Source organism: Pinus tabuliformis, chromosome 8 (assembly GCF_031772625.1).
Source record: "Pinus tabuliformis cultivar Carrire ecotype Pingquan chromosome 8, CPIR1, whole genome shotgun sequence".
NCBI lineage: Eukaryota > Viridiplantae > Streptophyta > Pinopsida > Pinales > Pinaceae > Pinus > Pinus tabuliformis.
The window spans coordinates 1,981,665,991-1,981,738,079 of NC_142294.1; the positions used below are offsets into that span (position 1 = coordinate 1,981,665,991).

Genomic DNA, 72,089 nt, shown 5'->3' on the forward strand with positions numbered 1-72,089 from the left:
AAGGAAAAATTATATTGGAACCGGAAGCAGTCATAGAAACAAGAACTTGACAACTACGAAATCGATCAATTTCGGAGTATCTTATCAAGTGGAAGAACTTATCCGTTGAAGATTCCACATGGGAGGATGAGAATTTTATACAGAAGCATCCAGAACTACTCAGGCGTTGAGGACAACACTTTTTTGAAGGAGAGGGGCATGTTGGGTCCCTATAATATTAGTGATTACCCCATTACTATTGTAGTTGTATCCCTTATTAATATTGTTGTGCCCCTATTGCCCCCATATTGTTATTACTCTGCCCCATAGAATCCCTCTATTGTTATTTTTGTGGCTTTATATTATTATTGTTAGGTCGGCTGGGTTATATTGTGACTCTTTAGACTCCTATATATAGAAAGGAGGTTTTGTCATTTGAATCATCCAAGAATTGTTCATTTATGTGATGTAAAGGAGGTTGCCCTCTCGAAGAGGCTGAATTCTAAGGCATTGATCTATCTTTTCTATCTTTTTCTTGAGCTGGTTTCATAACATTCCGACCAAAGATGAATCCTAAAAACATAAAAATACCCTTTGATTCTTCTGAATATACTTTTCAACACATCTAATCATTGAAAATAGATAAATAATGAAAGAAAGCCTTAATTGTACAGGTAACCAATCTAGAAGCAACAAGTTTCCCCTTCATTGATGCCTTCTTATTAGATTGCAAGCATTTCAAGTGCTAGTTCTCTCTTCTCCATTGTAGCTCTTGGTCAATAGAACCATCATATTCATATATACATCATTCTCATTGTAATATCATCACCATGGCCACCACAACTCTAATACCAAATGTTACGAATATGTACACAAATATATATAAAAAAAAAAAAATTGACACACAAAATTTAACCATAAGAACACATATATACTTTAAACATCACACTGCATTGATTTCTCACATATAATACATATATTTCTTTTTAAAAATTACATGGTGACCATAATAGACATGCCATAATAAGATATTTCATTTAACCATCTAATAATATTCCAAAATTTCTCAAAAGATTCCATAAGATCCTCCTCTCTCACTTCTCTATGGAGACTTCATTCTTAGTTTTGTACATTCACTTTTATGCATGGTTTACATTATTAAATATCACAAGTATAAATTATTTTAACTTGCCTATGATCAATGCCTCTTTACATTTAGGCTTATTTAACGAGTAAACTTTCTTCACAATTTATAAGTTTAGATTTCTTAATTTTGTGTTATCCTATTCAATTGTGATATTGGCAATATTAAATTTACAATTAATTAAGGATCTAACAAATAATAAAAGGAGGGGGGAGATATTTGTTATATTTGTGACAAGTACTTAGAGGAAATGATATCTTACATGGCCCAAATCTTTCCATGTGAGAAAAGAATCCATCACATATTTCATTTATCATCAATTACTAAAAGATTTTCAACATTAAGTTTACAATGTGATTTTATTGATTTAAAATTGGGTTAGTCTAATCAAGAATACAATGCGTTAGTGGTCAAGGTTATCCATCAAACCATATATACTTCTATGCAATGTAGAGTTTTATTACTTTTTTGTTTCTTCTCAAAAAGGAAATAGAAAGTTGTGAAGGAACCAAGAAAATATTTGACTTATGTTGCTTTTATGTGGAAAGCATAGTATTTATGTTCTTGAAATTAAATCTATGATATCCCTTACGGCAAAGGGTGATGTTGAAAACTAATCCTAAAGGAAACATTAAATTTCATATAATTAAGGGCAAAGTGTTCACTTATTAATAGAGAGAATTAGCAAGTGTCCAGTGCAAATGCAAAACTACCAAGAACTTTGATTATTTCCCTTTTAGTTTTAGACTAGTGTTGAATGTTGTGCCTCCACCTTTGCTTTGAGATGTGGGAGGCTTTATTTTCAAGGTTCTGCATGAAGCTATATATATTTCCTTGCAACTTTGACTTTTATTACTTTTGTAAATCTTAAGAAAAAGGAAATATATTTGAAAGAAGGAAAGACATTAAGAATGATACAAACCTAACCATAAGATTTAGCATTGCTACTATTTGGAAGCTACTCCATATTGATCTTCCACCTCAGTGATTGGATCACTTATTAGTTAATATTTTACTTTTCCGTCACATTAAAGAGTTAATTTTTTGTCTATATATTAACAAGCTTATTGATTTTCTAATAAATCTTGATTTTTTGGAAAGAAATGGTGCAACAAGTTATTTGTAGACAACTAATATTATATGTCCACTCGTATCAGAAAATAGATACGAACATTTAGTGGATCCATTTATCGTTTTTATTGCAACTAATGCTATACACTATGTTGAAACAATGGGATCACACTTGAAAACCTTAAAAATAATTTTAGACACATAATCAATAATTCAACATACTAGGCAAGTAAAACAAGCCTTTTTAGAAAAAACTCACAAACTCACTCTTAAGTATATTAAAGATGATTTCAAATGCATAACAATTGCATCAACTTATGCATTTCTAAGATGTTAACAAATGCATTAACTTATCGACTTACTAAGCAAACATAATAAGAATTCTTAGAAAAATATTGCAATAATTTGTTTGTAAAACAAATATTGGATGAAGACTAGATAAATTTGACCATTATGTGGATATAGATGTTTTGGAATTAAGCATTATACTCAAATATCACCTTCTCTTGGTCTTAGAAAAACTTATTTATTTCTTTGCAATACAACTATTTGATGAAGAAGTAGACATAGTTTACCACTAGGTAGATGTAGATGTTTTGGAAATAAGGCTTGCACTATAATACCACACTTTTTCTTGGTCTTCTTACTTTCGATTAGTTTGTATGCCTTCACTTATTTTTTCTATGCAAAAAGAATTTGTAATTTCATTAAAATAAAATTATGAAATTATGTTCTATATATGCTAAAAAGAATTCATAGTATCCTTCAGAAAAAAGGAGCCATAATTCTGTGAATGAGTCTTCATCGCACATCTCATATTGACCAAGACCAAGACAAATCCATTCAAGGTTTGTATTTGATATCATCCTTATATGAAAGATGCATTGTATTTGTCCTTATCTCTAAACCATCAACCCTTGTAATTAGGGGGGAAATGTTGACAAAAATCTTATTATTACAAAAATTACGTACCCAAAGTACTAAATTCTCAACTCATATAGTGAATATGGATTCTAAAGAAGCACTTAAAAGGGGGGTGTTTGTTTCTACGCCTTCAAATATAAGTTAGTTTATCGAATAAAACCTTTTTTTCCTAAAATAGGAAAGATCACTGTCCATCTCAAATATACGGTGGGTTGTACTATGAGTTATTGAAAGAGATGAAACATATGTACTTGAAACAATTTTAAGACCCAAAAATTGGTCCTACAAATTTTTTGGGGTGAAAATGGTTTGTAAAACACACATACACACATATATGGTAAGTGGATGTTACAAACAACTAAGTTATTGCTACTAATACAATCAAACTAACTAGACTTCAACATGCTTCATATAATCAAGTCATAAAGTTCAAATCCGTGTTTGTAAGATTGTTGTTGCATTTTAAATATAATTAATTTCTTCTATATATGTAAACATAATGCAAATAATTTCGAAGCAATTTAATCTATAGATAATAATATTGACATCATGGATAGATGAAAAAATCAAATTGAATATAAACCTACAATCTATTCAATATAGTGTTGCAAAACCATGTAATTTCCTTGTTGACAATATGAAAATGCATACTAGCATGAATTTTTTTGAATAATTAAAAGTTTAAAAAAATATTAACATTACATGAATGATGGCAAGACCTAAAATATTTTCCATTCTTCACTTCATAAACTAAAATGTACAAGAACTTTGGTCATTTGATGTATAGGCATCATTCCTTATTGTATTTGTATCGATAAGCAACTTGGATATGCTTCGTCTCAATCTTCTAGAAGCAACTACATTTGCCTCCAAATCCTCTTTGATACTCTCCAACATCCTTACCACAACTCTCATAGTTGGTCTTTCTTCTGGTGAATGTTTTGAACAAAGAAAACCAACATGTAGCAAATCTAGTAGACATTTATATACTTTGTTCTCATTAATTTCATCTCCACACACCTCACTAAAAAGGCTACTTTCAATTACCTCATTCACATTGTTTGGGTATGCAAAGTTCACCTAATTTTGCAAGTTTAGGTCTCTCACAAACATGTGACTGGTTGGTTGTTTTCTGGTGAGCACTGTTATAGCACAAATTGACCTCCTAATCAACTCAAAGGAGAAAGACAAGATGACTGAAAGAATGACCACAGTTGCAGGCCCAAAATCCACACTAACGCTCTCTGTACACTGACAACCTACTTTATAAAGCTTGTTTACAAGCATAAAGGAGCGTTAGTCAACCTGCTAACTCTTGTTGTTAGACCAGGGGGAGCGTTAGTGAACTTTAGTGATGCTCAAGTGGTTATGCCAACGAATCTGCCATTAAATATCTAGATATTATTTCCCTAAATTTGTGCAAGAAAAGCAGGGAAACTCCAAAAATCAAGATATTTGGAGAAATTATATTTTGGAAACAGAGGCAAATGGGAAAAAGCTGGTAAACGAGGCAGGTTCATGGTTTTTACCCAAATGAACTACAGGTGGAGTTGGGCAGCCCTAAATCGATTGCTATATAAGCAACGAGAGGGCCATTGCACAAGGGTCAGAGCATTTAGAAGGATAGTACATGGTGTTGTTGTGATATTGTCATATTCTTGAAGGAGCTAGCTGAAAGAAGGAGAGAGAGAGAGGAAGAAGGGATAAGGAAGGCTGATACAATAGGGTTGTTGTAATCACTCTTCTGAATATAGGACTGCGGTTTTGTTCCACTACTCGAAGTGTCGGTGATATTGTGCATTTATTTGTTCATTTTGATGCTTGTTGTGTTGAGTAGATAAGTTACACATTTATACATGTTTGTTGTGGATTCTTACATTAATTGTCAGAAGTATATGCTGTGATTGGTTTTCTTTGTTCTTTTGTGTAAGAATCGTCTTGGAGTTGGTCAGGAGGAGTTCTTCTTACCGCACGGAGATCCCCAAGCGAATCTAGAAAGAACCAAAGGTGATCCTTTCTCCATATCCTGTCAATATATGTCAGATAGATGAACATGTGTGTAACAGGTACCTTTTGCATATAACCTTACGGTCTATCGGAAGTCCCAGGAAGAATTTCGAGGGTAGTTTTCATCCCATGCATTTTACCCCATAACAGAACTGGCAACTCCGCTGGGGACTATACATTTAGTTCCCGGTTATCCGGACTCCTCTCAGATCTCTTCTCTCTTCTATGAGCTTCCTACTTCTTCATATCCTTCTCTGATCCACCATCTAACCTGTTGCATCCTGCAAAGTTGCTTTCTCTTCAGAAACTAATCCCAAAATCCCACTTTTTGAGCTCTTTCCCTCACTAACGCAGGTTGCTGGTCTACATAGAGCTTTATAAAGCTCTTTGACTGTGCACAGGGTGCGTTAGTGGCCAAACTAAAGCTCTGTTTACACACAGACAGAGTGTTAGTCTCCCATTTCCAAGTTTTTCAAGAGATTTTGTGGACCAAAAGGGGGGGAAACTTGTCCCAAGGGCTGAATTAAGATCTGCAACAATATCATGCTAAAAAAATTTGTGTCTTAAAATTTATTTTTTAAGAAAATGCTTTAGTTTTTCTCTCATAAAAGAAATTTTTGTTGAAAGAAAAGCTTATAAACTGTATATCTCCTTCTATGAAATAGTTGTAGGCTGCTTTTTTTTGGTTCAATAGTTGTTAGGGAATATTGAGAAAAGGAACTTTCGGTTATGCAAAGTGTTGAATGACTTTAAATGCACTGATGAATACATGAATATGTGAAATAATACATGTGTGGAATAAGACTTGTTTGCATAAGAAATTGAAATTTTTTTCAAAGCATTGTTCTGCACGGTTTATTGAGTCGAGAGTCTCATCATATTCATACGTCAACAGCCCCTCCGAAGACAAATAAGAAAGTACACTAAAATCAATCAAATACTCTTTTTTAGAGCAAACCAACATTAGATAGATTAGGACCTTGGGATAAGAAAGTGAGTCAACTACCCAAAGTTGAAAATCAAACTAGTGTCGTTAAAGAGTGAAAAACCCTTCTGCACTCATATTACCAGGACCACTCCACTTACAATGGAGAGAAATATGAGACAACATCGGATTGTAATCGAAGGTAACACACCTTCTTTTACAACTCCTTTGGGCATTCTGTGTAACAGGGGTCCCTTCGGGGATTTCGGAACTAAGTCGGGGACTCAGGGATCCTGCCCACACACCGTGTTGTCTACGACTATGTTCCCCCTAGTAATGTCTGTGATTTGAAGTATCTCTAGTGGCCAATACTTCTAGGTACTTACCTAAGGTGACTGGGATGGGCTTTCCTGGTACCTCAAACGGACGGACCTACTTTGTCTTCATTTTTTGGGAGGGTGCTCGTCTTCACAAGAGTACTTGGCCCCTCAATCTGAGGTTCGGGCGAAGCTCAAAAGTAACCGTAACTGTACATTTGGCCATCCTTCTCTGTTACTTATTGAGAGACTCGATTTCATCTCTAGTAATCGGTGTTTATCAGACAAGGTAATTTCGCTTTGTTTGCTGATTTTCATTTTTTATCGTGTATTTTTTGTTTTTGCGTACTTGAGTGCTATCGTTTCTGAGACTTAAAGAATATCACCTTAAAATTTATCTGATAAAATTTACCAGTCATTGTGGCTACATCCTACCCTCACCGTCAATCTAGATGGTTGTTAGGACTTCCTCCACTCATTGTGGAGGATCTGCCGAGATCCACTGACTCAAATTCCTCATCTTCGAGGAATCAGTCTCCTAAATCGCACACGGGATCGTTCTGGACAACCGATGATTCTAGTTTGCCAGAGGATTTCTTCATGGAAGGATTTCTTCCTCATTTTAACACTCCTCTTACAAATCTGTCGGATCCTGTTATTGCTCCCATCGTACCAGTACTTCACTCTTCACTGGGAGGAACTCTCCCATCTATTCAGTCGACACCTCAAGGGTTGTGGAATTATAGAGACACTGTGAGTCCTCTACCACTTCCCCAGTCAACGGTCATCACAACACCGGCAATGTGGAACCCCGCAATCCTGTTTGTCCCAGATATTTCAACTCACATAACACTCTCTATCAGCGGAACCCAGCAGATGCCAGGTTCCACTCCTATGGTGCGCCAAAGCATACCTTCGACTAGTGCCACATATAGTGCTCCATATAACACTCAATGTGGCACTATGGGCGCGGTTCCAATTTACTAACACCAAGGTCGGCCGCCAATGTATGGTTCTAACCCCCAGATTCAGATATCTGGGGCAGTTCCCAATATGCACATAGTGACTGGGAATGTCACAGTTCCCTCGTCGTTCTCAGGCATACATGGACAGTCACTAATTGACATGAGTTTTCCCTATGTCAATCAAAGCCATATGGTTAGTTCAGTGTCGGTTGGGAATCCACAAGGGATCCCCACCCAATCCATGGGGGCACCCTACTCAAAAACTCAGATGAGTCAAGGGGGCGTCGCTTATACTGGGGCAACTTCATACCCCAATATCAAAATCCTCATGGTAATCCACTTTACAACATTGTACTGCAAAGCAACTGTTACACCAGGCAGCCCATGTACAACATGGGGAACCAAATTATGGGCGGAGCGCAGAGCTCCTCCGGTCATCCATCATCACAATGGTCCAAGTTGGGGGCACCCAACAATTTTCCTTTTTTGGCAACATTGGATATCCCCAACTGATACAAGTTGACTAATGACCCCATCTACCATAACCTACAATGGCCGCCGATCCCTCATAAAATACCGGCAGATATTCCTAAGTTTGACGGAAAACAAGGGGAGGACCCAGGCACTCACATCACCACCTACCATCTATGGTGTGTTTCTAACTCCATGATCGATGACAATGTCTGGTTGCGTCTTTTTCCCCACACCCTCACTTGCAATGTTGCAAAGTGGTATATTGAGTTACCACGTGCATCAGTGAATACCTTTGACGCTTGAGCAATGGAGTTCCTAAGCACTTTCAGTTACTTATCCGTTATGAGACAGGGACGGAGCTCCTCACTTCATTTCATCAGGATACTGCCACCCAAAATGGAGACTTAGGCGGAGGTTAGTCAAAGCTCCCATCCCTAATTTTCTTTTAACAGACTGGTTCTGTAAGTCATTGCTCCCGCAAATCGCTAGAGATGTCGCTCTAGGTGGTGCGGTCATGGAGGACCAATCCATACATCGTGCCCAGCACTTGGATTTAATTTATTCACAGTCTGGCACTCTCTACGACATTATCCCCTATGCTCCCGATAACCCCAATCCTCCCACCACTTAGCGCCCCAACCTCCACGGGCACTGTAAAATAACTCAGTGGGTCCATTACCAAGTTGGAAATGGACCCCTCTACCAAAACGACTGCTCTTCCTGCCACTGTGATTAACTTTGTGCAGTCTACACAGAAATATGGTAGCAAGAAAAAGAAGAATAAGAAAAATACCACTCCTTCTGAAGAGCAGTCACCGAAGCAGCCCAACCCAAAACAGAAAGCCGCTGTGCCTATTGCTGATGAAAAGGATACGCCTGCCAGATTTCCTTGCAAACTCTATGCTGAAGACCATGAAACCTGGAGTTGTCTGCAGCTTCAGGAATGCACAGAGTACCTTGCCAAAAGGGATACTAGTAAGACCCCTGCTATCCTTAGGAATCCTTTTCCCACTCAGCAGCAGCAAAATCTTATTGCAAACCAACAACAACCCACACCAGGGGGCAATGATGGTTCACAATATCCTTCAGCTGGAGAAGGATCTTCTACCGTTTACACATTTGGAATGGTAGATCTCACCACAAGAGCCAAATATTATGGAGCTCCTGTCGCTCCGGCAGCAGAACCATCCTCAGGTCAAAACCTTCGTTGCCTAATGATTCGCATATCGAAAGGCCGGTTGAGGACTTTGTGATTCAACCCCCCGAAGGGCCACTTCGATGCACAACACACAATGCATGTGCCACCCAACACTACAATATTGTAGAGGATTTGGCGCAAGCACTGTCAGCCATGTCGGCGCTCGAAGTATTACAAACATGCCCCAGCCAAAGGAAAGCTTTGCTTTCGGCTATCAGGGGTATTGACCCTACGGATTCCATGCTTGCTATTTTCGACACAAACAAGTGTAAACCTCCCCTTTCCCACCAGCTTGCATTTCAAGTGCATATCAATTTGAAAGGTAAAGGTATACACCGAACTGTCATCGACGAAGGTGCTTCAACCTGCGTCATGCCGGCTTCATGTTGGCTCACCTTGGGTTCCCCAACCCTATCCCCGCTATCGAACTCCCTTAAATCTTTCGACGGCCACACCTTTGTCCCAAAAGGATACTTAGCCAGTTTTCCCATCACTTTGGCTAGGAAAATAGTAATGGTGGATGTAGAAGTCGTGGACAAGAAACTCGACTATAATCTGTTGCTGGGTCACAGTTGGACATATGCCATGATGGCCGTCGTATCTACTATCTTTCACATCATCCAATTTCCATTGGATGGAAAGGTTATTATAGTAGATCAGTTGTCTTTCTGCACCCCTGATTATTCACCATTACCAAGTGGCTCTATACCCCTAGTCGGAGGTGGAACTGACTCTTACGTCAGTATTGGTACTGGTCTATTGAAGGCTTCTTCCCTCATGGGTTGTTTCCCTCTTCAGTTGCCCAAGTTTCCACAGATGGTCAATATGCTTTCATATATTCCTCATGAACAGACCGATCCATGGATCCTACCAGCTCCTTCAAACATTGACACATACGGAGAGAAAATGCCGTTGTCACCAGCTGAATCGGCCTACCAAGCCATTCAATTTGCATCTAAATCTCCGGTCACTTTGGTTTCGGCTAACGATACCACTACCCCTCCCATAACCGCTCCTTCTTTCGATCCACTCAATCAAGTCCTACCGATGGACGAAGCTATTAGAGAGATCACGAGGCTAGAAGAGCGACCTTAGGAGGATTCTCACCATCATGTTTTGATATCTGATTCGGACATGATGCCTTTTCAAATCCTGTCACCTGATGCATATGAAATCGTTTCCTCACCGTATACGACTATCCAACTTTTGGACTCGGAAGGAAATAGGGGCAATATTTCACAAACATTTCTCCCCAATATTTCTGTCATGATAGGCATCGTGGAAAACATACAGAGTGGAGCCAATCACAATCCTATGGAAATTGTGAGCTTCACCTACCCGTTTAGGAACTTCCGAGATGTTTTTCCTTGGTCTTATGAGGAAATTCATGGCATAGAACCTTCTAATGTCAAGCATGAGATTGAGAAAAATCGAGCGTTCTTTTTATGGTATTTTTCGTGCTTGTTAATCTGAAAAACCTCGAGTATTATTCTTTGGGCTCATTAAACTACTACAAAGATGAATAGAGCATTGTTACGAATATTTTATTTCTCTTTAAAAAATATAAACATCCCCGAGCTTTTGTCCTTGCGCTCGTTAAATCTATGCAACGATAAATAGAGCACTTTTGGAGACATTTTATTGCTCTTTAAAAAATATAAACACCTCCAAGTTTTTGTGGTAGAGCTCGTTAAAAATATATACCACAATCCGTAAAGCACTTTTTGGGATATTTTACCACTCTTTAAACCATATAAACATCCCCGAGTTTTTCGTCATTTGCACTCTTTAAATATATGCAAACGATGCTCTGAGCACCTCTTTTTTGATCTAGTTCCAGCTCATAAACTGAAAAAGACCAACGGAGCATCCTTTTTAGGCACTTTTTTCTCGCTCTTTAAACTGAAAAAATCTTGAGCTGTGTCTTGCTGCTCGTTAAACATGCTAAAGATGACCCGAGCATTCTTTCAGGTAATTTTTTCAAGCTCATTAAAAAATGAAAAATCCCGAGTTCTCGTTAAGGTGTCACGACAAAACACGAGTTTAGTCCACCGCCTCATACTCGTAACAAAATGAGGTCAACATCTATTGGAAAAAGGTTTCTCTTTATCCGAGTCCAGTAGATTAAATACGGAAAAGTAACTGATATGGGTATACTATTAACCTTTTGTCGCACCTGTTTAACAACTATGACAAAGGGACCACCATGGAGTCTCTCTTTACGATCTTTTCAAACTCTCTAAAGATGAAAAGATCACCGAGTTGTCTAGTTTGGACTCTTTAAATACACAGACAAAGTATAGAGTCGTTCTTTTTACGATACTTTTCAGAGTCTTAAAAGATGAAAAAATCGACGAGTTTGCTTGTTTGGACTCATTAAACTAATCAGATATGGAAAAGAGTCGTTCTTTTTGCAATCCTTTTCAGACTCTCTAAACATGAAAAGATCAATGAGTTTACCCGTCTGGACTCATTAAAAATCAGATGGGGAAAGTGGAAATACAACCGTATCCTGAAGCGTGGTTTGGCAGCAAAAGTTCCCTTGAACATGGCACTCCCTCAGATAAACCGTCATTTTGATAGCCTCTCAATATGAACCCTACCAACCTATGAGTTTTTAGCCTATATACCCTGATGCCATTGCATCTCCATATCTTAAACACTCTGTAGTGTTCATGAGTCTAGTGTTGTCTGGTTAAAACTGTTGTCGTGCCTTCTATTGTTCAAGGGTCCCTACTTGTTTCCTCGATCAACTGACCCTACATATCCTTTCATCATGCCCTCCGTTGTTTAGACCCAAAAGCTCAAAAGATTCTTCAGAAAACAAAATCATCCTTGTCCGGTTTCGTGTTGACTGATGTAGGACACGTCATTGCCTACCTTTCGACAGGTTCCTTCCTATCGACTTCAACACTCTATCTAGGAAGATAACCCAGAAACACATTCAATGCCTTGGTGCTTGCAGACATTAGTGGCAGGTTACCTTGTGCTTGATCATGGGTTTTCATCATTGGCTCCTGGTTAAGCGATTCTACGAGTGTTTGACAACAAAAAATCCTTCACACTCGCTAGTTTGCATTGTGCATCCTGGAGACCATCACCATTATCGGTGGCCTTCCTCGCATCTGTTGACAGTCTCCATTATTGGCTGGTAATCAGACAATTTCGTGCATGTTCGACGTCAACTCATTTTATCACATGTACCGATCTATGTTGTTCGGTGAAGCAGGAATCAAGACCTTGGGTAGAGGCTTGCATCATTCAGCCTTGTTTCCTCTCCCAAGCTGCGATATTGTTCTTTGAAGACAACCATTTCAGGATAATCTATTATGACACTAGATCCGCCCTGTGCCATATTGGTGGCCAGCATTGTTATATCTCTAAGGAGAAAGTTACTCTGACATAGCTACTGAGCATGGGAATGCCCGACTCAGGACATGATTTTAGCAGTTCATATATATGTACTTTTGTTGTATCAGGTTTTCCTTATCGCCTGAAACTTCTCTCTCTCTCTACAAAGATTTTGACGGGAAATTACAATATTTTCATAAAGTATTTCAGCAATTGTCTCTGCCTCTGATCTCATACTTTAGGGGGCATCTGTTATAGGACAAATTGACCTCCTAATCAACTCAGAGGAGAAAGACAAGATGACTGAAAGAATGACCACAGTTGCAGGCCCAGAATCCACACTAACGCTCTCTGTACACTGACAACCTGCTTTATAAATCTTGTTTACAAGCATAAAGGAGCGTTAGTCAACCTGCTAACTCTTGTTGTTAGACCGGGGGGAGCGTTAGTGAACTTTAGTAATGCTCAAGTGGTTATGCCAACGAATCTGCCATTAAATATCTAGATATTATTTCCCTAAATTTGTGCAAGAAAAGCAGGGAAACTCCAAAAATCAAGATATTTGGAGAAATTCTATTTTGGAAACAGAGGCAAATGGGAAAAAGCTGGTAAACGAGGCAGGTTCATGGTTTTTACCCAAATGAACTACAGGTGGAGTTGGGCAGCCCTAAATCGATTGCTATATAAGCAATGAGAGGGCCATTGCACAAGGGTCAAAGCATTTAGAAGGATAGTACATGGTGTTGTTGTGATATCCTCATATTCTTGAAGGAGCTAGCTGAAAGAAGGAGAGAGAGAGAGGAAGAAGGGATAAGGAAGGCTAATACAACAAGGTTGTTGTAATCACTCTTCTGAATATAGGACTGCGGTTGTGTTCCACTACTCGAAGTGTCGATGATATTGTGCATTTATTTTTTCATTCTGATGCTTGTTGTGTTGAGTAGATAAGTTACACATTTATACATGTTTGTTACGGATTCTTACATTCATTGTCAGAAGTATATGATGTGATTGGTTTGCTTCATTCCTTTGTGTAGGGATCATCTTGGAGCTGGTCAGGAGGAGTTCTTCTTACCGCACGGAGATCCCCGAGCGAATCTAGAAAGAACCAAAGGTGATCCTTTCTCCATATCCTATCAATATATGTCAGATAGATGAACATGTGTGTAACAAGTACCTTTTGTAGATAACCTTATGGTCTGTCGGAAGTCCCGGGAAGACTTTCGAGGGTAGTTTTCATCCCGTGCATTTTACCCCATAGCAAGCATTTCCACTAACATAATTCCATATCTATAAACATCTCCCTGGGTGGAAACTGTTCCACTCAATCCATACTCTACAGTAAAAGAAACATTCATTAAATTTTACTCAATTAATCCATATAAATATTATTAATGAGAGAAGAAAAATGAAAATGTTGTTTAAGAAAGACATACCTGGGGCAATGTAGCCAATGGATCCTCTTAAAGCAAGTGATGAAGCATGTGAATTTGTAGAGCTTTCACCAATCAATCTTGCAATACCAAAATCTGTGACATGGCCTAACATATTTTCATCCAAAAATACATTGCTAGGCTTTATATCACAATGTACTACTTGCACAAAACAATCATGATGAAGATATTCCATTGCATGGGCCACATCTATGGCAATGTCTAATAGTGTTTTCAACTCCAATTCACACACATCCTCACCATTGTTGTCATCTCTTTTAGGATACAAATGCTTCTCTAAGCTTCCATTAGACACAAACTTGAACACTAAAGCTTTGAAATGGAGGTTGGAACATGATGTTATGATTTTGACTAGATTTCGATGTTGAACCTTCTGGAAGACACTGCATTCTGCTTTAAAACTCTTCTCACTCTGGTCATTTTGCAATTGGAAAACCTTCACAGCAACAGGTGTGCCATCATTCAAAATTCCTTTATAAACTGACCCAAAGCTACCTGTTCCCAACAAGTTGGCTTTGTCAAATCCATTAGTCGCTATGTGAAGCTCTTGATATGAGATCCTTGGATGCTCTAACTTTTGTAAAATAGAGCTTGAAACATGAATGTTTTGTATATGCATATTCCCTCTCCATAGGAATCTTAAAAACAAAAAACAGAGTATAAAAGCAGTAGCTCCACTCACTATCAATAGTACTCTTTTGACAATTGTAGAATGACCTGTTGGTGTCGAACAAGGATATAACTGGAATATTTTTGGTCCACAGAGGTTGGGATTTCCATTTAAGGACATGGAAATTGATTCATTTGCAAAAATTCCCCCTGTTGGAATTTCCCCAGCAAGCTTGTTAAAATATAAAGTTAAATATTGAAGCATTTTCAGCTTGTTGAGAGTAATAGGTATTGTCCCAGGTAAAAGGTTGGAAGAGAGATCTAGGCTCATAAGGCTTTGCAAATTTTCAAGTGAATCTGGAATAGAACCTTGGAAGGAATTCCGAGATAAATTCAACGAAATTACTTCAACACAACTTCCATGTGTAGATGCAATGACTCCACTCAAGTGATTAGCAGAAATATCTATAGCTTGAGCCATTGAAATTTTACCAATCTCCATGGGAAAGGAGCCTTCTAATAAATTCCAAGACAAATTCAAATAGAAATTTAGATTTTAAAGCTTAACAATCTCACATGGCATGTTTCCAATGAGTTTATTGTGTGACAAGTCGAGCAATTCCAAATTTTTACAGTTTCCTAAGTTGGAAGGTATGCTCCCTGATAATTGGTTGTGATGGAGGAGGAGAAATCTTAATTGTTTAAGGGGTGCAAGGGAATTGGGAATATTTCCAGAGAGTATGTTTCCACTGATGTCTAAGAGACCAAGTCGTTGTAACTTTTCAAAGTCATCAGGGATATCTCCTTGTAATTTGTTATTTCCTAAAACTAATCTTTCTAAAATTTTGAGGTTTCTTAAAGATGGAATGCTACCATTTAAAGAATTTCTAGATCAATTTAGATAGGTTAGGCTGGTAAGATTTCCTATATGTGGAGGGATGTTCCCTTCTATCAAGTTGTTTGCTAATTTCAAGATAGACAAATTGGTAGAAAGTTTTCCTATGTCAAGGGGTAAGACACCAGCTAGTTTATTGTCTCTCAAGTTTAGTTGTTTTATGTGGGAACAATTGGTAAGGGCTATAAGAAAAGGCATGGTTGTAGCACTACCACTGTCAACTTGATTAGATTGCAATTGTAATGTTTCAAGGAGGGATAGCTTACCTAATATTGTTGGGACACTCCCACTCAACATGTTCTAGGCTAGGGCAAGAACACTGAGTTTTGAACAATTTCCAATGGAATTTGGTATCTTTCCACTAAATTGATTTCCCCATAAAGAGAGCTCACTCAAGTTAACTAGATTTGACAAAGAAGTGGGAATACTTCCAGTGAGTTTGTTATCGGAAATCCCCAACTCAACCAAAGTGGAGATATTTGACAAAGAAGGGAGAATGGAACCTGATAATTCATTGTCAAAGAGGTAGAGTTCTTGAAGATTAGTGAATAGGCCAAATTCTTCTGGAATGTTACCAGTGAATTTATTTACAGCCATTTCCAAGTAAACCAAAGTGGAGATATTTGACAGAAATTCGGGAATGTAACCTGACAATTCACAATAACACAAGTAAGACCATTTTTAAATTTCTAAAATAATCAATGCCCACAGATTTCCAAAGAAAGACAAAAAGTACCTATGAAGCAGTTTCCAGATAAGTAAAGTTCTTTCATATGTATGAGGGAGCCAAACTCTTTCGAAATACTTCCAGTCAGATTGTTGTAGGAGAGTGCCAAGTGAGCCAAATTTGTGCAATTGCCAAATCACTCGGAATGTTTCCCTTCAATTGATTGTGGTGCAACCAAAGCTTCTTCAAATAGAAAAGGCGTCCCAGTTGACATGGGATATAACCGTGGAGGGAATTGTTAGAAAGATCAAGGTAATGGATAAGATAATTTTAATTCAATTATAAATAATTATTAGATGGATGGTACATATTTAATTTACATGAAATATTCTAGAATATTCATAGTAGCGTATACAAATCAAGGTCAAGATATTTTTTTTGTTAGTCAGATTTTTATATTAATTTCCCAAAAATGGATTACATTTGATCAAGGATTTCTTAGCTCTCTGGCCTCACTCTGACCAATTTTTTTGGCCGAGAGAGTTGTGTCGTACTTAAAAACAAAAAGACAATTTTTACAAAAAATCAAAAGACTAACAAGCACTAATGCCCAAAAAACGTCCAGAACAAAAAGTTTGCCAACAATCATCAAATTACAATGGAGGGTTTTGCATTTGTGTATTTTCCATGGGCCACTGGCAAACCGTGCCCCTCATGGACATGGAAATCAATGTGAGTTATCCTCACTTCTATTTCATCTAAGTGTTCATCAAACCTGCGTTGGCTACAACAAACAAAAGCTTGATGGTCTAAGATTTCCCCTTCAGAAAACTACAATTTTTTTATGTAAGCAATTACCTTGTTCTTGTCTTCATATCGTTTCTCCTGGAGGATGTCCAAGTTGGCTTGGATTCCACACAGTTGTTCGACAATGAACTATAGTGTTGGGGGCTTATCGACTCTTCCCGATGATTGGGCTTGCTCTTGGGCGATCTCCCCCTCCATCATATAACTCTCCTTGTTGTGTTTTTCGCTTCTCACTACCTAGTCTTCGAGTTTCCCACGGTGGTCGGCTCCACATCAGGCCCTTCCCCTCTGCCTTTGCATGGCCTTACTTCAAGACCAAACTAGCCCCACCACCCTTCTCCACCGTCGACCCCACTTCGCCCTCAAACCAATGCATAGGAGGTTGGCCGACCTCGCCTTCCAAGCTAAGGTTACCTCCCCACACTCTATGTCCAAGGCACAATTGGTTAAGTACACAACTCTCCCACTCCACCCACACCTGGTTACTTCCCATTGTTGCAGATAACCTACACCACTAATGCCACCACACCAATTTCAGGTCGTAGGGAATCTACACTACACTACCATTAAAACCTAGCAACAAGAGGCAAAGAAACGATGTTGAGAACAACCCAGAAAATGAACCAAAAATCTAGAAACAAATACTACCCAGAAAAACATAGACACACCTTGATACCTTTCTAGAGTAGGAAGAAAGGTTTGAAAGAGAAGATGAGGGACAACGGGCACTAGACCACAAAAGTCGTTGTTGACTCCCAGGTCCCACACTGCCTTCACTCGAACCCAGAACTTAGTTATCAAAACTAGGCTCCCATCTCCATTGCAACCTAAGACCTCAAATTGTCAGACTCGAGCATGCATGCACAGGGAAATTTCTTGTGCACACCCAACTTCCTCACCCCCTCTGCACCTCACTCCCATAACCAGCATCCAAAAATAGATAACTTCCCTTCAACATCGATCTGAAGATTAAAAAACAGGCTTGCAAATGAAATTTCTCAGTATCTCCCAAAAACAACACCAAATCATAGTGTTTGTCTTCCTGATTTCAACATTGCTTGAATCACCTCAATCTGGAACCATATGAGGAGGTTATGATGTTCTGAAGTTTTTGCCCAACAACTAAAAATTCAACTTGTAGGGTTGAATGGGTTGCTCACTAGGCAGGTCATACGTTGACATCAGTAGCTGACTAGGCAATCACAATGGGAAGTATGGGCCAATCTTGTGAAGCCATGTGGTAGTACCATACTAGTTGAGGTGTCACATTTTTATTGGCTGAAGGGTTTTGCAGTGGACCAATAATGAGGCGCCACATGGCCCAATGAAAGGGTGCCACATGGCCCTTGATTTTCATCCAAAATTGGTTTGAACAGGCCAACCAACCACCACCGGGATCAAACCCATGACCTTTCTTTAACTAACTAACAAACTTACCAGCATGCCACGACTTTGGTGTTTGTTATAACATTGGTGTTGATTTGATTTATGGAAATTTTGTTTGCATGTTGGCAAAGGGGGGTGGGCCACATGGCCCTTGCCCCAGGTCATTTGGAGACCAAAGTAACCATAGTGTAAGATCTATGGGGGCGGGTAGTTATCTCGACCCCCGGGGCTCAGTACACACCACACGATTGTGTGGAGGACACTAGAAATGTTATTGGTGGAAAGGGCGGGGACTAGGCCCCTTCCCCGGTCCCATCATTAACCACATGACCACGACCTCTAAAGCAGGACCTAAGCCAATAGGGGCGGGTGGTTAGCCCAGCCCCTGGCCATATTGGTAACCATGAGACCACGACGGAGCAGAGAGGGGGCTAAGTTGATGAGGGCGGAAGGTTAGCCCACGTGCCCACGAACAGGGCTAAAAATTCGTCACTAAGGCCTTATGGCACATTTTAAAGAGGAAACAATTTGAACATTCACGACAGGAATTCCCCCGGTCCAAGGTGAAATTGTTGCTCGGCGGTCTGTCAAAGGGAAAAATTCATTGCCCAAATTGCAAGTTTTTCCATTTTGTAGGACTAAATTAATAGAGAAAACTTCTAGGAGGAATAACTTGGTGTATTTTCAGTCTTTTTGAGCCTAGGAGAGCCTAGATAGGATTTTTTGGGTGTTCCGAAATTAATGGCAGTATCAATTTTATGATTTGAGTATTGCATGTTGGACTTTTTGCAGAGCCAAGTCCTTTAGTGATGCAGACAAATATTTTTTTGAGTCCATATAGAGACTTTTTTTAGCATGGAGAGAGCCTAGACAAGGGTTTTCCAACTTTTTGAACTCATCTACAACAACTGTTACTTAAGTAGATAAATTATTTTCAGCCTTTTATCAGTGTGCTAATGGGAAATGATCTTTTCAACACTTCATTGTGAAGTAGTTTTATTTTTATGCTATTTGATCTTAGCTTGAGTATAAGGACATATTGAGAGAGAGTCCTTTTCTTTGACATCATCATGACTTGTTGTAGGGAGTCATTTTTTTGAGTGAGAGTTCTTTGTAGGAGAACATTTCTTTGAAGGATAAATAGTGCCACTCTAGAGTCAAATATGTGCATTGTGTTCTTTTTCTACTAAGATCAATAAATCGACCTAACATCAGAGCAGGGCCTGGGACATAGCCCAAGAAGGGTGAAACCCGTTATCACTTGCTTGTTTCTTCTCTGCATTTTTGTCATATTGATTTTCATATGAATTTGATGACTTTTAAGTTCATTTGAAAACTTAACCACTAATCTTTGAAGAAGTTGCAAACTAATTTTTCATTTAAAGTGCCAATTGTATCAGACTTGCAAAGTTTCAGAGGATGATCAAAGTTTCATTTTCAGATCATGTGGTATCAGAGGAGGTTCTAACTAGATTTCAAACATGGGTGAAATTTTATAGCATGCAAGACTCTTATAATTGGAAGAAATGAATTCTTCTCTCATAGCGGAGAATATGGAATTCAGGAGATTGCTTGAAGCATAAGAGGATGAAAATAAGAATTTAGGTTTGATGTTGTAGAATGTCATTGAAGAGAAAACTGGGGAATGTTCAGCTACTAAAGCTTCCCCCAAGACTCAACAAGTTTGTGGTCATGGAATGACTAGTGATTATACCCTTTGCCAGATGAAGAACTGTTAAACGCATACATGGCAGCAACAGAAGATGAATGATTGGTGATTGTACCCTTTGCCGGATGAAGAACATTTCTTATATGTTAAATCAAAAAAGTGGTTTCCTTGAGTCTGCATCCACCACTTCGTCTACAAAGGAGAAGGATGAGATGGTCAAGCTTCTAGAAGAGGACCAAGAGTGTAACACCCTCTTCCCACAGCTACCCAAATAACTAGACAACCAGGGTAAACATGTGATGAAGAGTTACTATGATATGATTCAACTCCCTATGTAGCAGTTAAGGAAGTGGAACTAATGGAACCCAGACAACCTGACCTTCTACACATGCAATATAACCCCCAGGAGCCACTGAACCCATCCAGGTGACCAACCCCTAACACAGACTGACTCTTTTCAACATTAAATCTGTTATCACTCAGTAATTTTTTGAAGTTGCAGAAGAAAATCACCAAGGTAACCACAAACCAACTTTGGAAGTTGGGATCTAGCCCTGCCATCTTCAGAGAGGGCTCTCTCTGTAAGATTTAACTTTGTTTGATCGCATATTAGGCTAGTTATGAAGTTTGGAGTTTGATTTATATTTGAATGATTGGTTGATAACTAGATTACCATTGGGCTATGAGTTTGTTACATAAAGTACAGATCGACTTTAGTATCTACAGATAGATCTCACAGGGAAAGGTAGCCAAACCGAATGGATTGTTTAAAGTATGTGAAGTGGAGAAGAAGAACATATTAAGGTTCACTTTAAAATATAGAGCATTGTTACCTGAATTCTATATTTAAAGATCAGAAGAAAACATAGAAATTATTTGTAGCCCAGTGCAAAGTGTAGATTTAAACAAATTCTGCCCTTTATTTATTTATTGAATAATTCATATTTGGAAAACAAATATGTGCTATAAACAGAGAAATATAAACACATGGGATAGATAGATGCACTTCACCAAGAACTTGACACAAGAATCCTGTGAAAGAGCTTCTGTATTATTGGTAATCTGTTGATGCTTCAGAAAAATATACAATAGTGTTCTTCATACAAAAACTTACCCTTTATACTTCTGAAGATGAAGTATTTATAATTAATTTACAAAAATATCATGTCAGAATGACTAGGATGTATCTACAAAATGATAAAACTGAATCAAGCTAACTTATTACAATGATATCAGGGAAATTCGAACTGTCTGAAGTGGTGGCAATGAAATGGTGGAATAGCTGGGTGTCTGGCGCTCATATTTTGCATGTGCTATAACGTTGAGATGTATCCCCAAAACTACCTTTTACTCCAGTAACTCACAAATTTTATCCCAGCGTTGTTCACTCAGGATATCAATCTTCATCAATTTCCTGTGCACTTCATTGACTTCGGTGTATTTGGAAAATGTCGGCTAGGTGATGAATAGATTTGGAATTGCATACTGAATGTCGTGATCATATGACAATGCTTCTAGAAAAGCTTTTCTTGTCATATTGAGTCTTCCAGCTATAAGCTTTGAACTATCTCTTGCCTTGGTCATAATATTCTCATTGTAATTTGACCACGTGTTGAGCTTGTCGTTAATCACTAACAAGTTTGGAAGTCCTTTCTTGTAGAGAAGTTCCAGTTTGGCAAAGAACTTTTGTATACCTGTGTTCATAATTCAGCCCTTCTCTTCAAGTTTTCTCATAATATTTCCTTTAGTCAACACTTTCTTGACTTCCAAAATTGTTTTAGTCATGTCTTCAATTTTTAACTCTTCCAATTCCTAACTGTTCTTGGAGTTTAGAAATTTGATAAGCTCAGTGGCTTCATTTGGTTTATCTCCCAGTTGCTTTCTGACTTGCTCGATGGCTTCATTTGACCGTTCAATCAGATTTTGTTTCTCAAAAATGATTTGGATTGAAGGCCAAATGTCCTCCATGTCTCCATTGATCCTTTTCCAAATATTTTCCTTTACATGTGCCAATGTATTGCCCATGGTACAGTCTTTTTCCATTTTCTACAATCTTTAGGACAATGTCTGGGACTTTTGTGTTTCTGTCATGTAGACATTTTCAAACCTTGTACTCTGTTCCTGTAAAATATTTACCTACAGCTTCAGCTTCTTTAGCTCTTCTCCCTGTATAGACATGTTTTAAATTGATTGAACTAACTTAACCGATTCATCAACAACTGATGTGGGAAGCACAATAGAAGATGATGTTCCCGTTGTCGTGGTTGTCGTAGGGAAACCTGTTTGTAGTAGAGATGCAATGGGAACTGCATCAAGAGGAACAACTGCAAGTTGTGAACTTTATTCCTTTTCCTTTATTAACTTGTCCAATTCTACTTCCATTTATTTTATCTATGCACCTTGTTCCACTAGAAGCTTCAACATCTCTTCCTTTTGTAGTTATGTCTCTCCAAGTTCCTTGGCTTGGGGGTCTTCTGTCGCTGGAAAATTCAATTGTTTCTTTAAGGTTGCAATGTCACCATTTTTCTTTCTGATTATCTCCTCCATGGATTTCGAATTGTCTGGATCAAAGCCTGCTTTAATCACCATTTCCTCCAAGTATTTGATTCTAGTATCCTTGGCAAGTGAGGACACTTTCTCTAATTTGATCTGAGACTGCAAATTATTTAAAGTAAGTTGTACTTTAGAGGCAGTAATATCAGTCTATGTAAAAGTAAAATATATCATCACTCCTGCCTTCCTGTGCATATCTATTTAGTCTAAATGATGGACATCCTTTGCCTCAAATTCAAAAGTGGTTTGTTTGAAATTTGTTGTTGACTTTGGTTGAGGCACTTGGGTCTGCAAGAATTCCATATGCATCCTTCCCTTCTCGGTATCATATGCTGAGATGAGCCTATGCTAGATGGAGGAAGATTGCTTCCTGAATTGAGCAGATATGTTATCATGAATGGCTTCATTCCTCTGCTTAATCTCCTTATATCTTTAAAAAATATCCAATTGCCTCTGCTCTATGGATGATTCTGGTGTTTGAGGTATAGTGGTTGGAATCTCTTTAGTAGTGGATGATGATGGGGACTATCCAACTTAAAAGTCTTCAAACCGGAGAGCACAATATTGCCTTGTGTGTCCTCGAGTGATGGGAAGTCTATTTTAGAGCCTATTTTAATCTTATTAGTATATATTTTGAACTATTTAGCTAAGACTTTTGTGACTGATGGAGAATCATATTCCCTTGGTCTCTTATCTGTCTTTTCTCTGCGTATGGGAGTCTCTGAAGCTATCCTGGAAAGTACCTTCTCCTCAACCTCTTGCAATGTATTTTCTACCCAAGTGTGCTGGTTCATATATTTCTCTATTTCTGGCCTCTGAGTATGCACATAGGGTGTGGCTTTTTGTTCCACTCTTAACTTGGAAATTACCCCAAAGGGGTCATAAGACCAAGTGAAACTGAGAGGGAAGTTCATTTGTTTCAGCAGGAGGTCTGCTTCCTCTCCTACTGCTCTACTATTGCAGATGAAGGGTCCTATCTGTGTTTTGATCCGGAACTGAGATTTCTTCTTAGCTGCCACGAAATGGATGTTATCAGAATGAATTATTTGCCTGATGTATTCCAAGGCAAATATTCTCATTGGAAAATACTTAGGCAGTTTGTATGGTGGCAGCTCTGAACCATACACTCTTATTTCTGTGAATGACTGGTAAAGGTACCAGTCCCCTATTTTGACCTATTCACTGAGCTGTAAAACCTTCCAAATGTATTCACTAATCCTTGGAACCTATTGGCCACTTAGCAAACAAGTTTTTGGATACACAAACTCGTCTATGAACTCTGAGAAGCTAAATTCCTGTGTTTGTCTTCTAAGGAAGTCCAGAAGACAACTGACTGTGGCTCTCCTTGTTGATCAAGCTTTTGCACTATGAATGGAAAGCTATTTGTTTGAAAGAACATAAACATATACATGAGAATTGAAGAATATCTAAACATTCCTTCAGTTAAAAACTAAAGGAATTGTTCATGAATTACATTTGCTAAGAAGTGACCATAGTCAAAGGTGACTGACGGTCCTTCTTCTGAAGAAAGGATGGATAGAAATCCTAGAATAGGCTCATATACCCATTCATCTGAATAGTAACCAAGAATGGATGACAAGACAGATATAATCTGTCTTGTCCTTTGAGGGAACATAGAAGAGGGATATGGGGGGTTTTTCTTAGGGAGTTGAGAGTCTTCAGGGAGGAAAATTTCAAAAATGGCAGCTCTCTGGGGGAAGGTTAATTTCTGGTAAATTTCTATGAAAGCTTCAAGGGAGAAAAGGGAGAGGGAATCATAGTGGGGAACTTGCAGCATTTGGTTTATACTGTTAGCTATGATGGTGAAGAGAATTTCACCATTTGGGGAAATAATTGACCTCTTGCTTGGAAGGTAACAGGCTTGGCATCTTAGAAAGAATTCAGGAAAATGATACGACTGGGGGACAAAAAACAGAGGAAGTATGGATTGCCAGAGGTGTATCTCATCGGATTGATCAAGGAAATTATCATGAAACCAACAGTATAATTCGAAGAGGTCGAATTCACACTATGTTTCGGAAAACTTGTAGTCTTTGTCTGCAAGTGGAATATGGTCTAATTCGATAGGGGGAGTGAGCATAGTATTGACTACATGGGCGAATTTAGGTGCCATGATAGTTGCAGAATGGAGAGTGGAAGAATGTAATAGGAGGTATGGGCAATAAGTTTCAATGATTGAGGGGAATTTAGTGGCGGACCTCTGTAGATTTATTGGTTACGGGCAATGGAAATGTTGGTGAGAGATAATGGTGCAACAGAGGTAGGAATGATGTTCATGAAGTGATGAAAGAAACGTGTAATCGCAGAGGCAAATTAAATTTTTATAATGCGCGGACCAGGCTTAATCGTTGGCTTAGCGGTCTTGATTTGGAATTAATTCCTGTAATTGGATCGAGCGAACGAAAAGAAAATTTATGGTTGGTGCAACGGTCTCGGACGTGGCAGTCGAAGATTCGTGGGCGAGTGGTGTGGGACCATTGGCGGGAGTGACAGGAGTAGGGACAGGTGGTGTGATGGGAATGGGAGCTGCGAGGGGATGTGGAGGCGACACATGGTAGGAAGGTGGATTAATGTGGGATGGCAATACTGCTTTCAGATGGGGGGGCAGGCGATATCCGGTAAATGGAGGGGGGGGTCTGAAATCCCACGACGCTAACATGTAAGGTGGCGGTAAATCGATTTTCAGACCCCCCCTGTCGTTAGACGTTATCACTTCGGGGGAGTTCAAAATCTATTGTGGGTCGTCAGATCAATGAAATGGGTGATCACGAGGTCGTGAAAAAGGCGGGGTTTAACACGGGCTGGTCCAACAATATGTTTCTGGCACATGAATTATAACCCAAGGTCAAAACTTTAGATAACAAATCACCTCATACTTATTACATCAAAAACCTTTATTTTCATATCCTAATACTATTCTAAAGCAAATTAGGGTGCATTTAAACATGCAAACCTTGTCAAATTTTTCATTCTAAAGAGATTTAAAAATATTTATTTCAAACACCAAACTAACCTACTCAACTACAATAATCCAGATTATACAGTTGGATTAACTTTATTCTCCTTTTCTTCCTATATGATCTTAGCCAAGGTTAAATTTTTTGGCTAAGTTATTCACTCTCACCTAATTAACATAAATTTAAATCAACTTGAACATGATTAAACTGTATGTTTCAAGCAGAAAGGGATTGTGGCATTTTAAGCAAGATGCACACAATTTCATGAATTTATCCTTTACAAAGACAGAAGGCTAGTAGTGGCAATTGGTCTAGCATCACTTTCATATTTATTCATTTTTGTGGGGTTCATTTATCACTTCTTCTCTTTTTCCATTTTATTCTATTTTTGTATTTATAGCCTCTTTTCATTTTTTTCTTTCATTTTTTCTCTCTTTTTTGGAAATCATTTGTAGAAAGCTATATTATTCAAAATCCAAAATACTGAAAGCAATTATTCATTGATCAATTGATCCTATAGATTATAGGACCCTAACAGTGGCTCCAGCTGGAGATGACACTTCCTGGTGAAGTGTCAAGAACACCGTAGACTAGTAGCCTTGAATCCTTATCTTCAGTATCGTATGCATATCATTTTTTCTGTTTTCTGTAGTTATGGTGGCAAAATGCCTCAAAGATTAGGGCCTTCTCCACAGGATTCAACTTTCAGACATAAGCTACCCACTCATGACAATACAAAAGTCAATAGTATCTACAATGGGTGTGAGATAAACACTTTTTTATTCTTGAAAAACATAATGCTTGAGCATCCTTCCATTGATAGGTCCTCCAGGTATTTATGTCCCATCTGTGTTCTTTAGAAAAAAGGCATTGTTACCTTGGTAAGAATCAATAATGTAAGGTCCCATCCACAAGTTGTCAAACTTACCATGCTTTCTTTTTTCTTGCCTTCTAGAATCCCATTTCTGAACATGATGGTCGATATGAAAGTCATCATCTTTTGTCCTTCAGTCAAATGTTTTCTTGGTTCTATCTTGGATCAACTGAGTTTTGTTATGAACTGCTTCTCTTGTCTGCTGCAAATGGATTGTCTGGTTTATTCTCCTTTGCAAATCTTTTGGTTTGACATCCAATTCTTGCATCATATTTAAAACAGGTATTCCCAATGAAGTTGGAAAAACAACATCTATCCCATAAACTAGCTTATATGGAGACATGCCTATTGACTTTTTGGTAGCAAGCATGTATGCCCATAATGCATTAACCAGCTTGTTGTGGCATGCTTTTTTGTTGTCCTGCAACAACTTTTTAATAATGTTAACTAAGCTTTTATTGGAATATTCTGCTAGTCCATTTCCTTGAGGGTAATAGGCTGTAGAATGTCCCAATGTTATCTGATATTTGTTGCAAAAATCTACCATCTTTTTTGACCTAAAAGTTGCAGCATTGTCAGTAATAATTTTCCTAGGGAAACCAAATCTAGCAAGGATATTGTTCTCTAGGAATTTTATGATGACTACACCAGAAGCTTCTCCGGTAGGGACGACTTCTATCCATTTTGTAAAGTTAGTAGTGGTTGTCAGAATCCACTTGTGTTGGGAAAATGAGGTAGGGTGGAATTCTCCTATAAAGTGAAGGCCCCATTGTTGGAAAGGAGTTTCAGCAGATATAGGTCTTAAGAGTAAAGGAAAAAGTTTCTTTTTACCTTCAAATATTTGGCATTTGTGGCATGAAGTAACTTTCTGTTGGATATCAGAAAATAAGGTGGGCTAGTAAAAACTTGCCCTCAGAATCTTATTTGCAGTAGTCTTCCAATACAGGTGTCCACCACAGTCTCCTTCATGGAACTCTTGCATGACTTTATCTGCTTCATTTTTCAAAAAATAGTTTACTAAAACACCACCAACATCTTTCCAATACAAATTTTCATTCAAAATACAAAACTTAACATCTTTAAGTTTGATAATTCTAGTCTTTGTTTTAGTTAAACTAGGAGGAGCTTGTAAATTATGAAGAACATAAATAATGTCTGCATACCAGGGAGAGGTAGAAAAAGATTATGCTACCTGTGGAGTCACCAACTCATCTAGTTCATTAAATATTGCTAGAAAATTTATATTTAAAGCATGTAAGTTAGATTCTTCCATTAATTTTTCTAACCCTTGACCTTTGATGAGTTTAGTGGGTCGAATTTCAATATCATATTCTAATATAACAAAAATCCACTTACCCCTTTTCCCATCTGGATCATTCTGAGTCAGTATATCTTTAACTACTGCACTTGGAACAAAAGCAATGATGTGTGAATGAAGAATATACACTCTAAAATATTTTATGGCCTTTACCAGGACAAAATCTTACTTTTCCATAATTTCATATTTCAATGTTGTATCTCTTAAAGATCTGCTAAAAAAAGCAATAAGATGTTCGTGGCCCTCATTGTTCTTTTGTAGGAGGATTGTAGCAATGGTGTGCTCTGAAGCAAATGAAAAAATTAGGAAATATTTAGCAAAATCTGGACTAATTAACACAGGTACCTGAGTTAAAGCCGACTTTACACTGTTAAATGATTGTCTAGATTCCATGTTTCATTTCACCTCAGTATCTTTCTTTAGCATATTGGTTATGTTCTTTAAAATCTCAGCTAAATTCATAATGAATCTCCTTAGAAAATTTATCTGTCCAATAAAATATTGAACTTCCTTTATATTCCTAGGGGGATTAATTTCGAGTATAGCTTCTATTCTACTGGGATCTATCTTGATTCCTTCTTTCGAAATTATGTGTCCCAACAGTTTTCCTTCTTGCAAACCAACTAATGTTTTTTTGAGGTTGAGAGAAATGCCAAATTTCTTACACTTTTCAAAAACTCTACTCAAGTGATTTGAGTGTTCCTCATCTACTTTTGAAAAAATAGTGATGTTATCCAGATATATAACTATGAAATGAATGATTTTATCAGCAAAAATAAAATCCATGGCTCTTTGAAAAGTTGCTCCATCATTCATTAGACCAAAAGGCATTTTCACATACATGAAAATGCCCCAAGGTGTAGTAAATGTTGTTTTCTCTTGAGCGTCTGGGTGTACTAAGACCTGGTTATAACCCAAAAAGTTGTCCAACAAGGAAATCCTGCTGGATCCAACCACCTTCTGTAGGATTTGGTCCATCTTCGGCAAAGGGTAATTGTCTTTTATAGAGGCTTTATTTAAATTCCAAAAATCAATGCAAAAACACATATTTCATTAAAAATGGAATTTTCTTATTACAAGGAAAACGCTAGAATTGAGTTATTTGGTTATTTTTAAATTCCACATCCACTATTTAATTCCAAATTTAATGAAATATGTGTTCAAAGCCTGATTTCACTAGTCTTTTTTTGAGTGGGAACCAAATTGGACACCCATTTGGAATATCTCAAAGGTACTATGATTTTTGCATGATACATTCCTTTTACCTCTTTTCCAACCAGAGGCATAAGCATTGGATTAATCCTCCTTAATTTTTGTTTAAACGGTTTATGATCTTCTTTCAAGGGAATTTTGTGTTGTATGATATTGGTGTCATAGGATTTTAGGCCCTTATAACTACAGGTGAAAACATCGATGAATACTTTGAACAATTTAATGTACTTCAGCTTTTTAGCTGGGGGTAAGGATTTGGACAGTTTGGTCATTTGATGACTGTTGGTGGGAAGATTCAATAATTAACAGTAATGTGACGTGGACGACAGGTCATGTGCCCTGAATGAAGCGGGAGAAGGCGGGAGCGGGTGGTGGTTTTTTTTTTCTTTTTTCTTTTTTACTACGGGGGTGGTGAAAACGGTAAGTGGTAAAGGAGGGGAGGGCCCCGTAGTCATCGTGGAACCGCCACATGATTTTCGGCAGTTTCCACATCGTCCTCCGCCGTTGATCCTGGCAAGGATGATCTCGGCCATTCAACACACAAGAACTTTATTGAAAGGCAACAATACATCACATCATCGTTTATTTCCAACTTTAATCAAAATATTTTGCTAACTAATCAAAATTTACCATAATAAAAAACTTAAGGTGGCATTTTAACTAGCGCGCCCTTTGGGGATTTTTATTTTTATTCATTTTTCACATATTTTCTTTTATTCCCTTTTTATTTTTCCTCTATTTTTCCTCTATTTTTCTTTATTTTTCCATTTTCATAATTTTTCTATTTTCTTTTTGCTCTTCTATTCTTTTCTTTTTCTATTTTTCTTTTTCTTTTCTCTCCTTTTTCTATTTTTTATTTTTAGAAGGATAAAAACAACTAAGAGTAAAAAATAAGTTACAACATCCCTAAGGATAAATAGCTGGATAATTATACCTTGATCACTATATTTATAGGACCCTAATAGGGGCTACCATAACCTTCTCAATCCTTGATTGAAATTGTTCTTCATTGATATATTTCCAAAGGGGTATTATGCACCATAAATGGAGTTTATATGTGGAATTTATAGCCCTCGGAAATTGATGTGTTAACTAGACTCCTCAATGCCCACGTTCCTTCCACCATTTCATCTCTGAGGGATAGGGTTTTGGATCTTTTGATTTTTTTCCTCTTAGGTTTTAGTACTTTACGATAAAAAGTACATTGCAATATCTTATAATGGAAAATATTTTATAAATGAGGATAGCCAACACTTCTCTTCGTAGATAAACTACCACCATTCTAGATAGTTTGTATTTATTTGCATTCTACAGTCTTTTTCTATTTAGTTTATTTATAGAATTTGGTTCTCTCCATGTTATTATGCTTTATACACTATTTTTGTGTATCTCCATTCATACCCTTATATTTAATTTCAACCTTGATCCATATTGGATCATTATATCTTTTTCATCCATATCGATGCTTTCATAGTGGAAAATGTGGAGGAATCAACTCATAGAACCATTTTTACTAGCAGGATCAAGTTTCGGAGAATAGGGTTTGAAACCTTTCGAGAGCATTCTGAGGCATCAAACAATGTTTTTTGGGGGGTAAATTTTTTTGCTTTAGCATAACACATTTCTTTCATATTTTGCACATAGAGACCTTCCCAACATCACAAGAATTACCTCAATCAAAGTTTGTATGCAAAATTTATGCCACTCAAAAGTTTACCTTCCTATTTTCACAACCATAATTTCGAGAGGATGCCACATCAACCCCTTTTATTGATGGAAAATGGGTCATCCATGTGATTATAATGAAGAATATTTTAAAAGAGTTTAAATTTTAACTCTCATTAGAAGTTGAGGGAGTCAAAAGTAACCACTAGTAGGCTATCAGGTATGTTATAATTGGACCGCTAGGAGGAAAAGGGGTTCCATTATTTTCAAGTGTATCACATTCCATAGACGAGTATAGTAGTCGAGAAGGATATGGAGAGAGAACAGAGATAGGATTTATGCATTATAGTAGCCCATGTTCCACAAGACATACTTCTTTGTACTCACAACCAATTTCTATATAGAGAAAGAGAGAAAAACGACCTCACCTTCCAGTTGGGTTTTCTCTCGAAAAGGGTTTCCTAGGATATATCTTGTGTCAAATGTATTTGTGAGTTTTTATTTAACTCTTCTCAATTTTCTACATAAATTTTAATTTGCATGCATACACAATAAACAAAAATCTTCAAATCCATAAATATAAAGAGAAATAAACCCTAATAGTGTAGATTTTGGATTTTTAAATATAGTTTTATTATAACCATTGTGACAAATTGTCTAGTGGAATATCCATGGAAATTTACAGATAAACTCTCTATACAATACATATCATCATTTTTTGTAATATATCTATCTCTTGGAGAGAATCATCAATATCTTGTTGAAGTAGTTCAATTTAATAATTAGAATTTTATAGCCTCTTTCCACCTTTATCCATTTAAAATTCTAAATGATCCTTGTTTTTTTGTCAAAGAATCAACACAACAAATATAGGGTATTGGGCATAACCAATGATGGTGCGGGTGTTGGGTACCATTGACCATGCACCCTTAGTGTTCCATCAAAAGAGAAAATTGACTCACTTGACCTTGACTTTCACTATCTTGGATTTGAATTGACTTAATAGGCTTGGCTTAAATAAACTTGGCTTTGACTCTTTTTGTCATTTATTTTTAATGATTTTTCTAGAAAGATTATTACTGACTTCAATTTTACATTGATTCAACATTCCAAACTTTTCAATTAATTTTGATGACTTAATTAGTGAATTCATCAAATTTTATGAATTCAACAATAACTAAAAAATTCAGAGAACACACTAGAAATCTCTATGAGGATAACCTGAAGACACCTTCACATTGCCTCAAATTTGTGTTGCAGCCTACAAATATTGCATGAAATTTTTTTATTGTAGCTTTCACAAACCATCAAAATTTAATCAATAAAAATCTCACTAATTAAATTAATTGAAAAAATGAAAGATAAAAATTTGAATAATCACTAGGGTTTCCTATTTCCAATTGGTATCTTGTAAAAATATGGTTTATATAGTGAGAAAAACATGTTTTTCACTTACGATGTTCGTTTTTCCACTTTGGGTGAAAATTTTCAGCAGTATTTTTTTATTCAATATTTTTTCCTTCACATTTGACATTTTAAGTCCATATTAAGAGGGATTTGGTCAAGTTTAAATATATTTCCAATGATACACTACTTGCTTAATTTTATTGTGTATAATGACCATAATCTACATTTTAATGAATGCACATTCCATGATTACATAAAATCCATTTTTTGTATGATCAATGTCCGACCAAAGATGAATCCTAAAAACATAAAAATACCCTTTGATGCTTCTGAATATACTTTTCAACATATATTAATCATTGAAAATAGATCAATAATGAAAGAAAGCCCTAATTTTACAGGTAACCAATCTAGAAGCAACAAGTTTCCCCTTCATTGATGCCTTCTTTTTGGATTGCAAGCATTTCAAGTGCTAGTTCTCTCTTCTCCATTGTAGCTCTTGGTCATTAGAACCATCAAAGTCATATACACATCATTCTCATTGTAACATCATCACCAGAGAAACCACAACTCTAATACCAAATGTTATGAATATGTACACAAATATAAAAAAACATTGACACACAAAATTTCACCATAAGAACACATATATACTTTAAACATCACATTGCATTGATTTCTTACATATCATACATATATTTCTTTTAAAAGAGTACATGGTGACCATAATAGACACGTCATAATAAGATATTTCATTTAACCATCTAATAATATTCAAAAATTTCTTAAGAGATTCCATAAGATCCTCCTCTCTCACTTATCTATGGAGTCTTCATTCTTAGTTTTGTACATTCACATTTATGCATGGTTTATACTATTAAATATCACAAGCAAAAATTATTTTAACTTGCCTATGAACAATGCCTCTTTACATTTATGCTTATTTACCCAGTAAACTTTCTTCACAATTTACAAGTTTAGATTTCTTAATTTTGTGTTATCCTATTCAATTGTGATATTAGCAATATTAAATTTAAAATTAATTAAGGACATAACAAATAATAAGAGGGGGGAGATAGTTGTTATATGTGTGACAAGTACTTAGAGGAAATGATATCTTACATGGCCCAAATATTTCCATGTGAGAAAAGAATCCATCACATATTTCATTAATTCATCCATTACTAAAAGATTTCCAACATTAAGTTTACAATGTGATTATATTGATTTAAAATTGGGTTAGTCTAATCAAGAATACAATGGGTTAGTGGTCAAGGTTCTCCATCAAACCATATATACTTCTATGAAACATAGAATTTTATTATTTTTTTTTGTTTCTTCTCAAAAAGGAAATAGAAAGTTGTGAAGGAACAAGGAAAATATTTGACTTTTGTTGCTTTTATGTGGCAAACATAGTATTTATGTTCTTGAAATTAAATCTATGATACCCCTTATGGCAAAGGGTGATGTTGAAAACTAATCCTAAAGGAAACATTAAATTGCATATAATTAAGAGAAAAATAATCACTTATTAATAGAGAGAATTAGCAAGTGTCCATTGCAAATGCAAAACTAGCAAGAAGTTTGATTATTTTCATTTTAGTTTTAGACTAGTGTTGAATATTGTGCCTCCACCTTTGCTTTGAGATGTGGGAGGCTTTATTTTCAAGGTTCTACATGAAGCTATGTATATTTCCTTGCAACTTCAACTTTTATTACTTTTGTAAATATTAAGAAAAGGGAAATATATTTCAAAGAAGGAAGGACATTAAGAATGATAGAAAACCTAACCATAAGATTTAGCATTGATACTATTTGGAAGTTACTCCATATTGATCTTCCACCTCAGTGATTGGATCACTTATTAGTTAAACTTTTACTTTCCCTTCACATTAAAGAGTTAAAATTTTGTCTATATATTAGGAAGCTTCCTAAGAATCTTTTAAAAATATGCTTCCATCAAGTTTCATCATGCATAGGTCTTAAAAGGATTTCTTCAATATACCCATAAGTGTAATCCCTAGAATCCAATGATGAAGTATCTATAAAGTCTATTTTTTTTTCCATCATTAGTATGTTGGGAGTGTACGATGGTGCTTATATAGTCTTGCTTATTCATTTTCTAATAAATCTTGATTTTTGGAAAGAAATGGTGCAACAAGTTATTTGTAGACAACTAATATTATATGTCCACTAGTATTGGAAAAGATATAAACATTTAGTGGATCCATTTGTCCTAATTATTACAACTAATGCTATACATTATGTTGAAACAATGAGATCACACTTGAAAACCTTAAAAATAATTTCAAACACATAATCAATAATTCAACAGACTAGGCAAGTAAAACAAGCATTTTTAGAAAAAAAACTCACAAACTCACTCTTAAGTATATTAAAGATGATTTTAAATGCATAACAAATGCATCAACTTATGCATTTCTAAGATGTTAGCAAATGCATTAACTTATGGAGGTCGCAATAATTTGTTTGTAAATATTGGATGAAGACTAGATAAATTTGACCATTATGTGGATATAGATGTTTTGGAATTAAGCATTCAACTCAAATATCACATTCTCTTGGTCTTAGAAAAACTTATTTGTTTCTTTGCAATACAACTATTTGATGAAGTAGACATAGTTTACCACTAGGTAGATGTAGATGTTTTGGAAATAAGGCTTGCACTACAATACCACACTTTTCCTTGGTCTTCTTACTTTCGATTAGCTATATTTGTATCCCTTCACTTCTTTTTTCTATGCAAAAAGAATTTGTAATTTCATTAAAATAAAATTATGAAATTATGTTCTATATATGCTAAAAAGAATTCATAGTATCCTTCAGAAAAAAGGAGCCATAATTTTGTGAATGAGTCTTCATCGCACATCTCATATTGACCAAGACCAAGACAAATCAATTCAAGGTTCGTATTTGATATCATCCTTATATGAAAGATGCATTATATTTGTCCTTATCTCTAAACCATCAACCCTTGTAATTAGGGGGGAAATGTTGACAACAATCTTATTATTACAAAAATTACATACCCAAAGTACTAAATCCTCAACTTATATGGTGAATATGGATTCTAAAGAAGCACTTAAAGGGGGGTTGTTTGTTTCTACACCTTCAAATATAAGTTAGTTTATCAAATAAAACCTTTTTTTCCTAAAATAGGAAAGCTCACTGTCCATCTCAAACATACGATGGGTTTTGCTATGAGTTATTGAAAGAGATGAAACATATGTACTTGAAACAATTTTAAGACCCAAAAATTGGTCTTGCAATTTTTTCTGGGGTGAAAATGGTTTGTAAAACACACATACACACATATATGGTAAGTGGATGTTACAAACAACTAAGTTATTGCTACCAATACAATCAAACTAACTAGACTTCAACATGGTTCATATAATCAAGTCATAAAGTTCAAATCCACGTTTGTAAGTTTGTTGTTGCATTTTAAATAAAAATAGTTTCTTCTATATATACAAACATAATACAAATAATTTCGAAGAAATTTAATCTATAGATAATAATATTGACATCATGGATAGATGAAAAAATCAAATTGAATATAAACCTACAATCTATTCAATATAGTGTTGCAAAACCATGTAATTTCCTTGTTGACAATATGATAATGCATACTAGCATGAGGTTGTTTGAATAATTAAAAGTTTAAAAAAATATTAACATTACATGAATGATGGAAAGACCTAAAATATTTTCCATTCTTCACTTCATAAACTAAAATGTACAAGAACTTTGGTCATTTGATGTAGAGGCATCATTCCTTATTGCATTTGTATCGATTAGCAACTTGGATATGCTTCGCCTCAATCTTCTAGAAGCAACTACATTTGCCTCCAAATCCTCTTTGATACTCTCCAACATCCTTACCACAACTCTCATAGTTGGTCTTTCCTCCGGTGAATGTTTTGAACAAAGAAAACCAACATGCAGCAAATCTAGTAGACATTTATATACTTTGTTCTCATTAATTTCATCTCCACACACCTCACTGAAAAGGTTGCTTTCAATTACCTCATTCACATTGTTTGGGTATGAAAAGTTCACCCAATTGTGCAAGTTTAGGTCTCCCACAAACATGTGACTGGTTGGTTGTTTTCTGGTGAGCATTTCCAATAACAGAATTCTATAGCTATAAACATCTCCCTGGGTGGAAACTGTTCCACTCAATCCATACTCTACAGTAAAAGAAACATTCATTAAATTTTACTCAATCAATGAAACCGTTCCACTCAATCCATACTCTACAGTAAAAGAAACATTCATTAAATTTTACTCAATCAATCCATATAAATATTGTTAATGAGAGAAGAAAAATGAAAATGTTGTTTAAGAAAGACATACCTGGGGCAATGTAGCCAATGGATCCTCTTAAATCAAGTGATGAAACATGTGAATTTGTAGAGCTTTCACCAATCAATCTTGCAATACCAAAATCTGTGACATGGCCTGACATATTTTCATCCAAAAGTACATTGCTAGGCTTTATATCACAATGTACTACTTGCACAAAACAATCATGATGAAGATATTCCATTGCATGGGCCACATCTATGGCAATTTCTAATAGTGTTTTCAACTCCAGTTCACACACATCCTCACCATTGTTGTCATCTCTTTTAGGATACAAATGCTTCTCTAAGCTTCCATTAGACACAAACTTGAACACTAAAGCTTTGAAATGGAGGTTGGAACATGAGGTTATGATTTTGACTAGATTTCGATGTTGAACCTTCTGGAAGACACTGCATTCTGCTTCAAAACTCTTCTCACTCTGGTCATTTTGCAATTGGAAAACCTTCACAGCAACAGGTGTGCCATCATTCAAAATTCCTTTATAAACTGACCCAAAGCTACCTGTTCCCAACAAATTGGCTTTGTCAAATCCATTAGTCGCTATGTGAAGCTCTTGATATGAGATCCTTGGATGCTCTAACTTTTGGAAAATAGATCTTGAAACATGAATGTTTTGAATATGCATATTCCCTCTCCATAGGAATCTTAAAAACAAACAACAGAGTATAAAAGCAGCAGCTCCACTCACTGTCAATAGTACTCTTTTGACAATTGTAGAATGACCTCTTGGTGTCGGATGTAGAAATTTTGAATAATTTAACACATATTCAACAGAGATTATCCTGATCATGTACTATTGTGGAATACATACACAATACATAAACTCCTCTACGTTGATCATCAATATAGCAGCATCAATAACAATAAAACATCAAGAGCATTCACACATTAACACAGTATGTATCCCGGGGAAAGCATCTCGCTAAAAACCCCAACTATCTGTATATTAATGATTGAGTCATGTAACATTACACAGCATAATACTTCTCACAAGTATCTCCACCTCTGTTACACACAATACAGCTCAGATCTGATCTCCAAATCTCTTCCACTGCTTGCCTGCCTCCACTGCTCAATACCTGCTCAAGAACTGATGAGAATGGCTTCCCAAACTCGTTTTTCACCTGCAAAATAGTCACTCACTCTTTGTGGACGTGAGAAAAGCCTAAAATGTGGGCAAATACGTGAGCAAACTCATTGGCATACTCAATCCCTTGATTGTGCAAGATCTGGTGCACAACTATAGTCACAACTGATAGCAATCTGATTCTCTACCACCTGTCCCTGTTGAACTGAACATGCACTGACATGCAACTGAGTTAACTGATGTATTCATTAGTTGTATTATGAGTTAATAACTTGTGAATTAATTAATAACTAATTCACCCAACTCATCTCTAGTCTATTTGCCAGTTAGACTAAATACAACCAGTTTAACAAAGCTAAACTGAACACAACTCCATCATCTCCACAATCAACTCCACCAAACTCAACTGATTGAGTTCTAACTGAAGTCATGCATGCAACAACTCAACTGACTCATAAGAAAAGCGTATTTCCTTCTGACAGCTGCATGTGCCACCTCTGTAGCTCAAACTGAAGTGCTCCAAGAGAATAAGATTAAGTTTATAGTCCAAATATTATTGTGAGATAATAATATTTGACTACCCGATGCAATGAGTGCTAAGTGAACTATTCAAATAATCATGAGAAATTAGTCAGTTACGACTACCTCTCATGGAAATGGTCATACGTTTGAATGACTTACTTAACGCAGTTGAATCCCAAAAATGATATCTAATATAATGCACTACGTAATCCCCCATACTTAAATTCAAAAAGAGTCAAGGGATCTCTACTTGAATGGTTCATGAGGCACAATACTTGCTAAGGTTTTGCAAATGGGGTAGCAAGCTAAGTGGGCTTGATTGTGGGAAAAACTCCACAGTTAAGCGCGCTTGAGCCAGAGGAGTTCTGGGATGGGTGACCTCCTGGGAAGTCTTGGTTGCCGGGTGCAAGCCCCGGAAGTGATGATTGATGCTATGTGATTCGTTCTCCACATTTCACTAGTTTCAATCCCACTTCTTCACCCCTGTGAGCATCACCCGATGCAATGAGTGCTAAGTGAACTATTCAAATAATCATGAGAAATTAGTCAGTTACGACTACCTCTCATGGAAATGGTCATACGTTTGAATGACTTACTTAACGCAGTTGAATCCCAAAAATGATATCTAATATAATGCACTGCGTAATCCCCCATACTTAAATTCAAAAAGAGTCAAGGGATCTCTACTTGAATGGTTCATGAGGCACAATACTTGCTAAGGTTTTGCAAATGGGGTAGCAAGCTAAGTGGGCTTGATTGTGGGAAAAACTCCACAGTTAAGCGCGCTTGAGCCAGAGGAGTTCTGGGATGGGTGACCTCCTGGGAAGTCTTGGTTGCCGGGTGCAAGCCCCAGAAGTGATGATTGATGCTATGTGATTCGTTCTCCACATTTCACTAGTTTCAATCCCACTTCTTCACCCCTGTGAGCATCACCCGATGCAATGAGTGCTAAGTGAACTATTCAAATAATCATGAGAAATTAGTCAGTTACGACTACCTCTCATGGAAATGGTCATACGTTTGAATGACTTACTTAACGCAGTTGAATCCCAAAAATGATATCTAATATTTGACTTTTCTATTTTTGACAGCCAGTCTAAAAATAGACTTTGATCACTCACACTATGATCACTCACACTTTCATCAAAAATAGAAGTCCATCTATTTTTCCCAACTTGATCAATCATCCATAAACAGCAACCTGCAATCCATAGACATGATCCATATGTCTAAAAATAGACTTGCGCCAAAAATAGCCTCCGGGCCCACTTAGTGAAGGCGACTCTTTTCACTAAGCTCCATCATCTTGTTGCAATCTCAACACTCCCTCTCGACAAGATATGGATTATCAGCAACCCCTATCCTGCCTCGGTGGTACTCGAATTTGCTCCTAGTGAGAGCCTTCGTCAGAATATCAGCATCCTGATCCTCCGTTGGAATGTACGAAAGTAACATGATCCTCCGCTGCACACAATCTCTGATATGATGGTACCTGATGTGCTTGGACCCGAAAAACCCGACCAGGATCATCCTCATCCACACAGATCTCTGCTTCCTGCTGTACCAAGAAACTACTGTCGATCCAATACTGAAGACCCCTCCTGATGTGCTCTTTCTGTCCGTTGGGCTCCCTGCCCAATCTGCATCCGTGAAGCCACATAGCTTCACCTCATCCTCCTGTCTGTACCACAAACCATATCCCGATGTGTCTCTCAAGTAGCGCAATACATGCTTGCCCGCCTTCCAGAAGAGCTTGGTAGGCTTAACCATAGCTTGTGAAAGCTGGTTAACTGCATAGCATATATCAGGTCGTGTATTGACCAAATACATCAGCGACCCCACCAACTGTCGATAAACAGTGGCATCCACTTCTTCTCCCGAAGTGGCATCCTCCTTCCTCCAACCTCCAGGAAGAGGAGTATCAACAGGCTTGCAGCCATGCATGTTGAACTTCTCCAGTATCTCCCGAGCATACTTGTCCTGAGAAACAAACAGTCCACCACTGCGCTGCCATATTTCCAATCCTAGGAAATAGTGAAGGAGGCCCAAATCCTTCATCTCAAACTCTGTAGCAAGATCCTTCTTGCATGACAGTATCAACAGCTCATCACCCGTTAGAATCAAATCATCAACATACAGTACAATGATAAGCAACTTACCCTCCACCACAATCTGGTATAGGTTAGGATCCGCCTCGCTCTTGGAGAATCCAAGTCCTGTGAAATAGCTGTCTATCCGTGTGTACCAAGCACGTGGTGCTTGCTTCAACCCATACAGCGCTCTCTTGAGCCTGCACACATGCGACTCACTGCTGAAGACTTCAAAGCCTTCGGGTTGCTCAATGTACACCTCCTCCTCAATGACTCCGTTGAGGAACGCAGTCTTCACATCCATCTGATGAATGTGCCATCCCATCTGCGCTGAGAGAGCAAGAATCGTTCGTATGGAAGAATACCTTGCGACAGGTGCAAAGGTCTCCTCATAATCGATCCCCTCAATCTGTGAAAAGCCTCGGGCAACAAATCTTGCCTTGTACTTCTCCACACTCCCGTCAGCTGCCTGCTTAACTTTGTAGATCCATCTCGAACCCACCACTGATTTCCCTTCCGGTCTAGGAACAATCTCCCATGCACTGTTTCTGACAATAGAATCATACTCTTCCACCATGGCGTCTACCCATGCGGGATCCTCCACAGCTTCCTCGAAAGAGGAATGCTCAGTCACAACACACTTGCTCATAAGAGCCATGTATCCAGTGTACCGATCAGGTGACTGTCTCTGCCTGCGTTGGGCTGTAGGTGGTCCTACAACTTTCTCTGCATCTTGAGCCAGTCGCTCAGCTTCTGTCAAGCGCTTTCGCCCTCTGATGGTTGGCGCTGCATGAGTGGTCTCTTCCACTCCATGAACCTCGTCCTGTGGCTGATCCACGTCCTGAAGCTCATCCTTAGGAACTAATAGCTCCTCATCTGCATGCAAGTGTAGCTCCCTCTCAAGCGAACACTTCATGGCTTTCTCCTCCTGAAATTTTATATCCCGTCGCACAACAGTTTTACCACTGTCTGGAAAATACACACGATAGTTGTGGGGCGTATCAGTGTACCCCACAAATATCCCAACCTCTGCAGTCGGCTCCAACTTCTTTCTGGCATCCTTCGTCACATGCATGTAAACGTTAGCACCAAAAATCCTCAAATGAGAAAGATCAGGCTTCTTACCAGAATAAGTCTCTTCAGGTGTACTCATGCCAAGTATCCTATGAGGACAACGGTTCTGCACATAAACTGCTGTATTGCATGCTTCCGCCCACAAGTGAAGGGGTAGGCCCTGATCATGCAACATTGCCCGTGCAGCACCCACAATTGTTCTGTTCTTCCGCTCAGCTACCCCGTTCTGCTGTGGGTTATGGGGAGCTATGAGCTCTCTACGAATCCCTTCTGCCTTGCAAAAATCCTTGAACTCGTCCGAGATGTATTCACCACCATTATCGCTCCTAAGAGCCTTCACCTTCTTCCCCGACTCCTTCTCGACCAGTGCTTTGAATTCACAGAACTTTGAATATGTCTCGCTCTTCTTCTGCATGAAGAAGATCTAGCACTTACGAGAGAAATCATCAACAAAAATCACATAATACCTGTGTTTTGTTGTCAAAGCAACTGAGAAAGGTCCACACACGTCTGTGTGAATTCTCTCAAGGATCGTCGTGGCGCGACTATCCTTCTCGTGAAAGGTGGCTTTCACAAACTTCCCCAAAGTACACCCCTTGCACTGATCTGACTGCGCAAGTGTGTCTTTAGGAAGCCCTGTAGTGATCTGCTGCAGTATCTTCAAGGCTCCATGGTGAAGGTGACCCAATCTCCTGTGCCACAACTCGCCATCATCCCGGCTCACCAATCCTTCTTCCTTGCCTGCCATTGCTGCGCATCCATCTACATGCAACTGATAAAGGTTCCTCACTCGAACCCCTATCTTCCGGGTCTCACCAGTTGTCTTGCTGCGCAGGAAGGCCTTTCCCTCGCTGAAAACAACATCATACCCCTTGTCTTCTAACATCGCCACTGAGATGATTCTTCTTCAATCCTGGAACATGCATGACTTCCTTCAATACAAAGGGTTTACCAGACTCCCTCTCAAAGGAAATGGTACCGATACCGGTCGCACTGTATCTACCATCATCATCCATCTCGATGTGCACTCCAAGATCTTTGTCCTCCAGATCAGAGAACAAATCTCTATCTCCCGTCATGTGAAAAGACGCACCACTGTCCAAGAACCACACTGATCCCATCACACTTGAAACCAAGCATGCGATCAATGAAAAATCAAGCTCAAACTGAGAAGCTAAGGCCTCTCCCCCTGCAGATCCAGCAGCTTGCTTGTTTTTCTTCTTCTGCGGACAATTTGTGGCATAGTGTCCGTGTTGGTGACAATGAAAACACTTCACCTTGGACATATCCTGCTTCTTGCCTTTCGCACCAGACTGAGAAGCTTTCTTGCTCTTCCCTTTCTTTGCTTTGGCAGCCAAAGCACAATTCTCTTCATCAGATACCTTTGATGAAGATCCATTCTCATACTTATTGTTACTGAGTTTATCCTTGAGCGCCAGGTCGCTCTTGCTTTGGAATAACATTTGCAATCTGTTGAAAGACATTTCAACAACACTGCTGCAAATTCGAATTCCACCAGCTACCAACTCAACCGCTTCCGATCTAAGATTCGTGAGAACAAAATATTTCTCGTACAGAGATTGACTGTATGGGCTTTTACCAGATATTTCACCTTCCAAAGGAAGGATGAATCCAGAGGCTACTTGGCCCGATTACAGGCTCTGCCTAGAGAAATAGAATGTAAACACTTCCTGAATAGTAGATCTGATGAGCAACAGCTCTTATACCATGTAGAAACTTTTTCTACAATTATCTAGCTCGCTCTTATACCATGTAGAAATTTTGAATAATTTAACACATATTCAACAGAGATTATCCTGATCATGTACTATTGCGGAATACATACACAATACATAAACTCCTCTACGTTGATCATCAATATAGCAGCATCAATAACAATAAAACATCAAGAGCATTCACACATTAACACAGTATGTATCCCGGGGAAAGCATCTCGCTAAAAACCCCAACTATCTGTATATTAATGATTGAGTCAAGTAACATTACACAGCATAGTACTTCTCACAAGTATCTCCACCTCTGTTACACACAATACAGCTCAGATCTGATCTCCAAATCTCTTCCACTGCTTGCCTGCCTCCACTGCTCAATACCTGCTCAAGAACTGATGAGAATGGCTTCCCAAACTTGTTTTTCACCTGCAAAATAGTCACTCACTCTTTGTGGACGTGAGAAAAGCCTAAAATGTGGGCAAATACGTGAGCAAACTCATTGGCATACTCAATCCCTTGATTGTGCAAGATCTGGTGCACAACTATAGTCACAACTGATAGCAATCTGATTCTCTACCACCTGTCCCTGTTGAACTGAACATGCACTGACATGCAACTTAGTTAACTGATGTATTCATTAGTTGTATTATGAGTTAATAACTTGTGGATTAATTAATAACTAATTCACCCAACTCATCTCTAGTCTATTTGCCAGTTAGACTAAATACAACCAGTTTAACAAAGCTAAACTGAACACAACTCCATCAACTCCACAATCAACTCCACCAAACTCAACTGATTGAGTTCTAACTGAAGTCATGCATGCAACAAGTCAATTGACTCATAAGAAAAGCGTATTTCCTTCTGACAGCTGCATGTGCCACCTCTGTAGCTCAAACTGAAGTGCTCCAAGAGAATAAGATTAAGTTTATAGTCCAAATATTATTGTGAGATAATAATATTTGACTTTTCTATTTTTGACAGCCAGTCTAAAAATAGACTTTGATCACTCACACTGTGATCACTCACACTTTCATCAAAAATAGAAGTCCATCTATTTTTCCCAACTTGATCAATCATCCATAAACAGCAACCTGCAATCCATAGACATGATCCATATGTCTAAAAATAGACATAGTCTAAAAATAGACTTGCGCCAAAAATAGCCTGCGGGCCCACTTAGTGAAGGCGACTCTTTTCACTAAGCTCCATCATCTTGTTGCAATCTCAACATCGGACAAGGATATAATTGGAATATTTTTGGTCCACAAAGGTTGGGATTTCCATTTAAGGATATGGAAATTGATTCATTTGCAAAAATTCCCCCTGTTGGAATTTCCCCAGCAAGCTTGTTAAAAGATAGATTTGAATATTGAAGCATTTTCAGCTTGTTGAGAGTAATATGTATTGTCCCAGATAAAAGGTTGGAAGAGAGATCTAGGCTCATAAGGCTTTGCAAATTTTCAAGTGAATCTGGAATAGAACCTTGGAAGGAATTCTGAGATAAATTCAACGAAATTACTTCAACACAACTTCCAAGTGTAGATGGAATGACTCCACTCAAGTGATTAGCAGAAATATCTATAGCTTGAGCCATTGAAATTTTACCAATCTCCATGGGCAAGGAGCCTTCTAATAAATTCCAAGACAAATTCAAATAGAAATTTAGATTGTAAAGCTTAACAATCTCACGTGGTATGTTTCCAATGAGTTTATTGTGTGACAGGTCGAGCAATTCCAAATTTGTACAGTTTCCTAAGTTGGAAGGTATGCTCCCTGATAATTGGTTGTGATGGAGGAGAAGAAATCTTAATTGTTTAAGGGGTGCAAGCGAATTGGGAATCTTTCCAGAGAGTATGTTTCCACTGATGTCCAAGAGACCAAGTCGTTGTAAATTTTCAAAGTCGTCAAGGATGTCTCCTTGTAATTTGTTGTTTCCTAAAACTAATCTTTCTAAATTTTTAAGGTTTCTTAATGATGGAATGCTAGCATTTAAAGAATTTCCAGATAAATTTAAATAGGTTAGGCTGGTAAGATTGCCTATATGTGGAGGTATGTTCCCTTCTATCAAGTTGTTTGCTAATGTTAAGACAAATTGGTAGAAAGTTTTCCTATGGCAAGGGGTAAGACACCAGCGAGTTTATTGTCTCTCAAGTCTAGTTCTTTTAGGTGGGAACAATTGGTAAGGGCTATGAGAAAAGGCATGGTTGTAGCACTTCCACTGTCAAGTTGATTAGAAAGCAAAGATAATCTTTCAAGGAGGGATAGCTTACCTAATGTTGTTGGGACACTCCCACTCAACATGTTATAGGCTAGAGAGAGTGATTTGAGTTTTGAACAATTTCCAATGGAATTTGGTATCTTTCCACTAAGTTGATTTCCCCATAAACCAAGAAAACTCAAGTTAACCATATTTGACAAAGTAAAAGTAATGCTTCCAGTGAGTTTGTTACTGGAAATTTCCAAGTTAACCAAAGTGGAGATATTTGAGAAAGAAGTGGGAATGAGGCCTGATAATTCATTGTCATAGAGGTAAAATGATTGGAGACTAGTGAGTCGGCCCAATTCTTGTGGAATGCTACCAATGAGTTTGTTCATGGTAATTTCCAAGTCAACCAAGGTAGAGATATTTGAGAAAGAAGTGGGAATGGGGCCTGATAATTCATTGTCATAAAGGTAAAGTGTTTGGAGACTAGTGAGTTGGCCAATTCTTGTGGAATTCTTCCATTGAGTTTGTTCATGGAAATTTCCAAGTCAACCAAGGTAGAGATATTTGAGAAAGAAGTGGGAATGGGGCCTGATAATTCATTGTCATAAAGGTAAAGTGTTTGGAGACTAGTGAGTTGGCCAATTCTTGTGGAATGCTACCAATGAGTTTGTTTTGAGAAATATCCAAATCAACCAAAGTGGAGATATTTGACAGAAATTTGGGAATGTAACCTGACAATTCACAATAACACGAGTAAGACCATTTTTAAATTTCTAAAAAAGCCAACACCCAGAGATTTCCAAAGGAAGACGAATAGTACCTATGAAGTTGTTTCCAAATAAGTAAAGTTCTTTCAGATGTATGAGGGAGCCAAACTCTTCCGAAATACTTCCAGTCAGATTGTTGTTGTAGAGCGCCAAGGAAACCAAATTTGTGCAATTGCCGAGATCACTTGGAATGTTTCCCTCCAATTGATTTTGTTGCAACCAGAGACGCCTCAAACGGAAAAGGCGTCCCAACTGAGTTGGGATATAACCTGTAGCGCATTTCCAGAAAGATCAAGCGATTGGAGATTAATGAGAAGACCCAATTCTTCAGGAATGCTTCCTGCGAAAGCTTGTTTGTGAAAATTTAAGTCACTCAAAGCTTTTAAGATATTTGATAAAAAGGGAGATAATTTTTTGCAATCTCTAAAATAATCAAAACTGAAAGGTATCCAAAAGAAGAAGATTCATACCTGTGAGAATGTTGGCTTCTAAGTAAAGCTGCTGCAGATGTGTTAGGGAACCCAGCTCATGGGGAATACTTCCAGTCAGATTGTTGTAGGTGAGCCACAAGGAAACCAAATTTGTACAATTGCCCAGATCACTCGGAATGTTTCCCTCCAATTGATTGTGGTCTAACCAGAGCGTCTTCAAACGGAGAAGGCGTCCCAGTTGACGTGGGATATAACCATGGAGGGAATTATCTCCAAGATCAAGTGATTGGAGATTAATGAGAAGGCCCAATTCTTCAGGAATGCTTCCTGCGAAAGCTTGTTTGTGAAAATTTAAGTCACTCAAAGCTTTTAAGATATTTGATAAAAAGGGAGATAATTTTTTGCAACCTCTAAAATAATCAAAACTGAAAGGTATCCAAAGGAAGAAGATTCATACCTGTGAGAATGTTGGCTCCTAAGTAAATGAGCTCCAGAAATGTTAGGCAACCCAGCTTATGGGGAATACTTCCAGTCAGATGGAAACCAAATTTGTGCAATTGCCCAGATCACTTGGAATGTTTCCCTCCAATTGATTGCGGTATAACCAAAGCGTCTTCAAACGGAAAAGGCGTCCCAGTTGACGTGGGATATAACCGTGGAGGGCATTGTTAGAAAGATCAAGGTAATGGAGAAAGGACAAATTGCCGAGGTAAGGAGAGATGGTGCCCTGCAGTTCCATGTCAGAGAGGTCGAGAGAGACGACTCTGTCCATGTGACGGCGGCTGCAGGTGACGCCGGGCCAGTTGCAGAAGGGGAGTGCGAGACTCCAGTTGACCATGGAAGCATGAGGATCACTGCTTATTTTGTTTTTGAAAGCTAAGAGAGACTGTCGATCGTCATGAAATGAATGCGGAGAGGAGGAGGAGACGGAGATGAAGGAAAAAGTGAAGATGAAAAAGAGAAAATGAAGAGGAAAAGAAAAAGCGAGGAACAGCATGGTGCTGGAAATGGAAATGCAGAGGAGAAATGGGAATGTTGGAGAAGTGAATGGCAAAGGATGGTATGAATGTGAAGGATGGTCACGAGTATTTATAAAGAGAGAGGGGGTGAATCATGTAATTTTTCGTCCTCTCGTCAACGAGCGAAGGAGCGGATGAAAGAGTGTGAAGATGAGGCGTAATTTCTAGTGATCAACATTCAGGTCGTTGAGTGATCTACATCTGATTATTTTATTATTTATATTAAATAATAAAATCTATTTTATTTTTTAATAATTATAATTATTTGTGGATGTAATTATTGAAAGAGTGAGAAAAGGCTGGAGCGGGACCCACAATTCCATAGATTTCCACCGAAATTTGGGCGTAGTGAAGACGGAGGTGGTGGTGTCATTATGAAACTTTGGGCGTGGTGAAGACGGAATGGAAGCATGGGAAGATCCAGTCAGAAATTTTGCTTTCAAGCATTTAATTATTAATTAGTGAAGAAGAAGTGGTTGCGTTGAGTCATGGCGTGCAAGACGGGAGGAGGAGGAGGCCATTGTCAAGAAGTCGTTGAGTTGGGGCCATTGGGCACGGCAAGAGCTAATGGTTGGTTCACATACATACTTCATAACCTGATTTTACAGCGCATGCGGATTCAACGATATGACCCATACATCCGATAGCTCTATCTTTCCGACGTCGTCAGGCCAGACCAATCTAACTCAACTTTTCCGACATCCTGCCGGACCAATCTGACTTAACTGTTCTGACGTACGTAGTTAATGCAGTAGATGTAGTTGGTATATTTCAAACTTGGCTAGCCAAGCGGTAAATTTCAAAATTTGAAATGAAATCCGCACCGATCACCCCAAGATTACGAGCGGAAAATCATTCAGAAAGCTGTGCATTTCATTCTTTCTGTTTCTTGTGAACAAAGGAGTGCGTTCATAAAATACTTAAGGACCAGAGATTGTCGTTTAGCCATGGATCTCATCTCCCAAATCTCCTTAGCGTTCTCACCACTACCGCAAAAGCAGATTGGAAGAGTTCTCCCTCTTTTTTCTTCAAAGGCGATGAGAAGAGCTAGCCCAAAGCAGCTCGTTGTAAAAGCTGCAAGCTGTGGCGAATAGAAATTCGGTTCAGGTAGCCTTTTAAATATTCATCACAAGTTTATCATTATTTCTGTGCAAAACGCCATGGCCATGATTGGCCCTCCAAACGTTGTTGAATTGTTTTGAATGCAGCCGACCCTAATATAGGTGAAGCAAATACGGTACTTCCGAGGAAGCAAATTTGGATCTCAGAATGAGAGAGAACCACCATACGACCCCAGAGGATGATGAAAAGAACTAAAATTACGTCAAAAGACTTGAAAGCATGTGGGTTCAAGTCTCCAAAACAATACATAGAGCATATATGCTCAACTATTATTGCTCTTACTAAGCCCACTAGGCTTACCACTTTTAGAACTAAAACAAGTCACTATGTTTAACTTGAATACATTTAGGGCTTTAATTAGTGTTTTGTGTAAAAAGAAGTTTCTCCTTTTGTAATGAATATTATATTTTTGAATGATAGACTAACTTTGCTCTGGATATAGAATCATGTATTAGAGAAGTGTATAGACATTGTACGTACAATTTGTCTTATATGAATGATACACTTTAAAAGAGTTGCATATCAACTATACTTGTGATATACTTTTTGTAATTTTACTAAAGTTCATGAGGTAAATGACCATGTAACACCCCTAAGTCACAAGTGAATTACCAATAATTACATTTACATTTTTCATGTGGAAATTAGAAGAACTTGTGTTAACATTTAAGTAATGTTATTTTATTAAATAATGAAATCTCAAAATTCTTGAGGGAAGACTGGTTAACGAATTCTAACCTCTAGATAGTTAGAAGAAGCAGTTACACCTCTCTCCCGTGGAGATAAAAGAGATTCTCAGTGGAAAGAAAGGGGTTCTATTTTTCATTGTGGAGAAAGGGGAGAAAAGAGGGATTGGGAAACATAGGAAGTATGTTACCAATCAGAGTGGTCATGAGCTGGTGAAGACTTGTGGGCAAACTCTGTTAAGAGACTAGAAAGGACAGACTAGACTAAGGTCTTGAGGTCTTCCATCAGACAATAACTGAATCTACTATCCGGAGCAGAAGCTCGGGAGAACAGAAAGGATAGACTGGACTAAGGTCTTGAGGTCTTCCATTAGACAATAACTGAATCTACTGTCTAGAGCAGAAGCTTGGGGGAAGAAGCAGACGTAATTTCCCTTCTCAAAATTGAGAGGAACGGCCTCAGCCTTGTGGAATTTGAGAGATTGAAAACTTACAGATAAGTATTTGTGCAAATATATATATATATATATATATATATATATACTTAATTAGGAAAAAAATCTTATAGTCTGTGAATGAAATGTGATGATTATATTATTTATTGTTTAGCCAATACCAGTGTGGAAAGTCATGTTGCAAGGAAATAGTAGTTAGTCTGAAGAATTATACTATAACTAGAATTATAGAAAGCTTAGTAGCCTGTAGATGGAAAATGGAATCTATATGGAGTAGTCAAATTTATGGTCTTACTTGTTACTATTATTTCATAAAGATACATCAACCTGTGATGTACATTTAGTTGCAATCTATGGAAAGAAAGGATAGACCAAAATAGTAGGACAGAAATAAGCATCCAATTTAATAACAAGCTATTATAAGCTCTCAATTAGTTGTCAAAAATAACTATAGATGGACTGGAAATTAAGCGAGGGATGAATTGAAATTTGGTAATTATTTCAATAGTAAAAATTATTTAAATAATATAAAATATTTCCATTTTCCTCCCCAAGTCAAATATAAATGTTTTATTCTAACCATTAGGATGGCATGTCTTCTTATTTAACTTATTGCCTAGATTTGTTTCTTCATCTTGTCCTAAAGATGAACCACACTGGTTGGTTCGAAACGCGTCGACCAAAATCTTCAATGTGATTTCTTCTGAAAATGCTTTATATATTCAAGTATAAAGCTCATAAAGATGTCCTGTTGAGCCAGAAACACAGAGGATTAAACTCAAACGGAATCCAGATTAACTAAATTACAATATTAACTCTGGACAGTTCTAGATTCTTATATGAATACAAAACCCTGAAAACACAAATTGTACACCAAACAAGAAGGGAGGGAGTTGAGACCAGGGCAGCCAAAAGGAATTCAGCTACCGGTCCAGTCTCCCTCTTAACTAATTCATATAATAGTATTAAAATATACAGGGAAGCATAGAAATGTAAATGTACAAGAAAGCATAAAGATAATCTTAAGATCATAACCATACACCTTAAGCAACATGGAATCAAAATCTTAGTATATTAGACTGTCACAGCAAATATATGATACTCTCACAGGGCCACATGGCCATTAACCAACTGATATTGATTGAAACCTCAATTGCTAAATTCATTACCATAAGATAGTGCCTCCATACCTTTAATGGATGAAATAGAGCAGACAGTTCCAAATCATAGGTAGAGCATCGTTGTTCATGTTCTTTCTGCTTTTGAGACTAATAAGCAATCACCTTCCCATCTTGTGTTAATACCGCCCCCACACCTTCTATACATGCATCTCTGTGAAAATGACAAATTCCTTATTAGGGTCAGCAATCCTTAATACGGGGGTAGTGGTCACTAAATGTTTTAACTTCTCGAATCTCTAATAACATTCATTGGTCCATTTAAATATCCTACCCTTCTTTTGTAAGGAGGTGATGGGATATGCAATTTGAGAGAAATTCTCAATGAAATGGCTGTAATACCCCGCCAAACCCATTAAGGATGGTATATCAGCCACGTTTTTGGGAACTGGACATTCTATAATAGTCCTGATTTTCTCAAGATTAACAGTTATAACTTCAACTGTAATAACATGTCCCAAGTACTGAATTTGTTCTTTGTAAAAATTACACTTGCTAAACTTTGAATACATCTGATGATTTCTTTACATTTGTGATACTATCTATAAGTGTTCCTTATGTTCTTCTAAATACTTGGAGTAAATCAAAATATCGTCTATAAATATTAGAACAAATTTACCCAAGAAAGGGTGGAAAATGCCATGCATCAAACTCCTGAATGCCACAAGTGTGTTAGTTAATCCAAAAGGTAGGACTACAAATTCATAGTGGCTGTACTAATTTTGAAAGGTTGTTTTACAAATATCTTCTTGCTTTACCCAGATTTGATGATATCCCGACCATAAATCAATCTTCGAGAAGATGGTTGCACCCTTGACCTAATCAAACAGGTCATGAATTTGAGGTAGAGGGTATTTGTTTTTAATAGTTAGCTTATTAAGTTTCTTGTAGTCAATACACAATCGCAGTGTACCATCTTTCTTTCTTACAAACAATACTGGATCTCCCCAGGGTGACACACTGGGGCGAATATACCCTTTATTGAGTAATTCCTGCAATTGCATTTTAAGTTCAGTTAACTCTGGAATACTCATACGATAAGGGGCTTTGGACACTAGTGCTACCCCAAGGATTAATACAATTGTAAAATCAATATCTTGCTTCGGAGGCAGCCCTATAATATTTTCAAGAAATACATTTGTAAATTCCTGAATTACCGGTATGTTTTCCAGAGTAGAAATTTTCTCTTTGGAATTGGAATACCCAACTTGGACAACATAAATCATACAACCCTTTCTAATACATTTACTTAGTTGGGAGGCAGTGATGGGACACAACCTCATGAGCTTTTTGACTCCTTGGATTTCTTGCTGAGTACCGTCCTCAGCAAGGTAATTGATGGTCTTGTCCTTACAATTTACTAAGGACCAGTGGCTTTCTAACCAATCCGTTCCAATTAACAAATCATATGAACCTAAAGGTAGTACGTTCATATATATTTTTGTAAATTGGCCACCTATGTCCACAGAAGAATTCAGAACTTTGGCAGTTACACTTCTCTTAGCTCCTGTAGCCAGTTGTACTAACCAGGGGTTTTTAAATTTATGTGTTTGCAAACAACATCTTTCTACCAATTTGGGACTAACATAATTCAAGCTTGCACTCGAATATACCAGAATAGATATAGATTGAGTAGTTAACTTACCTTCCAATTCTATCATAGTAGGTTGGTAATTAGCTTGTCCTTCTTCCAATGCAGGGTTGATCTGGGGCATGTTCCTTGCCACCTCTCCAACCATGGATTCCTTTTGTATATTAGCAACTAGTTCAGGTCAGGTATGTTGAGGATAATTCTTGTAATAATGAGGTCCCCCATAATCCCATCACTACAAGGGGGGTTTCTGTCCTTGACTTGGTTCCGAGTTGTTGGATGCTTCTGTCAACTTATTATCTCCTTTCCACCTGATCTTTTGTTGACTCCTTCCAGGTTGTTTACCTGATAAATTCCTTTGTATATTTTTGAAGTTTGTGGGTTTCGTATCCCGAAATGATGATAATTATTTTGTCTTTTCTTTTGAGACCACATTTTTCCCTAATCTCCCTTCTGCTTGACATGCTGATAACACATTCAAGCCTTTTGAATTTCTTCGTCCGTCTTAGGACTATCAAACTCTATTATTTCCTTCATATATGCAGCTAAAATACTCAAAAAGAGTTGTACCTTAGATTTCTCCTCTCCGATATATGGCACATACCTTAATAAAGACGTAAATTTTGTCACATATTCGTCCAATGTCAATTTCCCCAAATTCACATCATGAAATTCTTTGGCTTTCTCATCACAAAATCGCTCCATCGGGTATTTATTTATGAAATGTTTCTGGAATTCATCCCATGTTACATCCTGGTCCTTTATTCCATGCACGATTTTAAATTACTCCCACAACAAGGTGGCCTTACCCTGAAGTTGATAAATGGCCAATGTAGCCTTAAGGTGACTGTCATATTCATAAACTTGGAAATATGTGTTCATATTAATAATCCAAGCTTTTGCAACATCCTCTGCCTCCCCATCGAAGAATGGAGGTTTAATTTTTCTAAATTCTCCTTGCAGTTCTAGTTTCAGTTTCTTGGTCTTCCTAGGTTCGGACACATTACCAGATTCTTCCTCACGGTCCATTCTATTTTTGTCAAATTTTTGGGTATGGATCCCTTCTGGAGTATTTTCACTTGGATGTCGATGTTCTTCTTCATCACAGGTTCTATGCTCAAGACTGGGTCGAGAGGTTCAATGATTCTATTTGTCTGAGAGGCTCTTAAGAATTATTTCCTGCTCCCGCATTAACCTTTCACTATCTGTCCTAAGGTGCACCATTTTATATTGTAGTTGCTGAATGGTTTCAAGCAACCTATTTTTGTGTTGTTGCTATTCTACACCCAACTGCACTGACAATTCTGGATTCGTTTTAGGGTTCGGCATCAAGCCTATTCCTCGACCTCGAAATCCTCTTCTCATCGCGGTTTGTCTACCTGCTTACTTCTTTCTCTGTGCACAATTCAAAACATTTATTGTTATCATCATTGCCCATTCAGGCCACATTATTGAGAGCTGAGCTCTGATACCACTTGTCACATCCATAAATCAATTACGTTAATCTACATAAAAAAATATTATAATTATTACCCTACCTAACACACGTGTCCTTACACCTTACTTAATCGCGGCTTATCAAACATTATTACACATATTTTTATTGTACATTTTATAATATATAATTCGTAGCACAGAGATTGACATTGATTACTACATGTAGGTGATTTTCATTCTCATTGCATTGGCACTTTAACCATTGCATTTCCATGTCTTGATTTTTTATGGGTGGCCATCCGGCCCTAGGCTCGGGAATTCTCGGTCGTGATCTGGATTCCTCTCGAACATTGATTTGCTGACTCTAAATCGCACGGTTGGATTTGATCGAGGGTTCCTTTCGGTAACCACTCAACCTAACCTCGTCCTCAATGTTCCATTTGCATCACTTGTTTAGGAAGGGTTTCTCTTTGCATATGCTTCTAGTGACGGCAACCCTGTAACACTTCCAGCAACCAATACCACTTGTAGTGTTGACTATCGAGCTCTTGCTTCGTTTTCTCACCTCTTCGAGGGGTTTTCAACACTGGAAAACAACCTCACGAGTAAATGACAACACACATTAATTCGGTTTTGTTATTATTTTTTGTTATGCATCCCAATTTTCTATGGTTGGGTCTCTAACTTGCCTTTGTCATGGTTTCTTACAAGTGGAGGAGCATTGGCCTAGTTCTTTATCTTGCATGTAGACTTAGAACAACAGGGTTTTGTCATGGTGGGTAAAATCTTTGTGCGATTCCGGTTTCAAGTCTTATTAATATCTTTGGTTGCCAATTAACTAAATCTTGGGCATTCCGGTTTCCCTGGTAGGTTACTCAGTAGCTCGACATGTTGCTTGTTTGTCTCCAACCTCTGTTGCTACCTCAAGGGTGGTACCATAGGTGCATTCCTAGTTATAGGGGTAATGTAATGCTCGAATTAGTCTCGATGTTATTATTTGTGTTGTTCCAAAAACCTAGCTTATATTACTATTTTCTTAGGGTTTGAAAGATTGCCTTTCTTTTAAAAGGGGTGATAGCCTCCAATAGTAACTTATTAATGTTTTCCCTCTTTCGTTAATTTTGAGGGCTCCGCTTCTACAGTGCTTAATACATTTAAGCTTATAGTTTGTTGAACCTCAGAATTACATTCCCCTTAACATTTGTTCTCACTTTTTTTTCTTGATTTCTCACAAGTCTACAAATCCAATCAATGATAAATGCTACATTTTGTCTTAGGAAAGCATTAAAATGATCACCATATTATATTTTCATGTTCTTTCTATTTTAATATATTTTTGCTAATTAGCTACAAGCCTATTCTACAACTAACTGTGGGTTCCTGTTGAGGGCCCCGAGGTCGGGTCAACAACAAGGGGGATACCCACCCGGTCCGGAACCTGGTTGGCGGCTCCTTTCCCGTTTGGAGTAGCGGGTCCGACTGGGGGTAATGGGACCAGTTTCCCAATGTGATGGGTGTGTGTGTGTGCGTAGAGTCTGATGGTATTAATCTAAAAAGGGGAGGGATTCTTCTAAGCTAGTCTTAATTCTAACTGCTAAATTAACTCTATGCTAATGTAATCTAATGAAGAAAAATACATCTAATCTACGCTAACCCGGGGTGTTTTTCTTTTGTTATGCGATCTAGAAAGATTTCTAACAGCAGCCGATAATAAAGATCATTCAACTGATATCAGAATATAAATCAATAAAGATAAACCATTCTGCATAAGAAGTTAGGCAGAGTAGTTGTGAACAGCATATCGCATAATCAGTTTTCTATATGTTAAACATAAATAAATGACCCCACCGTACAGAAGTGCCAAATGGTAATACAGACATTCATGCAATAACATACAAAGAACTCAGCCACATATCACTTTAGGAATACTAGCAGAATCTAGCCAAGAGATAAAAGTACCATTTATGACTAAGTTCACTAATAAACTTCAAGTAACAATGATTTATTTCTACTTGTTCTAACATCTGCTAAGAGTACAGAAGTGCAACATCAGTAACAGATATTAAAATGCAAACATAAATAAATCTCGATCCATCCATTCATCAAAAACCTCCTCCGAGGGTGCAGAAGTGCATGTTCTGAGGATAAGTTTTTTGACAGATTTCCGGACCCTTCTCCAAAAACCATGAGAAGGGTTAAATGCTACTAACTAATCAATATTAATTACATGAAATTAGGGAATCGGCCTCAAATGACCGCCCTTTTACTAAAAGCAACTTTATTTCTAAACTTAAAATCTAATTTCTGACCGTTTCTGTATATTCTCTTTAGTGTTGTCAACAGTGTAATGCTTTCCTGGGAAGAGTCGGCTAGCCGCCTTCTTGTTTCGCTCGGGAGATAAAAGTGGAAATAGCAGGAGCTGGCACTTCCTTCCGGCAGACCAGAAGATATTTTCGAAAACCTTTCTCTAGCTGGGTGTATTCGCCGCGTGTATACTTAGCGTGTCCCAGTTTCTTCTCGAACTGATTTTGCTGTTGCCGTTTTCGGTTTTCGGTCGTGCGAATGATTGAGTGGGTTAAGAGTCGTGCTGCATGGGCAACTCCCTGTTTCGAGAATTTCTTCCGTTCTTTGTTCCAGGTTTTCCTGAAGCGTTCTCCTTCTCATGCGCTTCTTTCTCTGCTTCACTAAGTCTTAGCTTCAGGATCTTTTCTGAATACGCTGCTTTTGTGCGCCTTTGACTCTGAGTCCTGGATAGTCTAATTTCATCAGTGCCGGTTGGCTAATAGCCTGGAATCCGCGGTTCTGCTGCATGCGGCATCCATTTGCGGAAGCATTCTCTCTTTGCTGATTGGCGCTTTCCTCTTTCCTTCAGATGTTTCCTGCATATAAACTTATATCAGTTGCGTGTCTTGCAGTCTACGCAAAGGAGAAGTGAAATGAAAAGACTTGACGTGAAAGCATTAATCTCTAATGAACGCACAATTCTGACATCCATCATCACTTGACTCTTCGATAAATGTAACGCAATCATTCCTAGATACTTAAGCATGCGGTCATTAAATTCTTTCAAGGCGCGCGCTTAATGCATGGGTCTATCGTGTGGTAAGTCTTTTCAGATCGCAAATCGCAAATCGCAGATTGCTGCCATCGCAGATCGCAAATCGCAAATCGCAAATATCGCAAGTTCTCGTTTAATGGTTACGTCGTATAGCGTAATGCTTGCGATTTGCGATATCGCATATCGGCGATCGCATTGCTCGAAGGTTTTTCTTTTAAGGGGCGCGTGTGAGGTATGCGATGCGATAAACTTCGCATCGCAATTTCGCAGTATTTGTTTTTCGCGCTCGAGTTATGCTTTGGCCTTTCCTTGCGATGCGATTTGAGCCTTAGGGAGAGAAATACAAAAACTTTAGAAAAAATATTTTTTTGGGATTTTCGTTCAGGGTCCCCTCTTCGCTTGACGTTATTGCTAATGTCAAGTGAAGAAAGGGGGGTTGTTGGTGACCACAACAGTTCCGTAGCTACTCTCATGGTTTGGCAGGTTATAGGTGTCAAATGAAGAACTGGGCTACATGGGCATCTCCAAAATCATCTCAACATGGATTCTGTCCTACTCACTCGGTCAAGATCGACAGAAAAGCATGCCTAAAGTCATGGTCAAAGATGGAGTCAAATACGTTTTCTAGTAGCTGTAGGACTCTTGATTTGCTCTTTCGTAGTTAATCAGGATTCTAACAGTTATGTTGAAGAGTCAATGCGGATTAAGCCACTTGTAGCTGATCAGAAGTTGAGGAGTTAATGCAGATCAAGTCACCTGTATCTGTTCAGAAGTTTAACAATCTCATTACAATGCGGATTAAGCCGCTTTTAGTATGTCTTCTTATAAACAGTCATGATAGATTCAGATCAAGCCACCTATAACAAGATTTTCTCTTAAACAATTATGTTGTTTTTCTATAAATATCGGTTAAATGAGATCGAGAAGTAGTGAGGAGCTAGAAGGGATTACAGGATTTTTGTTAAAAAATCTGTTCAAACCTTGTTTTGTTGATAATACAAACTCTGTTTAGTCAATGGTGGTTTAAAAGTGCATCTTTAATTAGTTGTCATCTAGCCACATCAGTTGCAGAGGGCCCCTGCACTGAAGGAGGTTTTTCACTTGTTGTTTTCATTTTAATTCCTACTACTATGTTTTCTACAAGTCTGTTTTCTCTAGTTTTGTTTCATTTCAGTTTGTAACCAATAGTGTAAGGATAAAAATCACAACTGTGCAAGTCTTATTCTTTTTAGATATTGTATGAGAAATGACTGAATGAAAAATGAAGTAATGAGAATATACAACTGCTTAGCTTCTTACTATTTTTACTCATTTTCTTAGCACAGAACTGTCAATTAGCTGTATTAATACATGTTCTCAAAACCATTCCGAAATGATGACAATTCTAACCTAATTGGTTGAATATCTAATTCATGCAGTGATTGAGCTTACTCAGCATATTCTCAATTTTACAATCTATCATCTTTCTTTTTTGTTTTCAGGTCATTACTTAGTTGCATCACTTGACATTCCAAAAAATCATTTCAAGGAGATTGATTCTATCATGTTCCAAAATTGAATGGTTGAATGGCTAAATAAATGCAATTATTGAATTACCTTCTGCATCAATATTAATTTTGGTTGTAAAAATTAGATCCATGGATTAGGACTAAATGGTAGATAAGATAGAAGCTTTGTTTCTCTTATTAGGTCCTAACTAGTTAAAAATGATTCTTGGTCCACTTTTAGGAGATTAGATTAACTTAGGAACCTATCCTTCCTTTAAAAACTCATTAAATCCATGTAAATCTCTCATAGATTGTATATTCTTAGACATCAAAGAACAAAAGCCCCCAAAACAAACATAAAAATACAAAACAACGAAGTAAGAGAAAATTTAACTAAGCACATATAGTGCATCACACTTCATCAGTCTACAAACCTCGGTTGATAATTCATGCAAGCAATTTAGGACACTAAATTGATTGAACATAGTTCTTGTTTTCTGCACTAATGCTTTCCCCAGTTCTTGAATTCGAAATTATGGTAATGAATTTAGCAATTGAGGTTTCAATCGATATCAGTTGGTTAATGGCCATGCAGCCCTGCGAGAGAATCATATATTTTTTGTGACAGTCTAATATACTTTGAGGTTTAGATTCCATGTTGCTTAAAATGTATGACTATGATCTTAAGATTATCTCAATGCTTTCCTCTACATTTACATTTCTATGCTTCCTTGTATATTATAAAACTATTTTATGGATTAGTTATGAGGGAGACCAGACCAACGACCGAATCCATTTTGGCTACCTTGGTCTCAACTACCTCCCTTTTTGTTCGGTGTACAATATGTGTTTTCAAGGTTTTGTATTCATATTAGAATCTGGAACTGTCTAGAGTTAATATTATAATTTAGTTAATCTGGATTCCATTTGAGTTCAATCTTCTGCGTTTCTGGCTCAACAAGACATCTTTACAAGATTTATACTATTGAAATAATTATCAATTTTCAATTTAGTTCTCGCTTAATTTCCAATCCATGTATAGTTATTTTTGACAACTAATTCGAGAGCTTAGAATAGCTTGTTATTAAATTAGATGCTTATTTCGATCCTACTATTTTGGTCTATCCTTTATTTCCATAGATTGCAACTAAATGTACTTCACAAATTGATGTATCTTTATGAAATAACGGTAACAAGTAAGACCATAAATTTGACTATTACAGGTAGATTCCATTTTCCATCTACAGGCTACTAAGCTTTCTATAATTCTAGTTACAATATAATCCTTCAGACTGACTACTATTTCCTTGCAACATGACTTTCCACAGTGGTATTGGCTAAATAATAAATAATACAAGCATCACATTTCATTCACATACTATAAGATTTATTTCCTAATTTAGTATATATATTTTTGCACAAATACTTATCTGCAAATTTTCAATCTCTCAAATTCCACAGGGCTGAGACTGTTCCTCCCAATCTTGAGAAGGAAAATTACGTATGCTTCTTCCCCCCAAGCTTCTGCTCCAGACAGTAGATTCAATTATTGTCTAATGGAAGACCTCAAGACCTTAATCCAGTTTGTTCTTTCCGGTCTCCCAATCTTGAGAAGGGAAATTATGTATGCTTCTCCCCCCCCCGAGCTTCTGCTCCAAACGGTAGATTCAATTATTGTCTAATGGAAGACCTCAAGACCTTAATCCAGTTTGTCCTTTCCGATCTCTTAACAGAATCGGCCCACAAGTATTCAGCAGCTCATGACCACTCTGATTGATAACATACTTCCTATGTTTCCCAATCCCTCTTTTCTCCTCTTTCTCCACAATGAAAAATAGAACCCATTTCTTTCCACTGAGAATCTCTTTTATCTCCATGGGAGAGGGTTGTAACTATTTCTTCTAATTGTATGGAGGTTGGAGTTGGTTAACCGGTCTTCCCTCAAGAATTCTGAGATTTCATTATTTAATAAAATAACATTACTTAAATGTTAACACAAGTTCTTATAATTTCCACATGAAAAATGTAAATGTAATTATTGGTAATTCAGTTGTCACTTAGAAGTGTTACATGGACATTTACCTCATGAACTTTAGTAAAATTACAAAAAATATATCACAATTATAGTTGATATGCAACTCTTTTAAAGTGTATCATTCATATAAGACAAAATGTACGTACAATTTCAATACACTTCTCTAATACAACATTCTATATCTAGAGAAAAGTTAGTCTATCATTCAAAACTATAATATTCATTACAAAAGGAGAAACTTCTTTTTACACAAAACACTAATTAAAGCCATAAATGTGTTCAAGTTAAACACAGTGAGTTGTTTTAGTTCTAAAAGTGGTAAGCCTAGTGGGCTTAGTAAGAGCAATACTAGTTGAGCATATATCCTCTGTGTATTGTTTTGGAGACTTGAACTCACATGCTTTCAAGTCTTTTGATGTAATTTTAATTCTTTTCACCATCTCAACATCATTTGCCCTTTTTGCCTTTTGCAAAAGTAAGAACATAATCAATAAATATGCAAATTGATATCAACATATTAAAAAAATGGATCCATAAAATGAAAAATGGTTTGATATAATGAATAGATGGTGACCATGCAAAATGGAAGAATACACAATGCATTGAAAAGCTATGTAATCATAATGTATAATAAAGTATATGTCAATGTATTATGAGCTATAGTATAGGGTATACAATTTACCTCTCCTAAATCCCCTTGAAGAGGAGTTGAACATCATAATGGTTGTGAACAATGTGGCTTTGGCTGCATCACTTGCTAGCTATCTATTATATGTGGATGGCTTTGAGGAGATGCATATTCCTTATTCTAGACACAAAATAGTAAATATATATATAATTATGAATCTCAAACCAAATTAGATGTAAAAGCTAATTAACATTCATAAAGAATTATTTAAATATACACTTCATCCATCTCACTTACATTCTTTTCAAGACCATGACCATGTTCTGGGGTTTCAAAGGATTGTAATGGTTCAAAAAACAATATCGACATCCATTCTCCTTATTAAAAAACACCTACATCAATTATAAATAAAAAAAAAATTGGACAACAAAGTGTCTCTACTAAAGTTAAAAGATTGCAAATCTAGATCTCCAAATATATGAAAAATAAAAAGTTGAATCAAAAGACAATTAAGAAATTTTGAGCAAGATATTTTGTTTTAATTTCATAAAACAATGAATCTTCTCCTCATGCTACTTATAGATATAGCCTCTATAATAGTTCTCCTTATGGAAAAAGGCTTATCAAAATACATCATTATTATTTTCAATAATTTGGTAATATGGACAAAAGCTATATAACTATGCTATTGGTTTGATTTCCCACTAACAAATTCAAAGAGAAAATGCATCATTTAATTAATTAACATTCACAAAACTAAAAATAATATATCCAACTTTTATATATATATATATATAAATAATTAATTTAAAATTCTTTAAAAAATTATATAAAATATTACTTAAACTTCTTTGTTAAATTTATAAAATTTTATTTGAATTTCATTTATATATTCCCCTAGAAAAAAACAAAGCAAAATTATTGAGGTAATAAATAAAAAATATATATAATATAAATATTATAAAATTAATAACAAGTATAACGAAGAAAAGTTATAAAAAAAATATCATAAATTCAATTTAAATATAAAAAATACAATTTAAAAAAATAAATCATAGAGATGCCTCTCTTACTTCACAAAAAACGAAAACATCTATCACCTCACAACAAAACCAGAACACATTTATCACTTTAAAACCCCTCATTTTAGTTTAATACTGGAAATTTGCCATATAATTGAGGATTAATATTACGTTTTAATTTCCAAATATGAAAACATGTTATAACGACTGAATTTTTTACAATGTTGATGATTTACGATTATAAAGGTAAAGTTTTCTGAATTTTGATTCCATTAAATGATTTACTTTAAATATTAATCCACCGTTTATTAACTTAGTGACGGGAAATGCATATGTATGTAATCCAGAATCAGACAGAAAAATGATTATATAATCCAGAATTAGACAGAAAAAAGAATATATTCAAGACGCATTAGGTATGAAAATAACACTTGAGAAGGTAGGTATGAAAATCACAGGCCAAATATAGCGAGGTTAACAACAATTAATTTCCTTAATATTGAGAAACATGAACTCTAACCTGTATTTAATCAGATCATTATAAAATTTCTTGGGAGGAATGCACGCAGTTGAACATAGCATTATCAGATGAAATTCAAGGTTGTACTACGCACCCTGATACATTTTTTTTCTACCTCGCAGAACAATATTTCCCCTGTGGCTACCCCAACTGCAACACTTTTTTCACATCGTTTCCACCAACTCCTCCACACACGCGACGTCCCGACCCAACTTCATGAAAACACCTTGAGATGTGCGTTCGGTGGCTTCGACAATGGAAGCGAATACAATATTGGCTTAGAAAATGCGTCTTCCCTGGCAGCGAACTGCAATCTACTCCACTTAAATTCAAAATCCATATTCCAATGTACTCCTCCATTCTTTCTGCCATTCAATGTACTCCTCTGGGGTGGTCGTAAAGTGGTTCTCTCACATTCTGAGATCCAAAATTTGCTTCGTCGGAAGTATCGTATTTGCTTCCATGGCTAAATGACAATTTCTGTTCCTTAATTATTTTATGATTTTCCGCTCTAATCGTTTTGGCACAATGAATTACCGTCACTCACATTGCATGAAACTGTGCAGCGAAGATCATTATTCTTCCGAAGAGGAGGACGAACCAGACTGTTATACTTCCCTAATACATGGGAATCTGGAACATGGAGCAGCCGCTGGTGTTCCGACTTGACATTGGCTAGTCGCGAAGGTAGGCCAAGCTACACATTTCGATTTTCTGAAACACAATTTGCAGTTGTCTATAATGCTACTTTTTGAAAGCTTTTCCGGCCGGTTTTTCCGGTCGAAATCCGGCAGGAATTTATTGGAATCGCAAGTTCGATAGTTAGTTTTTGCACAATGAAAGCGTCCCAGGGGTTTTTCAGGGTGCTGAATCTAAATATACAGTTAAAAAACCATTTTAACTGCAACAAATCAAGATTTAATCTCAATTTCTTCGACCGGATTCCGTGAATCTCCAAAAAATCACATTATAAACAACTCCAATTTTCATGCTACCCTCCCTCTTATATTTCATTTCAAATTTTGAAATTTCCCGCTTGGCTAGCCCAGTCTGAAATATATGTCCCACCCCAGTCTGAAATATATGTCCCACCAACTATATTTACTGCATTAACTACGTACGTCAGAACAGTTAAGTCAGATTGATCTGGCCTGAGGACGTCGGAAAAGTTGAGTAAGATTGGTCTAGCCTGAGGACGTCGGAAAAGTTGAGTAAGATTGGTCTGAGCTAAAGATGAAGCTATAGGATGTATCGGTCATATGGTTGAATCCGCATGCGCTGTAAAATCAAGCTATAGGGTACTTATGTGAACTAGCCACCATAGAGGCATTAATTAAATGTTTTATGGCAGGTTTGTTAGCTCTTGCCGTCAGCTAAGGTATTTTCTAACGATTAGACTTTTTCATATTCAAATTTATAAATTATTTATATAAAATTGTAATTTTATTATTTTTAAGGTGTTTTCTAACGATTAGACTTTTTCATATTCAAATTTATAAATTATTTATATAAAATTGTAATTTTATTATTTCTAAATTGAAAATTTTTGAGTCAATTTTACTATACATATATAAAAAATAAAATTTTTAAATTTTATTAATTTTTTAATTTCAATTTGATGTAAGATTTTTGTGATTCATAATAATTTTTATACAAGCTTACCGACAAATCACAAAGTAATGATTAATGAACATTTCAAAGCTACTAATGAAATTCATCATCAAGACCAATTTAATTTCTTAAATTTACAATTTTACTTCATTATTATATTCATGAATTGTTGGGGATAATGATTAAAAGTATATGTCTTTTTTTTAAAAGATCGCGGTTTTAAATCCAAATGATGAAATAGTGGTTACTAAAAGTGTCTTGTTTTTTTTTACTAAAAGTGTCTTGTTACTTACACAAGTAGATCATTAATTTCATTTTTTTATGAATTAAATATTTAAATTTTATATTAATATATTAAATTGGTGAGTTTTTTTTCAAGAGTTTACTTACTAAGCATGTGAAGATAAATGCCATTACAAATGTTCAATTGTTTACACGGGGAACTCTTGTTGGCTAAGGCCAAATTCACCTATGGGTTATAGTTTACTTACTAAGCCTGTGAAGATGTCAAGTAAATGCCATTACAAATATTCTATTGTTTACTCCGGGAACTCTTGTTCAGTGAGACCAAATTCACCTAGGGGTTACAGTTGCAGTGGTGATGTAAATTCCATTATCAAACACATATAAAGTAATTTATTTTGTTATTATTTTCTCATTTTTAATATAAAAACTATTTATTAGAAAAATAAATCCAAAATTAATATAATATCATTGAATTTGAAAATTTTACATTATATTATTTTTAAATAATAATATATTATAAACAATTATCTGGATAGGGGATATGCATGTTTATTTCAGAATATGACTTCTAAAATTTTAATTTAATTATCATTAATTATTAGATGGATGGTACATATTTAATTTAGACGAAATATTCTACAATATTCATAGAAGAGTATACAAATCAAGGTCAAGACTTTTTGTTTGTCAGTGATATTTTTATATTAATTTCCCAAAAATGGATTACATTTGATCAAGGATTTCTTAGCTCTCTGGCCTCACTCCAACAAATTTTTTTGGGCAAGAGAGTTGTGTAGTACTTAAAAACAAAAAGACACAATTTTTACAAAAAACCAAAAGACTAACAAGCACTAATGCCCAAAAAACGTCCAAAACAAAAAGTTTGCCAACAATCATCAAATTACAATGGAGGGTTTTGCATTTGTGTATTTTCCATGGGCCACCAGCAAACCGTGCCCCTCATGGACATGGAAATCAATGTGAGTTATCCTCACTTCTATTTCATCCAAGTGTTCATCAAACCTGCATTGGCTACAACAAACAAAAGCTAGATGGTCTAAGATTTCCCCTTCAGAAAACTACAAATTTTTTATGTAAGCAATTACCTCGTTCTTGTCTTCGTATCATTTCTCCCGGAAGATGTCCAAGTTGGCTTGGATTCCACACAGTTGTTCAATAATGGACTGTAGCGTTTGGGGCTGATCGACTCTTCCAGGTGATTGGGCTCGCTCTTGGGTGATCTCCTCCTCCATCATGCCACTCTCCTTGTTGTGTTCTTCGCTTCTCACTACCTAGTCTTTGAGTTTCCCACGGTGGTCAGCTCCACATCAGGCCCTTCCCATCTGCCTTTGCATGGCATTACTTCAAGACCAAACTAGTCCCACCATCCTTCTCCACCCTCGACCCCACTTCGCCCTCAAACCAATGCATAGGAGGTTGGCTGACCTCGCCTTCCAAGCTAGGGTTACCTCCCCACACTCTATGTCTAAGGCACAATTGGTTAAGTACACAACTCTCCCACTCCACCCACACCTGGCTACTTCCCACCATTGCAGAGAACCTGCACCACTAATGCCACCACACCAATTTCGGGTCGTAGGGAATCTACACTACACTACCATTAAAACCTAGCAGCAAGAGGCAAAGAACCGATGTTGAGCACCACCCAGAAAATGAACCAAAAATCTAGAAACAAACACTACACAGAAAAACGTAGACATGCCTTGATACCTTTCCAGAGTATGAAGAAAGGTTTGAAAGAGAAGATGAGGGACAGTGGGCACTGGACCACAAAAGTCGTTGTTGACTTCTAGGTCCCAGACTTCCCTCACTCGAACCCAAAACTTAGTTGTCAAAACTAGGCTCCCATCTCCATTGCAACATAAGACCTCAAATTTTGAGACTCGAGCATGCATGCACAGGGAAATTTCTTGTGCACACACAACTTCCTCACCCCCTCTGCACCTCACTCCCATAACCAACATCCAAAAATAGATAAATTCCCTTCAACATCGATCCAAAGATAAAAAAAAACAGGCTTACAAATGAAATTTCTCAATATCTCCCGAAAGCAGCACCAAATCATAGTGTTTGTCTACTTGATTTCAACGTTGGTTGAACCACCTCAATCTGGTGCCATATGAGGAAGTTATGATTTTCTGAAGCTTTTGCCCAACAACTAAAAATTCAACTTGCAGGGTTGAATGGGTTGCTCATTGGGCAGGTCATACACTGACATCAGTAGCTGACTGGGCAAGCACAATGGGAAGTATGGGCCAATCCTGTGAAGCCACATGGTAGTACCATACTGGTTGAGGCGTCACATTTTTATTGGCTGAAGGGTTTTGCAATGACCAATAATGAGGCACCATGTGGCCCAATGAAAGGGCGCCATGTGGCCCTTGATTTTCATCCAAAATTGGTTTGAATGGGCCAACCAACCACCACCGGGATCAAACCCATGACCTTTCGTTAACTAACCAACAAACTTACCAACATGCCACGACTTTGGTGTTTCTTATAACATTGGAGTTGATTTGATTTATGGACATGTTGTTGGCATGTTGGCAAAGGGGGGTGGGCCACATGGCCCTTGCCCCAGGTCATTTGGAGACCAATGTAACCATAGTGTAAGAGCTATGGGGGCAGGTAGTTATCTTGACCCCTGGGGCTCATTACACACCACACGATCGTGTGGAGGACAATGGAAGTGTTATTGGTGGAGAGGGCGGGGACTAGGCCCCATCCCCGGTCTCATCATTAACCACATGACCACGACCTCCGAAGCAGGATCTAAGCTAACAAAGGCGGGTGGTTAGCCCAACCCCTGGCCATATTGATAACCACGAGACTATGACAGAGCAGAGAGGGGGCTAAGATGATGAGGGTGGGAGGTTAGCCCACGTGCTCGCGAACGGGGCCCACGTGCTCACGAACGGGGCTTAAAATTCGACACTAAGGCCTTATGGCACATTTTAAAGAGGCAACAATTTGCACCATTTACAATGGGAATTCCCTCGGTCCAAGGTGAAATTGTTGCTCGACGGTCTATCAAAGGGACGAATTCATTGCCCAAATTTCTAGTTTTGCCATTTTGTAGGACAATTAATAGAGAAGACTTCTAGGAGGCATAACTTGGTGTATTTTCAGTCTTTTTGAGCCTAAGAGAGCCTAGATAGGGGTTTTGGTTGTTTTGAAGTTAATTGTAGCATCAATTTTATGATTTGAGTATTGCATGTTGGACTTTTTGTAGAGCCAAGTCCTTTAGTGATGCAAACAAATATTGTTTTGAGTCCATATAGAGACTTTGTTGAGCATGGAGAGAGCCTAGACAAGGGTTTTCCAACTTTTTGAACTCATCTACAACAACTGTTACTCAAGTAGAGAAATTATTTTTAGCCTTTTCTCAGTGTGCTAATGGGAAATGATCTTTTTAACACTTCATTGTGAAGTAGTTGTATTTTTATGCTATTTGATCTTAGCTTGAGTATAAGGACATATTGAGAGAGAGTCATTTTCTTTGACATCATCATGACTTGCTGTAGGGAGTCATTTTTTTGAGTGAGAGCTCTTTGTAGGAGAACATTTCTTCGAAGGATAAATAGTGCCACTCTAGAGTCAAAGATGTGCATTGTATTCTTTTTATACTAAGATCAATAAATCGACCTAACATCGGAGTAAGGCTCGAAGACGTAGCCCAGGAAGGGTGAACCCCATTATCACTTGCTTGTTTCTTCTCTACATTTTTGTCATATTGATTTTCATATGAATTTGATCACTTTTAAGTTCATTTGAAAACTTAACCACTCATCTCTGAAGAAGTTGCAAACTAATTTTTCATTTAAAGTGCCAATTTTATCAGACTTGCAAAGTGTCAGAGGATGATCAAAGTTTCATTTTCAGATCATGTGGTATGAGAGGAGGTTCTGACTAGATTTCAATCATGGGTGAAATTTTGCAGCATGCAAGACTCTTATAATTGGAAGAAATGAATTCTTCTCTCAAAGTGGAGAATATGGAATTGAGTAGATTTCTTGAAGCACAAGAGGATGAAAATAAGAAGTTATGTCTGATGTTGTAGAATGTCATTGAAGAGAAAATTGGGGAATGTTCAGCTACTAAAGCTTCCCCCAAGATTCAACAAGTTTGTGGTCATGGAATGACTAGTGATTATACCCTTTGCCAGATGAAGAACTGTTAAACGCATACATGGCAGCAACAGAAGATGAATGATAAACATGAGAGTGTATCTACTATTGACAATGATAAACATTTATAGTACATTCACATGACCTTTGGTTTCTGTTAGAACTCCAAGAAACTCTCCTAGGTTGTAGCTCGGAGATGCCTGGTAACATATAAATTCAACTTATTGTTGCAAATGGATGAATGGAAGGAATGATCCTTGTCCAAGCCAGATAACCACTTCTACTTTGTTTCACTCCAAACATGTGTGAACACCCTCAAACTACAAGGCTTTAGACCACCAACTACTCACAGTTTAAAATTTGGTGAATATGAAGAATACTGGCCACACCAGCAGATGCATAAGACCATGTGATGGTCGGTTGCAACCAGTAAAGAAGTTTGCAAATCTAATCTACTAATGCACAGACAGGATGACAGCTCTCTGGCACCAGACAAAGAGAAACCTGAATAACTCATTCAATGATACATACAAGATTTTAACACAGAGATAGGATGACAGCTACTCTAATGCTAAACATCAAGAGTTCAAGCATGCAGCATATCAAGCATAGCTTGGAAGAGAAGAGAAATGGAAAGTGAGCAATTAACAACAAAAGAAGCTTGTATTAGCTAAAAATGAAGACGAGACGCTGCAAGTGTCAAAATAGTTACAGTCTCCAGAAGTTGAACCTTACATCAAAACATCAACCATCAACCATGCTTACATCTTGTTTTCGGGTATATATAGAGTTTCATTACAAGGGCACTTGGCCATTTTAGGTACGGAGGGGTCATAATTGACCACCAACTGCATTTAACTGCCTAATGGAGTCTCTGAGTGCGTTTGCTTGTTTCAGTGGATGAATCTAATCTTTTTAGGTTCTCTGTTGTCCTCTCGGGCAGCTGGAGTGCTCGTATCAACGAAGTTCCATAACTGCTAAATGAAGTCACCTGCTCACGCTCTGTCCTCTTCCTCCTTGGCCATACTGTTTGTTAAATATGGTTGTTGAGGAGCAACTACAACTAGTACTGGTGAGCCGGTTACCTTCGTCCTTCAGGTACTCAGAATGGTCAAGGGACGTGGACTGCATGGCGAGTGGACGATTCGGGAGGGGGGAGAAAGATTGGCCGTCAGATCGAGAAAATAGACGGCGGAGATGGCCTGATGGAAGATATCAGAAGAGCCGGGAGCGGGATGAACGTGGACCATTGGATCTTAGATGAACAGATCTAACGGTGATCGGGAGGCGAAGGCGTGCGACGGTTATCGGGCAGGGACGAAGGGTTAAGCGGTAAGCAGTATCAATCGCACCGCCTTTCAGTGTCGAGCGGTAAAAGGACGAAGGCGCGCGATTCCACTAGGTGCATGACACGTAGCAACGTAGGAGAGAGGAAAACCGCTCTCCATCGCACGCTAACGTCCCATCGATTTGTGGGAGCGAAATGTGTGACAGTCGTCCGATCTTGGCGGAACTGATTGGACGGTGGAGAAATGATCGGGCAAGTCACTTTATCGAGTGTGACAAGAGCCATTGGATTGGCGGGCAGAAATTGACGACTGTGATTAAAGGTGACGGTTTCGTAAAGGCGCGAAGTCATATGGGCGAGGTCTTATGGGGTTTTTGCTTTTGCGCTTGGGGCTGGCAACCAAAGGGGTTTTTTTGGTTTTTTTAGAAGAAAAACAGAGGAAATGGAGGTAACAGAGGATAAGAGGAGGGAGGGAAAGAAGGGAGAATGACCACCACGAGCCTCCTTTAAGCATCACCAAGTGGACCAGGCTCATTTCTGACCTTCAGAAATCTCAGATATGTAGCAGAGCTAACAGTTTCGTATTCCAAGGTCTCTTGGACTTCCTTAGACTATTCAAATTCCACACCAACCCTTATAGGATTAGGTGTCCAACATTCCCCCCCTTAATTTGAAAGGTTATGTATGAGTCCAAGAAGGGAGTTGTAATACAAAACGTTCAAAAATGCATGGCGACACTAGGCTGAATGTGCTCTCTGAAATGTTGGTATAAGGGAGGTGGTTTAAGGATGACCACCAACACTAGAATGCTTAGTGCAATTCCCAGAACTCTTCCAAGTCTGGCATGAAGCTCAGGTCTTCTGCTAGAGGAAGTGCTCCTGATGTTTTGAAGAGGGAAAACTTCAACCAATAAAGGGAGGTCTCACCCCGCATAAAAGGGAGAACCTCAACCTGAAAAGGGAGGTCTCAACCTGTGATGGTTTAAGGATGACCAACAACTCTGGAATGCTTAATGCAATTCCTGGAACTCTTCCAAAAATGGCAAGAAGCTGAAGTCTTCTGCTAGAGGAAGTGTCCCCAATTCTTTGAAGAGGTATCACTGACTGAAGGCATGCTCAGGGGCATATTTGTCTCTGGCTACAACTTTGAATTTGGTATAGCAGGTTGTGGCTCAGGCTTGCTTGATGTGGCTTTGAAGCTTGTAGATGACCATCACTTCCCCCCTGTCAAATACAAGGTGAGAAGATGAAGAGATCTCAACTTCAAGACTTTTCAATATTCGAGAACAAATCCTGTTGTATGAGCGAAATATCTTCTTGGCTATTGAAGCCCATTGCCAAGAAGCGATCCATCCAAGATGAATCTTTGTTCTTGCAGGAGGTTTGTTTCTAAAGCCTCTGTTTGAAGAATAACTGGTTTTATGACAGTTCTTACATGGATGAAGATCAAAATAGTGATCTTTCAGATGGCCAATTCGATCACAGTGTTGGCATTTCACAATTTATTGTTGTTGCTGTGGAAGAGGGGCAAAATCTGTTACAGCTGAAGGTGAACTGTCATGAAGGAATCCAACACTCTGAAACTGGATGGGCTTTGAGTAATCTAGAATATGAAAGGACAGGTCCTTCTCATATCCAAGACCAGTTCTGTGCTTGTTGTGGACAAGCTCTTACCAAGGTCTGATGATGGGCTTGGGAAGTGCAAACCAAACTTATGCATCTGCATGTGACTTTACTGCTTCATTAGGCACTGGATCTGAATCAGCTTGCTACTTATGGGAGTCTGTTTCAATGTTCTGTACAGAAACAGGTTCAGAATGATGACTATACTTCTGTAACTCCTGTTGTTGTAGCTGTGATTCAAGTTGCAAAAATTCAATGGTTTCTTGTGCATGTTGTAAAGATGTTTGAATATCTCTTAGAGTGTCTTTGCTGACTTTAACTGTGCTTCCACTAGTAGATAAGATTAGAGTGCTTAATAACTCTAATAATCCATGAATTTTCTTCATTATTCATACAATCAAATCAACAAATGACCAAAAAATGCACTTGTAGAAACAATAAGGGTTTTAGAAAATTAATTTGCCAACTTTTCAATAGGAATCAAGGAATTTTTTTTTTTTTTTAAGGAGTATTTGATTTCTTACAAGGATATTTTTACATCAGCTGAGATCTTATGCTAGAGAAAAGTCACTTTATTTCTTCCCTTAAGGACAAAACCTCTGAAATCCTATTTTAGTCTGAGTTCTGAAGTGACAAATCTGACCCACATTCAGATATCAATGCAACTTGGCTCCATTTGATATCCAGTCATTTCCAAGAGTCTTCAATGAACTCAACACACTTCAAAAGAAGCATACCAAAATGACCAATGCATACGTAACATCATATCACATTGCATGATG

At 37.5% G+C, this 72,089-nt stretch overlaps 2 protein-coding genes and 1 pseudogene across 3 annotated transcripts; all 3 read right to left on the reverse strand.

Moving 5' to 3' along the window:
- Positions 1 to 13,605: 13,605 nt before the first annotated feature.
- Positions 13,606 to 14,430, reverse strand: LOC149244387 (receptor kinase-like protein Xa21). The gene is made up of 2 exons (XM_089371528.1): positions 13,792 to 14,430; positions 13,606 to 13,691 (listed from the first exon to the last, which is right to left on the reverse strand). The coding sequence occupies exons 1-2, from the start codon at positions 14,426 to 14,428 to the stop codon at positions 13,606 to 13,608; spliced, it is 723 nt and encodes a 240-aa protein (XP_089227654.1). The 5' UTR covers positions 14,429 to 14,430.
- A 21,017-nt stretch (positions 14,431 to 35,447) lies between these two features.
- Positions 35,448 to 37,182, reverse strand: LOC149244388 (receptor kinase-like protein Xa21). The gene is made up of 2 exons (XM_089374838.1): positions 36,230 to 37,182; positions 35,448 to 36,063 (listed from the first exon to the last, which is right to left on the reverse strand). The coding sequence occupies exons 1-2, from the start codon at positions 37,029 to 37,031 to the stop codon at positions 35,603 to 35,605; spliced, it is 1,263 nt and encodes a 420-aa protein (XP_089230964.1). The 5' UTR covers positions 37,032 to 37,182; the 3' UTR covers positions 35,448 to 35,602.
- A 6,606-nt stretch (positions 37,183 to 43,788) lies between these two features.
- On the reverse strand, positions 43,789 to 46,693 carry LOC149244389 (uncharacterized; annotated as a pseudogene). Its single transcript, XR_016246052.1, has 3 exons — positions 46,612 to 46,693; positions 46,194 to 46,481; positions 43,789 to 45,687 (listed from the first exon to the last, which is right to left on the reverse strand). The product of XR_016246052.1 is annotated as an uncharacterized LOC149244389 (transcript).
- Between the last annotated feature and the right edge of the window lie 25,396 nt (positions 46,694 to 72,089).

Coding starts and splice junctions, on each gene's coding strand:
- LOC149244388 (XM_089374838.1), bottom strand. CDS start 37,031: ATGATCAGGATAATCTCTGTTGAATATGTGTTAAATTATTCAAAATTT. Junction 36,064..36,229: donor CATTGGCTACATTGCCCCAG/GTATGTCTTTCT, acceptor CTTTTACTGTAG/AGTATGGATTGAGTGGAACA.
- LOC149244387 (XM_089371528.1), bottom strand. CDS start 14,428: ATGCATATACAAAACATTCATGTTTCAAGCTCTATTTTACAAAAGTTA. Junction 13,692..13,791: donor CATTGGCTACATTGCCCCAG/GTATGTCTTTCT, acceptor CTTTTACTGTAG/AGTATGGATTGAGTGGAACA.